Source organism: Ambystoma mexicanum, chromosome 2p (assembly GCF_040938575.1).
Source record: "Ambystoma mexicanum isolate Mex_15411 chromosome 2p, UKY_AmexF1_1, whole genome shotgun sequence".
Classification (NCBI taxonomy): Eukaryota; Metazoa; Chordata; class Amphibia; order Caudata; family Ambystomatidae; genus Ambystoma; species Ambystoma mexicanum.
The window spans coordinates 103,694,031-103,766,119 of NC_090923.1; the positions used below are offsets into that span (position 1 = coordinate 103,694,031).

A 72,089-nucleotide genomic window follows, 5' to 3' on the forward strand; every position below is an offset into this window, starting at 1 on the left:
GAATAATATTGTTGAAGCTGAGTTCCCAGTAGTACTGAATCCTGCCACAATTCTTTGCAATATACCTTCTGAGGCTTCACATTTCACCGTCATTGATTTGAATAATGCATTCCTCTCCATTCCTTTGTACCCAGATTCTCAATATCTCACTGCATTCACCTATAGCGCGCAAACGTTCCAATACACCAGACTTCCTCAGGGATCCTTTGAGTTCCCACGTATTTTTGACAGAGTACTTCACATAGATCTGGGTAACATACACATGCACAGTACTATTGTTCAGTCTGTACATGACCTCCTGGTTTGCAGCACAACAGAAGAACTATGTAGAGCAGATTCAGTAACAGTTCTAACACTGCTTGCCAACAAAGGATACAAAGTGGATAAGGAAAAAATACAATATTGTCAGACAAAAGTGGTGTATTTGGGACAGATAATATCATCTGCAGGGAAACAAGTAACCCCAGAAAAAGCAGCTGCAGTACAGAACACACCCCAGACAATTACAGTTGAAGAAATGCAACAATTTTTGGGATTGCTATTGTAGGCCGTGGATTTTTGACTATTCTAATTACACAAAACCTCTGCTGCAGGGACTTAAGGAAGCTCAGAAAAGAAAAGGCACACTCACATGGACAGGAGAAATTATGACAGGTTTCCAGGAACTCAGAAATGCCATAAGCAATGCACCATTACTAGCGACCCCTGATTACACAAATACATTTGACTTATCTCATATTCTAATGGCCAGGACATGACTGCAGTGTTGGCTCAACCAACATCCATGGAACACAAACGCCTAGCATATTATAGTGACATATTAGACTCAAGGATGCAGGCTGAATTTCCTTGTGAACAGGCACTGGCCACTGCAGCGGTTTGCCATTGAAATATTCTCAACAATCACTATGGGTTGCTCAGTGACATAATTTGTAGAGCATGCATTGTTCGCAATTCTTGAGCAATCCAAATCCACTCTGACCACACAAAGTGACTCTCCATATGATGCAATTTTGTCAAGTCTGTCCAGTCACATTGTCAGGTGCTGCATGGTAAACCATACCACATTTATTGTAACATCTGTCCAGCAAGGTGAGGAAGTGCATGATTGTGTTACATACAAAGGTCCTGGAGATGATGTAATATGAGCAAGGGAGGATGCAATTAAAGAAGGGGCAGTCCTCTTTGTTGATGGGCCATCGACGATTGATCAGGAGACCAACCAGAGGCACAGAGTTGCAGCAGTGGTGCGCCTTGTGGATGGGGAATATGAGGTAGTAGTGCAAAAAAGGTTACCAACACACTGTTTGTCTAAGGTAGTAGAATTGATTGCATTAATTTAAGCATCCCAAGGATACTTAGTGACCAAATATTTGGACTACGTGTATGTGACTACCACTGTACATTCGGGGGTTGTCTAGATGGAAAGGGAGAGGATTTAGGAAACTTCCAATGGCACGCCTTCGCAGCATGTAGCCTTGTTGGAGAGATACATTTATACCTTGTCCCTCCCGACACTAGTGACAGTGGTTAAATGCGCCATCCACACCCAAAATACAGACGTGTCTCACCTGGCAATGATGCAGCAGATAAGACCGCAGAAGAAGTTGCGTATTTAAGGAACCCAGACGTCACTGCATATCCTGAAGTGGTGAACCAACAATTGCAGTTAGTATTCCCATGCACTGCAGTACTGCTCACACAGATAATTGAGCTACAAGGCCAGGCACCCCAGGAAAAGGAGTTTGGGTTTAAAAGGGGGTGCTCACTGTCACCGACTAATTTGATATGGAGAAATTATTTTACAGATAAAGGAGTAATGCCCCTGGAATTGCGATTGAGCAACTGCATTACCCAGCGCATGTTTCAAAACAGCATATTGCAGCAGATATTCAGAAGGACTGGTTTGTCCCCAATCTGCAAGATTACACTATTTAATTGGTGGCTAATTGCACTACATTTCATCTTTATAGCACTGTACAAACTCTTAGGATGTTGCGCAGCACATTGCCACATCCAACTGGAACTTTCCAGGAACTCCACATTGAGTATGTGGACATGCTTTGCTTAGCAGGTGTAGTAATTACTATTACTTTATTGTTGTAGTATGTCCATTTTCCCATTGGGTTGAGACCTTGAGCACAACCAGATGCCAAATCAGCAGCTACATTTCTGGTATACAAGGATTTCCCTCTCTAGGGGATATGTTAAGTCAGAAAATCTGATAATGGAACTCACTTTTCTAATGAGTTGTTCACAGAAATTGCATCCCTATTAGGGATACATCATAAGCTGTGCTCGATATACCACCGCAAGACAAATGGGTTGTTGAAAGCTAAGCTATCCAAGATAGCACTATGTTAGGGAGGAAGTGGCTGCACTGTCTGCCTTTGGCCTTGTTTAGCCTGAGAACACAGCCAAGCAAAGACCACCACTTGTCACTGCAAAAGATGGTGATCAGGAGAAGAATCCATACACCTCTCACACCTACATGCACGGCATCAGGTGCTCAAAGGGCAGCAGGAGTATTAGGGGAAGAGTTTCAGGGTTTTATGAGGGAGCTAACAAAAAGTATAATGATTCTGTCTCGACAGATTGCTCCTAGACAATGTTGTCAGCAGATCCAGCGAACTTGCCACCACCTGAACTCTATCTCGGGGGTGTGGGGTACATTGACCAGTCCAGCAGAATTCCCCTACATCACCAAACTGCACTTCAGCAGTTACCAGCAGAATGGCTGCACTGGCTCTGCTGAGCGCCATTCCATTGCATCAAAACTGTGTTTTGCAACTACAAAAAAGATGGCTGCGCTGTCTTTGCCAAGCACATATGAGGCGAGATGGAACATGGAACACCCAGAGAATGGCTGTCAGTGTTTTCCTTATGTGCACCAAAGAAAAGAATTCAAAGGCAGCAATGCTATGCTGCCAGTTCAAAACTTTTCATTCAAAAATAAAATATTCTGCCTTTTAAAATGACTGCACCCTGATGCTCTTTTTCATCTTTTCAACAATCCGCAGTTTGGTTCCAGTAAGATACAGCTATGTTCATCCATATTCAGGTTGTACACCAGCAAATGGGGGCATTCCTCACTGAATGACAGGTTGTATCAGGCAAGATCTTTGAAATAGCAAAGAACTTCACTCAAAGCTGTACACAAAATGCTTTACTTTTGCAACAAAATATCACAGACACACCCTTCACAAGAAGCCCTCTCTCTCTTTGCTTATGTCAGTTTCTTTGGACCCTTGCCTTGGACATACTCCTGTGTGGCAGAAATTGACTAGGGCTGTAGCTTACCCGTATAGGCAGTGGCTGAGGCGGTTGAGTTGATTTGTTTGGAGAGGTTGGTGTTGGCATCAATGTGGAAGCCTAAGGTTTTCACACTTTTAGCGATAGGGATGGTGTTACCGTCTATGATAATGTTCTTGTACCTGGGGCTGAGTTTAGACAGGTTGTTAGGAGAATCGACCGGCAGAAGCTCTGTCTTCTCATCATTCAGGCAGAGGCCGTGGGTGGCCATCCATGCCTGAATGATCTGTTGATCCGGGTGACTTCTGCATTGTAGTTGCCTGAGATGGTGAGGAGAATCTGGGTGTCATCTGTATAGTTGGTGTAGGTGACACCCAGACGGTCCAGTTTGTCGAATAGCAGCTTCCTAAATATATTATACAAGGTGGGGGAGACACAGAAGCCTTGTGGGACTCCGCAGGTGATGGGGATCGGGTCAGCAGAGGCTGTTGTGGAGAAGACTTGCATGGTTCTATTCGCCAGGAAGGATTGTATCCATGCGGAGGCAGGGGAGGAGAAGTGGGCTGCGATGGATAGGTGGTTACATAGGATTTCGTGGTCGACCAAATCGAAGGCCGCTGAGAGGTCTAAGAGAAGTAGAATGGCTGCATTGCCTTTGTCTTTGATTTCATCAATCTGGCTTTTGAGGTCAACCAGAGCGGTTTCAGTTCCATGTTGAGGTCTGAAGCCATATTGACGTATACCTAGCAGTTGGTTAGATTCCATGTACTCCTGAATCTGGATGTAGGCGACTCTGTCCAGGATTTTTAACAGAAAAGGGACAGTGGTTATGGTCTATAATTGGTTGGTATGGCTGGATCTAGGGATTGTTTTTTTTAGGAGAGGAAGCACCCAAGATTGTTTTAGGTTGTTGGGGACTGAATTGTTTGCAAACAAAAGGTTGATTAGCTTTGTGATAAAGGGGGAGAGGTCTCTGGCAGAGTCTTTTATTATTTGGGCAGGGCAGCTGTCCCCTTTGCAATTAGAAGGTTTTAGGGAAGTGATAATTTTTTGGACTTCTAAGATGGTCACTTTCTTAAAGGTGAAGCCTGTGTTGGCTTTGTTAGGTGTTGGTGGGCTTAAACTAGGGTTAGTAGTTTTGTTGCTGGGGAGTTGTTGACGTTTGTTCACAATTTTGGTCTGGAGCCCTGTGATTTTATTGTTGAGGGCATTCTGGATGCTGGTGCACCAGGGTTTATCTTTTGAGCAGTTGTCTGGTGGGGGTTGGGGTTTTCTAGCTCCTTTAGAATTTTGAATAATTCTTTCGTGGAAGAGCCTGCCTGATCAATCCTGACAGTATAGGCATCTATTTTGGTGCAAATTATTTCACTTTTGTATAACGCGGAGATGTTCTTGGGATTGGATTTGTTTTCAGGTGATGGGTTGGTTTTCCATAGTAGTTCTAGTTTGGCTTTCTTTTTCCTGAGTAGTTTGAGTTCGGGAGTGTACCACGAGTTCAGGTGGTTTATAGGTTTGCTTTTACGTAGTTTCAAAGGGGCAATGGTATCAATGGCGGTAGCCATGGAATTGTTGAAGGTGTCAACTAGTTGGTTAAGGTCAGTGTTGTCCGGTAGGGAGTTAAGGGTGGGTAGGACCAGAGGTAATAGGGCATCGGCAGTGATGTTACGCTTGTTTCTGGTTGGGCAGGCTGGTGTCAGGGGGCGTTTCTTAGGCATGGCCTGGTTGATGTGAATTTCAAGTGGGATAAGGTAATGATCTGTCCATGTAAGAGGTTGGGGGTCCTTACAGGTGGTGTTACAGTTAAGAGTTGCTATCCAGTCGAGACTACTACCTTTCTGGTGAGTCGGTGAGAGACTGAGTTGAGCGAATCCGTGCTCAGTTAGGACGTTTGCTAAGGATGCGGCTGGTGCGTCCTTAGCGTCGTTGTAACCTAGATTGAAGTCGCCGAGGATGACAGTTTGTACTAGTGGCTTGGAAATTTCAGTGATGAGTGCTGTAATATCTTCCTCGAAGGTTTCCGGAGGGCCTCGGGGTCTGTATATGAGGTGTAGTGTAATCGTACTTGTGGGGGAAGTTTGTAACTTTATTGTGAGTAACTCACAGGATTTTAGTGATAGTGTGGAGACTAGTCTGCAGCCTAGTGGTGATTTGGAAATGATATCTACGCCTATGAGAGAGTGTCGCAGGGGGAAATATTAACAGTGGTGCTATCAGAATACCCCTCCCAAAAATAATCTTGCCTGTATTCACTTGTGCATTGGATATCTCATGTGACAAGGTCAAATTAAGTGTGTTCTATCAATTTACAGTGTAACTGTCACCACCCTGGTGATTGCTGCCCTATATAAAATGTGGGCGATTTTCATTTAAATTTAAAAATAAATGAATATTGTATTATTTTACACCGGCCTGGTTCATGGTCCATTGCGACCCGGGGTGTTTGTAAAGGTGGGTGTGAGACGGGTTGGGTTCCTTCTCAATCTGAATTCTTAGTAAATAAAGTTAAAGCCTTTTAATTGTGCGATGCATCCTAGGCCAGTATCAAGTGTCCTGGCCTGGTGTGTGATGCCCCTTTAGAATCCTTAACAAGGGCCAAGTGTTTGCCATTCATGTCAAGTAGTTGCTCTATTGGGTCCACTTATCTGATGCTTGGAAATCACCCGGTACCACTCCACCCTCTCACGAGAATGAAGCAGTTACTGAATAATGTAAAAATATACTTGGCAGCACACGTTCTTCTGATATTACACCCGATAAGTCTCTACAATGTGATGAAAAGTTTTGATTCTTCTGCATGTTTTTCTGTTTTTTCTACCCCTGTGCAGGTTCAAAATTACAAGCGGCATGTAATATATTTTTTATGTTGTATATATTTTCTTTTTGAAGTATTCTTTGTGGTTATTTTTTATGGTTTGGGTATATAAAGAGCGGTATGGAAATGACACAGATGTATCTTTGGGGATGACACGAAGCAGGAGGGAAACTGAGGCAGAGATATAATATAATCAATATAAGGGTGTGATACTGGATACTGTGGTGCACCACTCCGAGTTGGACAACAGGTGGTATAATCACATGCGCAAAGTGGGGAGGGAAAGGTCAAATGAGAGCTGCTATTTATGCTCTTTGATACCTCATGCGATTAGTGCACCCAAGCTGTTTATACCTCAAGAAATGCTTTCTCTCATAGTCTAATTTTTAGTACACCTAGCCCTGTGCAGTGTTTGAAGTCTTTTCCAGGGGCATACGGTCCAAGCAGTAATAATGGATAGAGATGATGAAGAGTGTGCCAAGAAGAAAGAGCAAGTCAGTTGCAAAATAAGACCATTGTTCAAAATAGAAGGAGTGTAGTTTCCAATGATAGATGGGTGGCAGGCGTAGTGAGCTATGCAGCGGGGCAGAGGGGGCTTACTGGGGTTCTCAGAGGATGTAGTGGCACGTGTCAACCAAAACTGTGACAGGACGTGGGGGAAATGACGTGCCAAAATTAAAATGGAGCAAGCTAATCGAGATGCCAGCAAAAGTACAGAGGCCAGTGAAGTATTCCTTATGCTTCCGAGAGAATGGCATGATACCTGTAGGAACTAACATTTATTGTACTTACTTTACTTTTTACCCCTCATCTGACCAAAGGCACAGCAGCGTTAATAGATGTCTATTGGGTGTGTGGACAATACGCATACCTACAACTCCCCCCATCATGGGTCGTGTGTTCACTGACCACTGACCACCTTGCACTCAGAGGTTCTGGTAGTTCCTGACGCCCATCTAACTGTTAATGTGCTGCCTCTCATTCTGGAGTGTAGGATACTCCGAATCCATGGTTCTTTTTGAAACCATCTTAATGAGGTTTGAAACCCCATCAATAGATGTGTTTGCATCAGGTATGACAGCCCGTCTTTCCCCTCTAGTGGTGCAGAGACGGTGGTGATCAGGCATGAGGTTGGTAGCCCCTTCTTCTCCTCTAGTGCTGCAGGGATGGGACTCTCAGCCATGAGGTTGGGAGGCCCTTCACCTATTCTAGTGCTGGAGGGGCGGGGATGCTCAGGCATGAGGTTGTGAGGCCCTCCTCCTCCAGTCCTGTAGGTGGGGAGATGCTCAGGCATGAGGTTGGGAGGCCCTTCTTTTCCCTCTAGTGTTACAGGTGTGGGAATGCTCAGGCATGACGTTGGGAGGCCCTTCTTTCCCCTCTAGTGCTGCAGGTGTGGGGATGCTCAGGCATGAGGTTGGGAGGCACTTCTTTCCCCTCTACTGCTGTAGGGGTGGGGATGCATAGGCATGAGGTTGGAATCCCTTCTTTTGCCTCTAGTGCTGCAGCGATGTGGACGCTCAGGCATGAGATTGGGAGGAACTTCTTCTATTCTATGGTTGTAGGGGCGTGGACGCTCTGGCATGAAGTCGGGAGGCCCTTCTTCTCCTCTAGTGCTGCAGGGATGGGATGCTCATGCATGACTTTGGGAGACCCTCCTTCCCCCCTAGTGCTGCTGGGACGGCGGTGCTCAGGTATGAGGTTGGGAGGCCCTTCTTTCCCCTCTAGTGCTGCAGGGGTGGGGATGCTCAGGCATGAGGTTGGAAGGCCCTTCTTATCATCTAGTGGTGCAGCGACGGGGACACTCATGCATGAGATTGGGAGGCCCTTCTTATCATCTAGTGGTGCAGCGACGGGGACGCTCATGCATGAGGTTGGGAGGACCTTCTGATCATCTAGTGCTGCAGCAACGGGGACGTTCATGCATGAGGTAGGGAGGCCCTTCTTATCCTCTAGTGCTGCAGCGATGGGGATGCTCAAGCAAAAGGTTGGGAGGCTCTTCTCCTCTTGTGCTCTAGGGACAGAGAGCAGAATTCACGGGGTTAGGAGGTCTCGCCTTAAGTCAACCATTAAATGAACTTCCTCACAAGGGATAAGCATCTTTGTTGCCTCTATGGTAGATTCCTCATCTCCTTCCTGCATACTGGCATGTCCTCATTGTGTAAGAACTATGCCAAGGAAGAGTAAGACTCAGTGTGCCTCATTATAAGTATGGCGGTAAGGCAACAACGGCGCCGGTATCACTATTGGCACCGTTGCTTCTGTACTGCCATACTACGAGTTGTGCTTGCGGGTCTAGCTCTGCCCGCCAGGTCGGACCTGGCGGGCAGTGCGGCACCTGCGAGCACATCTCGTGGATGCACCGGCACCGTTTTGACCGGTGCTTCTGAGCTCCCCATTCCTATTCAGCCCTACAGGGCCGAATGGGGGATGGGGAGTCCCTTATTACTGGCACCCGCGAATGGGCAAACTCGCCATGACCCGGTAAATGCCCATTCACGGGTGCCAAAAAAAAAATGGTTACCGGCAGCACACGTGCCTGTGCTACAGGCACAGCTACCGCTAGCCTCGTAATGAGACCCAGTGAAATGAATATTCCCGGGAAGTGACCTAATAAGGCCGCAGGGTTGACTAAATCGGTTGGGATTCCAGCCTGCAGGTTGCCACACACTCACAAACTCTCGAAGCATATGCATTATCCCACTGGGGCAGTCTCCAGTTACCCGTGCAGCATCTTTCAAAGGTCAAAGGGCAAGGATCTCCTTCTTCCAACCTGGATAATTGCTGTTGTAAAAGTTCCTAAATAGCTTCTCAGCAAAAATCAGTGGCGCGGTTCTGAGGCTTGAATTGGCGGGCTCTTTACACCAACAAATGGCCAAGCCTCTGGTTTCACCTGTAATGAATAGTGCCTGTGGAGGCCCTCTGAAAGGACCTTCCTTTCCCTGCAGAAAAAAAGAACAAAAGAAGTGCAGCTCTTCAACAAAAAAACACATTAGCTACACAATGTTTAATAGGGAATACTTGTTTTAAACTATTCTGTTTTATTGGGTTTTGCTAAAGAGAGCTGCAGGTCTCTGATAATGAATATGTTTATTCTTGTTGGGCGTTGTTGATCATGAACCTTGCTTCGGGAAGTAGCAGAACCTTGAACATGAGTAGGAGTTATAGGCGTACATTAGATAAACGGTAGGCAACTTGCGGCTCCACACATGTTTTGGGACTATGACTCCCATGATCCTTCATCAATGATTATATTGGCTAGGAGATGGGAGTTGGAGGCCAAAACAATGGTTGTGATGCAGTTTGCCTATCAGTGCAGGGGGGAACAGTCTACACAACATAGCATTATTTAACACTAGGCAACAGCCAATCAGGCTTACTCTCATGATCTAAGCCTACATCTCATCCTATTGTGGGCACCTTCCATCCCTGAGTCCCCATTGCTCCCCCCTCTCACAGTGACTTGATTGCCTCCCCCACCACCCAATTCCTCCTAAATAACTCCCCCACCTTCCCTTCTCGCAACAGTCTGTACTCTGTTGCTTATTTTGGCTTCACTTCCTACCAGGAGAGTCTGTTTTCTATGTCTATAACTGGCTGCACTGCGTCCCACATACACGCTGCAGGTGACATTAAAATAAACATGACTTGCTATCAGCATCTTGGGGCTCAGCCAACACAACATAAAGCAAGCCTGAGTCAGGCCCATTATAAAAAGACCACACTGGAACCCTAGACCAAGAGAGAACAGCAAATTATATGTGGGATACAGTACTTTCTGCACGTTATAAGGATATTGCAAGTCAGCAAATATGCCCATGATCAAATGAAGGAACGAGGCGGTGATGTTTGCAATATCTTTATAATGAACAGTAGGGATTGTTTTATGCCCTTTTAGACCAGGCAATACACTGTCATCTGCGTTAATGCCTGGCCTCTTACTGTCCTTCAAGCGAACTTGCAGTTGTTGATCCATATCATCAATGTAGAATCTGTTTTCAGTAAATAAAAAACAAACAACTTGCATCTACTAATGAGTTGCAGAAAAATAGCTTAAGCAGTTTAATATTTAAAATACTGTTTCAAAGCGTCCAAAATGCAATAGCAATAGCATGCAGATTCTAGCTCACATGTGTACAACTCCAGCGCAATAAATACATATACTGCCATAAACAGTTTCTTATTATTTAATGGCCTTAAAGTGTCACCGGGAGCTATTTACTCACTCCCGCAGTACCTCTATTTTTCCTTCTGTTTATTTGTTGTATTTCTTTCCAATCTCTTATTCTCTTTCATTTTCTATGCATTGTCTTTAAATGTTTTCATGGCCTGGCTCCTTCTTATCTTGCCTCCTTGGTCTCTGTCCATGTTGCTATGCGCTCCTTGCTCTTGTAGTCTCTTTTTCTTCGGACAGTTCCTAAGGCTCTGTGAGCACTAACATGTTTCCGCTCTTATGCCTTACATAGTCCCGAGTACTGCAATTCCCTGCCTCTTGCTATACACTGTTCTGCAACACTCTATACTTTCCTCTCCCTTTTAAAAGTTCACATCCTCTCCACTTAACTTCTCTCCTTGATGGTACCTTCCTGATTTGTTATTCATATTACTGTGCCTTACTCTATGTATAGCGCTTTGCCAAAAGCACGTTATAAATTCAATAAAAATGCAAACTACAACATTTTATTTAAGTGCTGCAGTGGCAGCTGGACGTCTGCTCTCTGCTGGCTAAAATGGCACTCATTGTGACATCATATCTGAAGTGTAATAAGTCATTACAGAACGGCCATGATGTCATTTTCTTATTGTAGGTCAGTAGTGATGTCACCACCAGTCTGTAATAAGTACAACATTTACAGGCCTGTGAACTGGTATTACAGGTTGCCGTGTATTATACAGCCATTACGAACATTTATTTTCTATTGCAAATCCTTGACAATGTCCATTTTCCCAAATTCAAGGACAGGTTCCGGATCACCCGCTGATCCAGGACCTTGATCCAGGTTCTGACCTAAGAGAGGAACAGAAATAGTCTAGATGTTAAAAGGCAAATTGCTACAGATTGTGGATCGTGGTAAGGGGAGTCTTCTTATGGTCTCGGGAGGATAGCTCAGGGGCAACGCCCTCGCTTTGGAAGTAAGACAACGGGTCCGCGCTTAGAAATCTCTGGGTATTAAGCGCGTTATAAATAACCCATTACATTACATATGTTGCTCGAACCTTTTCATTGGCTTTTTGCACCCTCAACCATTCTACTACGAGTGCTGACAGTGGCGGGGGTGTTAAAAAGTACCCTGGACATGTTTGCTTCTTGCATAAAGAAAGGACGTACAGGGTAAGATTTTTTTTTTCTTTTTTTTGTACATTTGTATAGCGCACAGACAGCCCTTAGGCATAGATAGATCTACATAGATCTATGTTATTCAATCGTGGATCCTCACTAGTAGCACAGTGTCTCGCCGAGCGCATTTTTTTCAACTTTACGGTTTTATTTATACATTTACCCTCTGTGACATTTCCTAACCAGTTTAGGAGTTATATTTCAAAACTAAGCATGTGATACCCAAATCATCAGGTTCCATGTGCTAATGTCATTGTGAAAAAGTCGCCAGGTAAGCGTCTTTTTTTTCCTGTCCCCTTAAATTCTTCCTCAAATATTTTAGGAGGGATATAGTTATATATTATTACCTTTAAAAATATTTGGGGAAATTGTTTGATTGTCTGGGGGGTGCATTGTTACGGAAATGTCACCACCACGGCGAAATTATCACTGGATACCAATTATCATTCTTGCTTGTGTCCTCACCGCATTTGATGCCTAACCTTCTGGACACATCGTCTTGGATCATTATATCAGATTTCTTAATTCCCACACGACAGAATGCAAAACCTCTCAGAATAATATTAGAGTCCACATTGCGTATGGACTAGCTCATTAACGATTTCGAGCTTCCCGCAAATGACCCCCTTACGCTGTTGTGCCACCCCAGACTCTTATTTTGAAAGATCAGCGCGCTATCAAATCTTGGGCCATTATTGGTGCCAAGATTGCATGTTGTAACATGCAGAGAGTATAAACTAGGAGAATGACAACAAGCTACCTTTAGATGTCCACACCGGAGAGACAAAGATGAATCTCAAACCATATGTGTGTGCAGGCACACCATCAATCTTTTATGGGAGGCTCAATTTTAACAAAAATATCTCATATATTTATTTTGTTCAACTCTGGTCATAAAATAGACCATTTGGTCACATTTGCAAATCTCAACAACATATAAAAAAATCAAAATAAAAAGAGACAATTAGTCAACAATGTTAGTCTTGGCATTCATTCACATGATACTTTGTGTTATAGGTGATGTTAGTAGCCCATGATTGACTTTAGATTAGCTCATTTATGTTTGCTTTGATTCAAAGCCCCAGTTCAGTTGTGTTGACATGAGTAAATCCGTTTCCAGCCTCAGCGATTATTTGACAAACCGACTTTTCCTTGTTCTTATACTGGTTAGTCGTGTATGTAAGGCTTTCCTCAGGACACATTAACCCTCTGATTAGAGGATCAAGAATAGCACAAGTTGTGTTGTGGATTGTGTCACAGTATCTATAAAAACTGAGATATATGTGTCAATGTACACCCAAACAAAAGGACCTGAGCCTTTCATTTTTGTCGAAATTATTTCACTGCATACAAACGTGGTTAAGATCATTTGTTACTCCTTTCAGTCTGATTAGGTGGGCATCATGCTATTTATTTGATGTGATTTCGCTATCTCCATGGTACAGCACAAGTAAATTTCTACAAAAACAGAACGTCTCATTTTTTTATTCTGCATAAAGAGTCTACCACTTGACCCATTGTTGTGGGCCCCTTTTGTTTTGTTGCTAGATTGAATTTTTCTATATGTATATATAAACCATACTTTTATATATAGGCTGCATGGAATTTAACAGATATACAGGCAAGTGCCACATACCTATTATGGCTCTTTATTGGTTATAGGAATAGTCGCTACTTAGCGCAGCATCTCTTGAATGAGCCATTATTTTCAGACCATGTCACTTCTTAAGTGTGACTGCAAAAGGAAGACATATCAAAGTCTTCAATTATTCCGGTATAATTAAAGAATGGACATTTATTACGAACCAGAATTACATTGGAAATATATTATGGAACCAACCTGGTGCAGCGGCTGCTGCTGATTTCCAGGCAGGAGGCAGACTACGACTTTTGTGTGGTCTCCAAAAACCATTTGTAGAGTGACACCAGGGCCTAATGGGTGACACAAGAAAATACACGTGTGGGGCCGTTTTTAGTATCGGAGCTGTTTAGCCAAACAAAGGGGTGGACGCTCTTACGCTTGTCGATACACTTACTTGGTGGTGCAGCGACACTTCAGAGTGGCTTGTGTCCGTACATTCATGCCGTGCATAATGGAACTCCAATTAGGTGTGCGGTCAGCCTTGTTAGACTGTTCGGTCTTCGTAACACGACCGCTTACGTTTGTAAATGCGGTCATGTGACCCAGACGAGGACGGGATCTATTCGTCAGTGAGGCACCAGCTGTGTATCTACACGGCTGCTATCTTGAAATGGACAGAGTGCTATAATTAGGCATGCGGTCGGCAGTGTTAGACTATTCGGTCTTAGTTACACGAACGCTTACGTTTGTAAATGCGGTCATGTGACCCAACCTACGTCGGGATCTATTCGTCAGTGAGGCGCCGGCTGTGTATCTACACGGCTGCCATCATGAAATGGATATGGTGCTTCCAAAAAAAGCCTTTATATTATGCTGAAAGAACCTGGGATCTATTATTGAAAATCGATTATGGTGGAAATAGATGGCTGGGATAATTAAAAAATGAAAAATAATAATTAATACAATGAACCAACCGTCGGGGTCATTTTGGGGAGAAACAGAAGATGGAAGTCTCCTAATATGGGCAGCATAGAATCTGTTCTGCTCGCCCCAGTATAATTGTGGTGGTCAATTATTTGTGTAAGAATAGACCCCATTCGATATATAAATTGAGACCATGTTTAACTGAGTCCAAATCATATATCTACCTTTGTTCAAGTCTTCGCAATTTTAAATCACGGTCACCGCCACAAGGACGGTTATTAATCTTTTGTAATATACACCAAAAGATATCATCATGTGAATGTTTTGACTTTTTGTAATGATCAACCTCCACGTTTGGAGGGATGTTGAAATCTTCAGTATTAATCATTTTCCAATTAGCCAAAATTGTTTTCCTGCAATCGTTGCTAATCGGTGTAAAGGAAGACACACAGGTAATTTTGTCTAATGTAGTTTTGTTTTGTTTAGATAGACAGTCAACCCTTGAGATATTGGCGGCCTTTTGCTCTTCTAATGATATACGGTGGATATCCTCTTTCTTTTAGATTTGCTTTAAGGGTCTGACTATGATTTTTAAAGTCAGCTTTGTCAGAACAATTGAGCCTAATGCGGAGGAATTGGACAAAGGGTAAATTTTCACTTAATGACTGCGAATGGTAACTGTGGAATTGTAGTAGCGTATTTTTTTCAGTAGGCTTCTTATAGAGGCTCGTTCCAATCTTATTGTCAGGCATACGGTGATACGGTGAATCAGTAGGTCTAGGAAAGCGATACTACTGGGATCAGAATCACATGTTGTAACATGCTCCTGATAGAACCAATGTGAGCAGATTATAAAAGCTACTAGGTTTTGAAAACTCTGTGGCTAGAAAAGTGACCAGCATCGCTAGGTAGAGCCATGCCTCCCCGGTTTGCTTGGAAGTGTTTGGAATCATCATTGATGATTGCCTATAAAATATTATGTGGGGGAACACCACATTACCGAACCCGGGGTTCGGCAACCTTTGGCTCGCCAGATGTTTTGGACAATGACTTCCATGAACCCTCTCCATTGATTATACTGGCTGGGCTTATTGAAATTGAAGTTAAAAACATCTGTAAAACCAAAGGTTGTAGACCTCTGGCATAAACTCATGGACTTTAAGATTTACCTTTGTCCTCCACGGCATTGACAATTACCCCCTATGTGATGTCCAGACGGTATGGATAGGGAGTCTCCCAAACTCATCCACTTCTGTCCATAAAGGGGGGGCCTGCCCTAGTTTATGGCCTTAGAACCTTGGCTCTACTAGGACACTCCCTTTCCCTTAAAGGGAACTGGCCAGCCAACCCCTCTCCTTGTCCTCTTCCCATGCTATGAACGAGCAGAGGATATTACTCGCTCAGGGCAAAGAAAACACATTGTTATTGTCCATCTATATTTCAATGTTTTTAAGTTACAGCTGCTAACTGAATAACCTATGCCATCAGAGTCACAAGCAGCAAGTCCTGTCTTTTTATCCAACAGCTCTAGGCCCATACTTCCAATAATAAAAAAAGCGAAGTCCCATAATCAAAAGGCAGTTACCAGTGGCATGACACAACATTTGGAGACCTTCCTCCAAGCCATGCAGAGGGGTACCCCCATTCCCCCAAAGCACCTAAACATGGCCTGGATTACTGAGTATGCGCAAGCCTCATGAGGATCCTGCCGCTGCAGGGGCATGCCACGTACTGCACTAGGTGAAAGTTGTAAGTATATTTTTTAAATCGACTGTTATGATTGGGCACATATGTTAGACTTTTCAGCGATAATCTCGAAAACTGACAGAGTTGCCTTTGCTAATTCTCCACCCAGGATATTTTGTCTGCCCAATATTCATAACACAGTTCCAGAAGTTATGAGGGTTGGTTACTGCGCCTGGCAATTGGTTTTGCAATTGTTCTCCTTATTTGTTTAGAAAAATAAAAGATCCATGATATTTTTTAGTAGGTTAATTACTTTTTTATTAAAGATACAAAAATAACTTATAATGCTTATCCCGAGTATTTGTTCAATAATTTGTCTCAAATCATATTTGCCTCGAAAGAACAACGAGAGAATACTTGTAATCCTTATTGTTTCAATGAATCTCACTTAAATAACATTACTCATTACGTAAGGCGCTATATAAATGACAAATAAATACAAAATATGTAAATACACACATGATGAGTAATGTTTATTTGTGTATTTACATATTTTGTATTTATTTGTCATTTATATAGCGCCTTACGTCAAGCCGCTGTACAAAACCAATTTACAGTACAATTGAGTGAAGATAGTAACACAATAGACGAGAATTAAAAACTACAACGAGATTAAGATACAATTAAGATTGAAGTAAGAAAGTTTTCAAGGCAGCTCGAAAAGTGGGATAACAGTGAATAGATTGTAAAGAGCGTGGGAGAGCATTCCAATGAAGAGGCGCCAACAAAGAAAAAGAGCGGAAACCATGAAGATGCACATGGAGGACAGGGTACAGTTAGAAGAAAGTGAGATTGAGAGTGAAGAGCACGAGAGGAAACATAAAAGGAAACAAGAGATGTGAGGAAACAAGAGGTGTGAAGGATGCAGACTGAGAAAAGACTTTACCTTGTAATTTGGATATCTGGATATGATAGTGTAGACAAGAGGAACCCTCGAATGCCATTCCGTGTGGGGTTCGGCATTCTAAAATGGCAGAGGCCATTATTTGCATAAAATGGCATAAAATGGCATCATCTCGTTCACATTGTGCCATGATGGCATCACTATGTTAGCTGATTACGGTGGCCATATTTTCTGGGGTTTATCGTGTTATCTTAATTACTTTTATTGTTGTACAGTAGCTGCAGCCAAATTTAAATTTGATTTTACAAATCAAATTCACTAATAACTACGCGTTGTGTATATAAACTCATAATTGTGTTAATTCGATCATTTACTCTCCAATAGAGTGAACAGAGATATGAGTATCTAGAAATATGCACTATAGTATTTTTCTATACAGTTGATCAAAGTCCTACATTTTCCTTTTAATATAATCTGTATAGTCCTAACATCTCTATAGCTGAATGATTTCTTTGGTAGTACATATATCAACAATCTTTTCAATTTTGCACAATACATTTTTGGATTCAATAAACAATAATTGCTGTGTTAAAAAATGAATGAAAAGAAAATAGAGTGAAAGAAATAAGGTTCTTTTCTTTTCATTTCATGTGTCCTGATTTTTGGCTGAATGATATTAGAGGTAGGTGTAAAACTCATTATCCTGATTTCAACCTTTCTCGCAGGTGTCCATCATGTTTATCCATTTGGTCTAATTTTAGCATGTAGGTGGCATTCAATGGCCTCAAACTGAAGTCCCTTTCAGATGAAAAGCAGGATTTTTCAATACTGATACTTAAAAGGCTTTGCATGTGTGATTGCAAATTAAAACTGAAGGGCCCTGTGAAAAAGGCCTCCCTGTCATTACCCAAGGAAAAGCTGTATTTTAATTCACGAAGCAAGAATAAAAATCAAAGGTCCCGTTCACATGAAAAACAGGAATTTTAAACACTGTCACAAAAATGGCTAGGCATATGTATTTACAGTTTAAATGTGACAATGGTATCACTGCTAACAGGAAAAATGTCGGGGAAAAAGTCATGGTGTATGTTGGCAAAAAGTGATGTATATTATCGTTCGCATACAAAATACCAGTAACATTTGAAGAGTAACTTTGTTTTCCATGGAAAAATGTCAGCCCAAGGCTAACCCTTTTGGCTTGTGTGTGGGCACACTTCACAAGAAAATCCCCCACTGCCAGTCTGGATGTTACATCCCCCATCTAATTACAACTGCAATAAAGTGTGTCCTGCCAAAAGTGTGGCAACCCCTGTGCCGCCCAGACTTGCTGGCTCTGAAGGCAGTTACTGCAGGACAAGTGCCCCTTGGCTGGAACATGACTAAAATGTTTAAAGATTGGGGGCTACAACTTCGAACAGGCAACCAACTTCAAAGAGCAAGCTGCAAACAGAAAAAAATAATAACATCTCTGGTTACAGGCTGACCCAGTGAGACCATATGGCCTGAAGGCCGGAGAATTTCCATTTGTCCCATGTGAAGATTTGCAATTTATTTAAAAGGACTATTATAACTTGGGCATTTTTCCCAGCAACCATAAGGCACATTTTCTTTGTTTATGTACCATTTTTCGGTAATTTCCAGGAGATTTTGGAGATATAAAATTCATCCGCCTGTGACATAGGTAACTGTAATGTCCATCTAAGATGTTTTTCTGGCTGATCTGAAAATGTTCCAAATGTGAGAGTGGGTGAACGGGTGGAGGATAAACTTCGGAATATGGATAACAAATTACATATTCATAACTGTTATGCTTTTTTAGGAAAACAGCAGAAAATGGCCACATGGCCGTGTAACATGGTGCAGACCTGGTTATCATCTTATTTAATTCCCCATGATTGGCTGAATCAGAAAATACGTATATTATGGCAGTTATTGGTAAAATGTTGCTGCATAACCAGTTTTTGACAACAATTTGACATGAGAACAAATGGGGCTTGTAAATTACTCCCCCAAGATTGTAAAAGTGGTGGTGTCATCACTGCTATATAAGAGGGACTGTACTAGGAGGAAGAGACAGGCCTGCTGAAATTTACCATCAAAAGAGTGCTGCTGCAACTTACATTCTGACAGCTGCAAAGAAACACCCGAGGAGATTGCTGAGAGTGCATCTGGGTGGAGCTGTCTATTTCTAGAAATGCCTAAATGCTGACTGGGTCCTATGGTGGAGAGCTGGAGGCCATCCTTGAGAGTGGAGTGACCAGACCCCACAATAGCCAGGGACAGCCTCTAATACAAAGCACATATCTGATAGGTCCTCTTAGCCGGAGAAAAGCCCTCCATATATTTTGATTAGGTGGCTTATCTGTCGCTCTCAAAGCCCACAATAGTTAATTCTTGGTAAACACTTTCTGACTTACACACAGACCGATAAGCTTATTTTAGACCTAGCCGAACACAATTACACATTGTTCAGCTCCTGTCAAAAGTAATTATAGTTATATCACTTGTCAAATCTTATCTACTCTTCAAGGTCCTGCCAAAGTCTAGTTAGTGTCTCATACCGCAGAGAAATATATTAAGCTCATTATGCTTCCAAGAAACACAGCTGTTCTGTCCAAATTGGTAGCTCCCTGGTCTTTATCTCATTCTTGTTTGTTTTCCTAGCCAAGTTTCCAAAATTAACCTCCAGAGGTGCTTATCCTGCACTGAGATGCTGCCAAAAACTACCTACTGTATCAGCATGATTCAGTGTTTTTACAACAAACACCTGACTGAGGAGTGGACACCATTTTGTATTTGGCATCTATTCTAAAATGTTCAAGTGTGCTACCAAACAGGGAGTCATCATGTGATGTTATGTATTTTCTCACCTTGTACCTAATTTCTATGGCATATTTTTATATATTAATAATCAACATGTGATTCTGGAGGCAATTAGCCCAAGTATACGCAGCAACAAAAATAAGGAGCTATAATCCTGATTTTTGTTATAATGGAATCATTCATCTACCCATCATTTTATCTGTTCTCAAAAGGGGTGGGGAGGGAGCCTGGCACCCCTATAATTCCTTGTTTCTGAAGTCAAGGAATTGCTTCTGAAGTAAAAGGAACGTAATGTAATGGTTTGAGTTTTGAGTTGGGATGTCTGGAGGTTTCATGTGGTCCTCTCAGTTAGCAGTTGGCTTATCATTAAATATATAGATAACAACTTTGTTGTGTAAAATAAGAAGCTGTGGGGTGTGTGGGCATGCATGTGGTGCGTGGGTATGTGCGTGCATGTGCATGCACATTCATGCATGTTTTCTCCTTTGCTGGCACTCATTCAGTCGTCTTACCTTCCAGAGCTGGCAGAATGTACACTGGTTGGCAATTTCAGATGCCACTGGGTCCCTCGAGATGGTCTGTTATATTTTGTATGGCACAGAAACAGCACCACTCACCATGTCTGGCTGCAATACCTTTTTACTAAAACGGTGCCAGCAGACTTCAGGTTTTATTAATCTTCTCTTAGCACAGTGCCAACTAATATTTGTTAGCAGAACTACCACATTTTCAGCATTGTGGCACAATGATCAGCATAGCTGTTGAGCTTTACATCTAGCTGGTCAGATAGCACAGCGAGCTGAGCGCTTGCTCTGACATGCGTATGCTGCCTGGTGATGCAGGTCTGAATCCCAGAAGGGCCAACTCAGCCTTTCATCCTCAATACATTGAATACCATGCAGTAGGATAATAATGACTGTTATTTCAGTGCTTAGATACATGCAGGTTTGCAGTGCTATATATATAATACATATATATATATATATATATATATATCATGGTTACCAGCTTCATCACTTGTCAGACACACAGTAATACCTTTTATAGTATAGTCCTGGGACATGATCATAATCACATCAGAGAACACAGAGGATGAAAGGGCTTAGTTTCCAAACTCACCTGTTACTGTTTTGGGCAGGAGTAATGCACACTCAGAAGCAGTGTTGGAAACGTGCATGCTTGTGCATTGTTGTAGAGATATCTGGCCTATAGCAATGCTAACCTGAAACTTTTCATGACCTTTCCCAAGCCTGATAATGAACTGACACTGCCCAAGTTCTACCCACCTTTCAGAATCACCAGCCTGTTTTGAAGCATTCCAGCTTGCGTTCATGCTTGTCCTTTTAAAATCCTATACAGCTAAGGCAAAGCCATACATATATGAAGTATGGCTAATGTATGTGGATGAGAGTGTCCCCACTTACAGGCCTTCCAGAGGCACATAACCTGGTGAGAAATAGAGTTTAGCCAGGTAATGCACAGGTTGCAATGAAATTACTGTTGCTCTACATGAGTTCAGGGATGAGTAGTGGCTAAAGTTCCTAGTCAACCCAACACTACTACTAAACTAGCAGTGATCCCAATCATAAAGGTGAGAAAGGCACAGTCTGACAGTTATAACTCCTTGGTCTTATCTGGTAGCGTGGGAGGAAGGCAGGCTATACACTTCCAGAAGGGGTGTGAGCTGATACAGCAACAATTCAAACAATAGTAGAACAGTGGTATCAAAATAAAAGAATGTTCAACCAAGGTTCTACAAAAATAGGACCTTCAATTATAAAAACGAACCATGCACACAACTAATTAAAACCACTAAAGAACGTCCCCTGTGAAGGAAACACAGAGAATGAAGAATTGACAGCATAGGCCACACTTTGGGTGAAGACAGGGGTGCAGACAGTTGATTTGAGAAGCAAATGTCAAACCTACCTCAAGTTGACTTTTAAAAGGCAAATGTGGCGTCATATAATTTACTAGTGCCCCATAAGGCGGATCAGGGGAACAGGAACACTGTAAATACATTTATTTTTGTCTTTGGGGCTCAACATCATTGAGTCGAGCCTTTTAGCGCTTTCCTGCAGTCAAGCCGATGTAGAGATAGTTCAGCCATGATGTTCCAGTGTCAGTGTCGAGGCAGCCTGTCTGTGGATAGAGTCAGCAATCGACATGCGCGAGTCGATTGTTCCTAACAGGTTGAATCTGCAATCAAGTCAGTTAGACATGATACGTCCACCGGGTGTGGTCAGTGTTTTATATGGGTGAGTTAATGGCTTCCAGTGGGTCAAGTAGGCTTATGAATTGGGTCAAGACTATGCTTCTGCTGACTTGTGTTAGCGTCAAGACAGCTTGAAGAGGCAGGTCAGCGGTTTGAAGTACTGTGAGTGCTAAAGGATGCACCGGAGGTGGTTTAACATCTGAAATGGAGTTGACTGTGCTTGAGCTGGCTTGAAAGTGTCTTGAGGTGGTAAACCGGCTTTAGGCTATTTCTGGGCTTCAGAGTTTGCTGTAAGACCCCAACCAGGTTCTCCAAAGACAATTTGAGTCCTTTTATGCACTTTCCATCGAGGGGTATATACAGCACTTGCAGGGTTCTATCACCTCCAGTAAGCAAATCCTTGATATCATTATCTCAGGTCTAGTAGGCTTTGTTAAGGAAGCTGGCCCTGGGGATCTTTCATATAGCCCACGTGCAGGGTTCTACGACCTACAGTAAGCAGGATTCTCTATATCATTATCATTGTTTATTTATTTGTAGGGCGCACTAAACCCTTAGGTAGCTGGGCGCACAACATTGCAAGAATACTTACAGCTTAGTTACAGGTATAGTCAGTAGCAGAGAATACCAATGTCAATACAGGTAGGTACAGGTAATAGGCATACATTTAAACATATAGCAACATTCATTAGACTAGAGGTCATTAAGGTGTAACCAGGAATGTGTGTTACATCTGAAACTGAAGTAAGACTGATCCCTTCTGAGCTCAACTGGGAGGGCATTCCATTGCTGGGCTGCTTTTACTGGGAAACTGTTACCTTCTGTTTTTGTTTAGTCTAAATCTAGGTATTTGGAGGCAGTAGGAGTTGGCAGAATGTACACCTCTGTTGTCCAGGCAGCTGACCCTGGGATTGGTTATATAGAGCACTTGCAGGGTTCTACCACCCCCAGTAAGCAGGATTCTCTGTGTCATTATCTCAGGTCTAGTAAGCTTTGTCCAGGCAGCTGGCCCTAGGGATGGTTATATAGAACACTCGCAGGGTTCTACCACCCCCAGTAAGCAGGATTCCCTGTATCATTATCTCAGGTGTAGTATGCTTTGTCCAGGCAGCTGGCCCTAGGGGTGGGTATATAGAACACCTCCAGATTTCTACCACCTCCAGTAAGCAGGATTCTCTGTGTCATTATATCAGGTCTAGTAGGCTTTGTCCAGGCAGCTGGCCCTGGGGATGGTTATATAGAGAACTTGCAGGGTTCTATCACCTCCAGTAAGCAGGATTCTCCATATCATTATCTCAGGTGTAGTAAGCTTTGTCCAGGCAGCTGCCTCTGGGGATGGTTATATAGAGCACGTATAAGGTTCTACCACCCCCAGTAAGCAGGATTCTCTGTGTCATTATCTCAGGTCTAGTAGGCTTTGTCCAGGAAGCTGGCCCTGGGGATGGTTATATAGGGCACCTGTAGGGTTGTAGCACCTCCAGTAAGCAGGTTCCTGGATACCAGACTCAGTTGCAGTAGGCCATGTCTAGCCGGCTGGTTATCCCACATAGGCATGGCATGGGGATGGTTTAGGGGCGATAGCTCGCCACTTGCTAGGAAGCCTATGATATTCAGCTCTCTGGCAGAGGACTTTGGAGTTAGACTGTACTACCAATCAGGTGCAAAAGAATTCTTCAAAAGTGTTACAAAGATGAATCAACAAAGAGGAGGGTGTGTCCCACTGATACAGGCAGAATTCTAGACTGGATTGGCCCACAGCAAGCCTGTTGTTGAGATTCCAGTATTGGCTGTTGTAACAAATATCCTTTGTCTGCTAATATCATACCCAAAGTGCCATCTCATGATTAGTAATGAAGCAAGGTATCGGGCATGATGACTGGAGATCCCTAACCAAACCCAAGATGGTAAGACTCCACAGTCTTACTTCTCCTCTGTGTTACTCTGCCCCTTCCCGTTCCACTGGATGACTACTTCAAAAGGACCCTGGTGCAAAATGGGCATTGGCATGTAAGGGCTGTCTTTGAAACTCCAGTTCACAGGGGCCTACCCAGGAGGATTCCTGTTCTAAGGAGGATGTGTTGAAACTACTTTTGAGGGATCAAAGATAAACTTTGAGGGCAGGGCCCTGCATGTTTTTTTTGGGGAACACTCTATACGGCTAATGCACACCTCACCATGTTAGGAATTAATCACATCACCAAGCTGACAATATTATGATCTCCACGGCCTGTGGCTGTATAATTGTGCAATTCCAGTAGCCCCAATGCTGTAGAGATGCTTTATATTTAGATTTTAATAACTGCCACCAAGCTACTAGTGTACAAAATTATAATATTTTGAATTAGAGGTGACAATTAAAAAGCCACCTTTGCATGTTGGAAATTAGTGTTCCAGCAGCTCTGTTCAGGAATTTAATGAGATCTTAGAACTTGCCCTGTTGCCAAAGCAAAACAGTTAGGGGATGTCCGTTGACTGTCACAGCAAGGTTGCATTATGCTCTTTGACCTGGATCATTATAGAAGTGTAATCTGATTAGCAGAGCTCACTTCCAGAAACATAATGACCTGCATCATTTGATTATTGAAAATCAAAAAATCTCAGGTCATCCTACCCCAAAATATTCAGGTTTTCCTGCCCTCACCAGATGTTATTGTATCACACCGGTATTTCAGATCTCTGTTTAAAGTAGAGTACAAGTTCTCACTTTCAAAGCTAGCCTTCTGAGTTAGCAGAGATACATTTCACAAGAAGGCGGTAGTTCAAATCCCAGCTTAGCCAATGCACACTTTAACTGCCTAAATGCTTACAATACTTTCATTGGGACAGTGCTGCCACTGCATGGCTTTGATGGGGCGGAGACACACTTCTCAATAGTGCTGCTTTACTTTAATTGGAACTCTAGTGTTGGGTAGAAGGCAACACAACATCACACCTGCTTTAGAATGTTGTTCAGGCACTGCACAGAAACACATTTAATGGGGCTGCACTATCTCTTTCCATCATGGCTGTTATTCTTTACATTGAATAGTACAGCACTACTAAGCAGAGCTGTGAAACCTTTAAAGGGAGTGTACAGCAGGAGGGATAGAATGAGGCAACCATGTGATTCCATTGGCTGCCGCTCTGCCACCTGGTGCAGAATGCATGACAATCTGCTTCCTTTCCTGTCAAGCAGCTGTGATGTCTGTTAGGTAATCAGATTGGACATAATGTCCAGCTTAAGCCCCAGTTATGGGTAATGTCATCCATTCAGATGGACTGCAACTTTAGGAACTTGTTAAGGCTCTGTAGACGTTTGGCCAGTTTCTAACAAAACCATTATACCCAATCAGAGGCGGAATTCCAAAGTGGTGAAATGCTCCCATCCCCGACACCACCACTTCACAAAGTGGTATTCAGGTGTTCTGCTCACTCCTATAGCAAGGCTACTGCTCTTTTAATTAAATAATATGCCACTCTTCTTCGCCTTTAACTATTAAAGTACTTCTCAGCCGGCTTGGCCTATACAATTAACGGACCGTGCCATTTATTTATATTTTATTTTTCTTTATGTATTTGTTGCAGCGCACAAAACCCTCGGGTATCTCGCAGCTAGTTACATTAGGATACAAAGTTACTTGTTACATTATGAAAAAAAGTTACAAAGGAACAAAGTTATATGTTACATTGGGAAAAAGATAGAAAAAATGTGGGGGGAGGTGGGACAATGCAGTGAGGGGATGCAATAATTTTAGGAGGAATACAGTCAGTTGAACAGCCACGTCTTAAAGTTTTTGCGCAAGGTCCAGAGGGCCTGTTCTTTTCTGAGAGCTAGTGGAAGATTGTTCTAGTCTCATAGTCCAACACTGCCACAGTGTTTTCAGCCCCAGCAGAAAGACCTGGGAGTAAATGAACATGGTTTTGGAACCCCCTTTTCCAAGACAACATGTTACCCACTGATAGGGTGTACATTCTGCTTATTTCACGTCTCTGTTTTCTGTCGTTATATTTGACTACCATTGCTGCACTCATATATCTTTCCTGAAAATACTGTATACGCGGTTCCATTTTTACAACATGTGGTTGCGCTCTGAAGGTGAAATATGGCATGGTTCAACACTTATAAAGCACCAACATACACCTTAGGATGGCATCACAGCGCTGAACAAGAGAAATAAACGACCCCAAATAGCGCAGGGAGTTCCAGAGTTTCGTTGCCTGGACAGAGAGTGCACGCCACCCATTCGTTCCAATCTAAATGTGGGGGTAGTCAGAAGATTGGCCGAGGCAGAATGATGAACTAATGAGAGTAATAATGCAGCTTACAGCCAATGAAACTGGGTGTCATATTATAAAACTCACTGTGGGTACTACACAGCACTTTAAATTTGATGCGTTCCTCCACTGGGAGTAAACGTAGCATAGGTTTTGTACGATCGGACCAAAAAAAGAGGTCCGACCGTTCAAAACAACCGAAAAATGCTACCACCAAAGGTTCGAACACCAAAAGTTCGAAACTTTGGTGCTTGCATTGTAGGTAAGTAAAAATAAAAAAGACTGAGGGGGCTACGGGCATGTCCCCGCAAAACACCCTGCTCACTATACTGTGTGGCAGAGTGAGCTGGGTGTTTTGGGGGACAACCCCACAGCACAACCGAGAAAGAAAAAAAAACGGGGGCTGCAGGGGTATCTCCTGCAACACCCCGCTCACTATACTTTACTTTATAGTGAGCAGGGGTTGCGGGGGAAACCCCTGCAGCCCCCGTAATATGTAAGTGTGTTCGCATGAGAAAGGTGCAAACTTCTCATGCGAACATTCCGGCCGCGGCAAAATCAGCCTTGGTCGGATCACTTAGAATCATAGCAGAACTGTTGCGGTTTTGTTTTGAACCCTCTGGAGTCTACAGATCGTTGCTTTCTGGAAACCTAAACAAATTGCAATGAAGATATAAATGCATTCACCAATTGGAGCTTATGTTGCGACGCAAAGAAATCCAGAAATCTTATTAAAGAGCGAAAGGGAATGGTGCAGGACCTAGACTCTTGGGAGATTTGACCCTCAAGAGACAGCAATATATCCGGCCAAACAACAAATTCCTAGCTTTCAGCACTGGGGTAGGACATATGCCGAAGAGGAGGGCCACAACTGAGAAAGCCCGGTTGCTGCTAAAGAATCCCTCTGATCAACCGACCCCGGATTAGACCTAACAGGTGAACACACCAGCATTTCAGTTTTATGTACGTTGAATTTAAGCCGATTTTGACACATCCACCAGCTAATCTGTTCCAGGCATGCCCTAACCTTATCCCCTAGTAAACCTGCGGCCTCTCCGACATGGAAGATCAGTTGCGTTTCATCAGCGTATATGTAGAATCTGACACCAAAAGAACGCATGAGGTCCGCTAAATGTCACATGTACAGACTAAATAGTAACAGGCTCAGGGCGCACCCTGAGGAACACCACAGGTCACCGGTTTTATGGCTGATTCAAGAGTTCTATCTGACAGATAGGATAAAAGTCAACCCCAGGCTTTATCCCATACTGAATTTCCTATTGTGCTAGGGTATTATTATTATTATTATTAATAAAGTATTTATTGAGTACGTACTTAGCTCTGTGAAGCAACTGAGCACTTTTCAAGTCGTAGGGGAAAGTACACAGCGAGGGAAGCAGAGGTGCAAGGGAGCACAGAAATAACAACAGGGGAGTGAGAGGGCGGACAACTAGGCAGCAAGGGGACCACAAGCAACCAAGGGGGAAGGGTCTTGCCTTTAACCCTAAAGGCCTGTAAATCTGGCTTTGGAAGGGTTTGAAAAAATGTGTTTTCTGTTTACATCACTGTATCCCCCTGTGGCTCAAATTGTAAATATTTATACTTTGAACATTCACAATCCATCTGTTTGTTGTGCCATCTAGTACTGACCCAACCAGGCTCAGCTCCAGGAATTTGCATCTGGGTGGTCCATGTTTGTGGCTAAGGGGGCCCAAATTCCATTGGCTGTGGGTCTAGCAGTACCCTAAACAAGTGGCAGCATTATTCCAGATTTCCCAGATCCCAGTACAGAGCAAAAGAGAAGCAAGGAAAACAGTGTTGCAACTCCCCTTTCTATTATATCCAATCCTCCTTCACCATTCACCCCCCAGTCACATTCCTTCAGCGCCCCTAATCACCATTCCCATTTACCTCCACTCCCACAAGCCCCCAGCATGCCTTTCTTGGCCTGGCTGGGGAAAGAAGGGAGTACCTCCCTCTCCTCTGTTCGCCCAACAATGCCTTCCTGAACGCTGTGGCTACTCCCAGCAGGCCCCCCAGGAGGTGCTTGTGGTCCCTCCATCTTGCTTTGAAAGATAGACCCCCTTCCAGAATACTAAAGAAAGGAAAAGGAGATTTTGTTTCTTACAAAATTACATTTTAAACACAATTTGTTTTTTTTGTTGCATGAGGGAGCAACGGAGTCGAGTGCTAGCATGTAGGAGAGAGTGCCAGGCCAAGGAGAGCTGCATCAGGAGGCAGGGGCTGCAGGTTGAGGGGTTTCCGGCTTCCTGGTATCACTCCAGGTGGGGCGTGGCAGGTAGGAGAGGGCCTTGTTTCCCTCTCATGCCCCTGTACATCATTGTCTGGTACATACTGTTTACATAATGGTTATAATATACAATTGTCCTTGATAACTTTTTCTTTGATTTGTTTACTTTGATTTGGTGTTGAATGACACCATTCTTTACAATTCATGTGGCCTGATCATTTCAAAGAAAGATGTGTGTGAAGTAGTAATTGTAATTGTCATTTATATAGCGCCTTTTCCCATTTGTATGGCCTCAAAGCGCTTTGTGGTAGAAACGCCCCCGGGGACCAAAGACCAGGTGTGGGAAAAAGTTTCATAAGAGGCTTAAAATGCGTGTGTGCATTTGGCCAAGGTTAGGACTTAGGTGGGCGGGCCAGGCTCCAGTAAGCAACCCGAGAGGTCAGGCATGTTGATGGGCCCTGAGGGAGGTCATTGCTAGTGCAATAGACTCGATTATGTGACCAGCTAGACCGAAAATTGTTGTAGGTTCTTGCTGTTTTATAATGGCAGAGGTGTTGAGGCAAGTCTGGTGTGAGGGCAAAGCCATTACAGGTCCAGCTAGATCGAATTTGTCATAGTCGTAGCTGCAATCTAATTGTCTGTGTAAAGAGACAAGCTACCCTCATATGCTCTTCTAGGCGCTATAGACAGGCTACCCTCAAAGTCCTCTGAGAGCAAATGAACCCGGGTATCTCATACCGACATCTAGGCGTGGCCCACAGACTGCCTAAACATATAGTGTAATACGATTTTCTAGCACCATAGATTACTAGCAGCCGGTCAGATAGCACAGCAAGTAGAGGGCTCGCTTTGACATCCGTGCAGAGCCCTCCGATGCAGGTTCAAATCCCGGCAGGGCCAAACTCATCTTTCATCCTTCTGAGGTCGATATATGAGCACCACACACCCTGGGTAATAATAAGCAGCACTCAGATGCTTGAGGGTTCGTAGGGCTATATAAATATTAAATTAAATTATATTATAGTCTTGCTCTAAATCATATACTTTCCATCACGCATCTTCTAGTGCAGTATCATGGATGCCTGCATATATCATTATGTGTTAGAATTTCTAAGTGCAAGGATAGGTTAACTTCATACACCTTCGGGTGCAGTCGACATGTTAACAGTATAAGGTGCCACCCAAAGTGTCCGCTCCCAGATCTGTCTGAATGCAGCACATTACCCACCATTTTTGTCTGTTTACGCTTCACTGCTCTTGCAAGCGAAGTACCTGTGCCAACCATCAAATCGCTTCTAGAGAGGTGCACCTGTGCTAGGCTTCACATCTCTTCTAGAGCGGTGTACCTGTGCTAGTCCTCACAGTTCTTAATGTGCAATTGTCTTTGAAGTAGCTGGTGATTAGGTCATCTGTAAAGTTATCACTACATTGCAGTAGGACATGCTGGCCTAATTCGTCTTGTATTCGTAATAGACAGGTTGTCGTTGTTGAACTTGAGATTTCAGTTTCAAGAACATTCTGAGCGCTTCATCAGCGATCCCCTTAAATCACTGACTGGAAATGGGCTACCAGTGAGGGTCCTCTAGAGGTGCAGCCGACGCAGGTATAATGGACAGCAACACAGTTCAGATTTCGTGCCCGGGGCGACTCTCCTAATACGTTCCTTTGGTAAGGAACCAACTACCATCGACTGTCAAGGGCTGTATACAGGGAGCCAGTCAGAGAAAAAGGAGGCCAGGTGGGCAGATGTGTGTGTGAGCACACTGAGAGGTCTGCAGATGGGTGTGTAGGGCGGGACACTGCGGTAACAGCCGTCAACCCCCTGTGGGTTTATGTACGAGAGGCTTTTTAGTTTTTGGTGTGTGTAGGGCAGACCACCGCGACAACAGCTGGCATCCGCCTGTAGGTGTGTGCACTTGTGACTTGTTTGTGTATGGATGTGGGTGAGGTTGGTGTATCCAAAATGATGCAGTGGCGATAGCAATGTGTGTTATATGCGGGTCCCAATGCTTGTGCTTCCCATCTATTAAACCATGAGTGAGGATTTTGGGAATAGCTTATCATTTTAACCGAATCACTTCTAGGGGCAGATAAGACATAGTGAAATTAAATTATTTGCCCAACATCACACACTTTGGTTGAGTGGTAAAGCTAGAATTTGAGCCAAGCCTCAAATTTAGATACTTGAACACACATCTTCCAAGCTCAAGTTGGTACAAATATGTGTTGAAGTTTGGTTTTGAATACCTGAAATAATATCCCATTTTATACTGATTACTTTAAAAATGCACAAGTCACATGATAAACCATCCTGAAAAGTATACATCATTGTGGAAATGTGTTGATGAAAAGGGTCATTTTGAATCCTAAATTATCAGATGGGACTACTACTGTTTGCACTTTTTTGCAAAAGGGTTAATTCATTAATTTTAATTGTTTCCACCATGAACTGGAAAAGTAAAGAGTAAAACACAGGAGAAAATCAGTTTTGCTCTTAACTTTTCCACCACGTGGCTGGAAAAGTGTGAATCACTGCCAGAATTAACGATTGTGGGAGCCACCCACAGTTGATTCCTTTGTAATCTGCTTTCATTTACCAGGTGTAAAAGTCAGGCGGATCCCGTAAGAACCAATTGCTTTTCTGCCAACATAAAAATACATGCAAGTGGACAACCAACAGATTTTGCCGGGGAGACTTTGTTAAGTCCGATCTGCTCTCCAACTTCACCTGCCAAATCATGCAAAATCCTGCAGCTCATAAAAAGTGGAGATAAATGCATTCACCACCACTTCTTCCACTCCACTTGACTTGGAAAATGACCCCCTATGATGGACGCTTTATTTTCCCCATCCTGCATGGAACCCTACAATCTCCAGCATAGAAATGAATGAGAACTTACAAAAATCTTATACAGACACAAAGTGAAATGAAATGCATGATAAGGTCATTATTTCACACGGCTAGTTCTGTATCCCATTAATTTCCAATCTCCCAACCATCAGACTTAAATAGCTTGTTAAAACGCTGTATAATTTTAAGAAAAAAGTGCCGCAGCAATGGTCAAAGCCTGTTACCTTTTGTCGTCTTTAATCACTTCCTGTTGTAAATAATCTGCCTCTGAGACACATTGAAAAGGTAAAACTTCACTGGGAGCGCCAGTGCAGCCCTGGCCGTTTGCATTTGAGGGGAGAGAGGCAGAGTGGGGGGGGAGGGAGAGGGGCAAGGGCATTTGCCCCTTGTCCAAATGTTAAATCCACTTAATATTGCATTCTTTAGATATTTAAATACTGCTTTTTAGTTTTAAAATATATACACTGCTTATACTTTGCCCGCAGCATTATAGGAAACACTCTACTCTCATGTTATTTCACAGACGTTGATGTTTCATTTCTGGCATTGCCTAAACAACCAGCACCTAGGATTTACATCATACTTTCCAAACATGACTCACAATACACATGATGTATTCTGTTTGCTTGCAAATTCTGTTAAGTAGTTACTCAAACAGCCTGAGGTTATCAAGTAAGCACTTATCAGTTTGAATCATGAAACGTTCTGGTAGAGTAGACTAGGCTGCCACATAGACACAGATGCATTTGATTTGCGTTCTATACATTCTAACTCTGAACTATCGAGCAGCAAGAAGGTGCTAGATGCCATAACAGGACAACATGTAACCGCTGAGGTTTTGCCATTGTCCAGGGATGTCATTTGGGGGTCGCCAGGGGTTGCAACCCCTGAGGTCTCTCTTGCTACCCCTGTGGTCTCCTTTGCAACGCCTACAAAACATTTCTTTTTTAAATGGAAGCTCCTGGGCTGTGGCCAGTACTCTTTGTTTCTGGAGTGGCTCGCTTTCTTGTTCAGACTTCTGAAAAAACAGGGGGTTCCATAAGTGTAACACTCTGTACTGTGACCCTAAATAAGAAAGAATAGGAATAACAAATAATGTGTCTTTCTGGAATTCTGTACAATAATTGTTAGACTCATTAAAGGTTTAGTCTGTTCTTAAACACCTCAGTTGCACAATGCAATCAAAAACGTCCAAAAAGCATTAAGAGTAGAATAAGCATCCATTTCGGCCTATGTATTTTGCTTTTCGCAAGTTGCAGTTATAGCACGTTTTTTTCTGCCGTTGTCTTTGTTACAATCATCCCATGACATTCCATTTCAGTCTCATTGGTCACTTGACAAAATCCTTGTACCTAAAAGCTTGCGTACAGGGTAAACATGTTTGACCATAGCACATAAAGTGGCCCTTCATTTCATTGTGCAACAATTAATGCTTTGTTGTAATGTGTCTATACTTCCTATCTTCCTGGCATGCTGTTCAGGATGTTTGCATGTATGAGGTAACGAGCGGAGTACGGGATGCCGTGTGAGTGTGCTGCGTTCCTTGCGCTTCGCTAAATTCTTTAATACACAGTTATGAACCCTCTTAATGGTAATGCCAACCTCTGAAGCCTGAAAAGTAGATCCATGCAGGCTTGACATGTGGCCAACTTTGCACCGGACCTGCAGATGAACTGGCCTGCTGTTGAATCTCAGTTACCAGTTTAATAGTATTCACTACAGAGTGTAATTTGCTTTCTTACTTTGAGAACATTCAGTCGTGTAATTGCTCATTTTACTGTACCCAGTAAGATAGCTATAGCCGGTCAGATTACTGATTGGGTTGAACGTTTGTTGCTGTGATGTGTGTGTGATCTAAAGGTTGCAGGTTGGAATCCCGGCAAGGCCAACTCAGCCTTCCATCCTTCTATAGTCGATAAATGAGTACCAAACCCGGGTCGGGTGAGTATGTATATTTGCTCTATCTCTTGAGAATGTGCTCTATAATAACGCTTCATTATCATTTGGCCTTGAACGTCTGCTTGCATTCACAGTTATTTGGAAATATGGGCCTTTAAACACTGATATTAACGATACATATGGTGATCCATTCTTGTATGAAATGTATATCACATTACAGTGCTATTGCAACCATATTTTTCGTAGTGTACTTGGGAACAATACTATGTGATGCCACTTGGTGTTTTGTCAAGGGGTGAAAAGTTGTGTTCCATCACTTGGTATGATGTCACTTCAGGGTGGCGTTGAATAACATCACTTCCTGTGATGTCATCAGCGGTCAAAGGTCGTGTGATGTCACTTCCGCTACCCTTGGCATTTTGGTGAAATGACGTCCCTGCCATTGTCTTTGGTTGGTAGAACTGTGAAACATTCTATCAGCTTAATGCATCAACATTAAGGAAATGTTGTGATGCAAGAGCACCTTTGAAAGCTAAGAATCAAAAAAAGAATAAAAATAACCCCTGGTTCACAGGCTCCCTAAAAGAACTAAAAAAGAATTATTGAAAGAAAGAAAAAAAATGGCTGAAACTTAAAGACATGCTCTTCCATCAAAGTGCCAAAGCGGCACTGGCAATCTATAAACAGGGAATTATTTCAGCCAAATCTCAGTTCCTTCAAGAGCAGATTAACTCCTCTAAGAATAGGTTGAAGGACCTATTCGCTCTGATTAGGAGCCTCGCGTCACTGGCATGTGTATCATCTGTGTTGCCATTTTCCCATCCTCCGGCAAATTAATTTAATGAGTTTTTTCATGAAAAAATAAATCTCATACGCATGCGATGTAACTCCCAAACTAACATCGCTGCCGCCTCTAATCAAACCCATGACCCTCAAGGGATGGCTATTTCTGAAGTCCCTTCCTTTTCCTTTTCCTCAGTCAATTCTAAGGTCGATTGAAGATTTGATTTCCAAACTTAAACCCACAAATTATGATTACGATCCAATCCCAGCATATCTGGCAGTAGCACATTCCTCCTATTTTAGCGGTTTCATGAACAAATTTGTGAACGCATCCTTAGCGCAGGGATTTGTACCCCAAGAGCTAAAGAAATCTGTTCTCACACCTCTGCTATATAAATCTACTTTGAAACATCAGCACTTGGGGAATTACTGCCCAATTGCAGGTCTACTCTTGATGGCTAAGGTCCTGGAAAAGATTGTCACCACGCAGCTGCAGAGCCATCTAGAGGAACACGCCATTCTTGATACCTTCCAGTCTGGTTTCAGGCCCGGTCACAGGACTGAAACAGCGCTATTGTCTGTGTGTGACGACACCCCGAGAGCAGCTGATGAAGCGGATTTGAGTACATTGATTATGCTGGATCTGTCGGCAGCCTTTGACACAGTCGACTTTGATTTACTATTGACTAGACTTCTTGAAGTCGCCCAGGTGTCAGAGGCTGCCTTGAAATGGTTCTCCTCCTTTTTAAAAGATCAGATCCAAGTAGTCAAGCTGGGAGGTTACTACTCCGAAGCTCACCCAGTGTTATGTAGAGTCACACAGGGATCATCACTGTCACCAATATTGTTTCATATCTATTTTAGGACAGTGAGGGACATCTTTTCCAGGTTTAACCTGAAATACTGTTCATATGCAGACAACACGCAAATATATATCAGACTAAAGTTGGCACTAGAAGCAACAGAGCGTGTCTTGGCTTGTGCTAAAGCTATAAAGGAGTGGATGGTGAAAAGAAAACCTCAGTTAAATCCCACCAAAACCGAGTTTATAGTATTTGGACCAAAGCATCTTCTTAGCAAATGAAATGCCTCCACCCCTTGTCCAGCTGTTTTTGACTCGGCCACATCCTTCTCTCATAAGGTTAAGAACTTAGGCTGCATTTGGCAAGCATCTGTGGGAAGCAATGCCCATGTTTCAGAGGTAGGTAAATCTGTCTATTTTCAACTTGGACTCATGAAACCTATCTTGTCTCTTGTTTCTGAATCAGACTTTGCCATGATTGTAGGTACTAGGGTAACCTCTAGAATGGACTACTGCAGCACGCTGCTACTTGGAGCCCTGGACTGTCAACTGCAATGACTTCAGGTAGCCCAGAATGCTGCCATCAGATTAGTGTACCATCTACCAAAATGAGTCTCCATCACAGGTACCGCCAAAAACTGCACTGGCTGCCAGTGCGGCAAATAATTAAATTCTGACTGCTATGTCTGATTTTCAGGTGCATTCAAGGAACAGCACCTAGGTACCTGATCTCAATAATTAAGGCTTATCGGCCACTTTACGCTCCTGTGGGAAAAATCTACTGGCCGTTAGGGATGTAACGGTATAACGGTATATCGTTAAAGATACCGTGAACAACTTAATTGAACAATAATAACAGTCACATTGTTCATACCGGTATACCGTTTATACCGTTAAGTGTGCTTTTCAATCTGATTTGGAAAGGCTGCAGTAAACAAGTGCTGCACAGTCTTGGTCTTGCACTGTTGGATGTGCCGTCTGCCAAGGGGGCCTTGTTTGGCAGACAAGAGCATAGGGAAAGTGAGGCCACATTACTAAATACAGCTTTGCTGCTGTGACCGCTCTTTCTCTGTGATCAGTAGAGTCGGGTCAAAGATCAGCCGACTTTGCGCAAATTGTGTTGAAAGTTGCCCAGTGCCTGGACCTTTGTGTTCCCCATGCAAAGCTGGTAACAATGAGCTGACTGGCTCTATAAGCATACCGGAGACTCCAGTTTATAGACTCTGCAGGACCTGGATTTCATGGACAAACTAGAACAAAGTTATTTTGTTTCAGGCATTATTTATTTGAAAGGCAGCATACAGATTATAAACGTTTTCACACAGTCATGCTGCTCCGCGGCTATAGGTCAGATCTTCTATGGTGATTGTCCCAATTTTCAATTTGCAATTAGCAAGACCACAGGGACATCACGAGGGTGAGCTGAGGGCCTGGACTGAAAGTGAGCATTTTATTTTTCCTTTTGTTCTTCTGTAAACAAATGTAATAAAATGTTCAGTGACCTGCAAAACGGTGGAGCCAGGAGCACTTTGTTTAGCAACCGCTCAGCCAGCAGGAGCAGAAATGTATTGATTCAGCCTGGCCCGGCATCATGTGCCATTAGTCCAGTAAGTTAAGGTTCTACTGCACTGAGCAAACACACATTGTAACAGCTCTTGCACTGGCTGTACAAATTGTAAAAAAAAAATTACGGCCAGTGAAGTCATGCATATCGAATTACTCTCCCCAAGGTTTAGATTCAAGGAACTTAAGTTTCTCATGGCCATGGAACAGATAGCCATCCAGTTCTGTTTTAGCTTAGAATTCTGGAATTTGTAGTTTTCCCACCAATTTGAAAGATGGGGAACTACACATCCCAGAATTCAAAGGTGGGAATGCCTTTCTGATGCATGTCCACAAACAATTTTAGCTCTGAAGACCAGGCATGGACTGGCCTTTAAGGCAATAGGCCCATGGCCGAACCAAAAATGCGAAATGCTTGTGTGGCCCAGCTTTTTGGCCAAAGTGGGGCACTTTTTTGGCCAAAGTGGGCCAGTTTTATGAGTGACTTCACTAAGCGGCTAATAGTTTCGACTTTTGTTGCTGAATAAATGTTCTTTTAAATGTACAATTTGCATCACATTTGATCAAAACTACCCCTTGGGTACTATTCAAACAGTGTTCCAAAAGGAATGAATTCCCATTTGTAAGTGTGTGCCACTTTTATGTTGGTGCCCGAGACAAATTTAGGCCCCAGTCCAACCCTGCTGTAGACTGTGTGAACACTGGGCCTATCAGTGCTTTCTGCTAGTAAATAGACTGCCCCCCACTGTCCTCTGTGTAGATTTGCACATTGGCACTAGAGTTGTTGCTTCGCTTGATCCTTCACCTACCTGCCTTCTGCATATGGCACTGGACTCACGCAGGCAGGACAGATTCTACATTTCATTTGAATTATTCAGAGCAATGAGGGTGAAATATTTCTTAGGTCTATTCTCAATTTCTGACACCACCCATGAAAGCATTCCTCCCTCTGAACTCTCTTCACAAGGGTCCTAATACATTCAGACCTTAGGAAAACGGTAATGACGGGGCTGTGGTGAGGTGGTGGTCTAGGCCATATTTGTGCCGATATGTATTTGAACCTTTTTTTTGCCACTATTTTTAAGAAGGTAAATGACCATGTATGGCAAGAAATCAACAGTGCCCACTGAACGCTGTCCCTTTAGGATTACATTGTCAGTGGTGACTCCGACATCAGACCTTCATAATACACCAGGCAGATGGTAAACAAGATATAGTGATTAGATCACTATGCAACCTTTCAGTGTGTCTGTGTTGGATATGAAATTTTGACAAAAGATACACAATGACACAGGCTTTCAGACCGCACATGAGTGACTTTTCTCCCTTTAATGGGATAAAGAGTTGACGAAACTAACTTTTTGTCTCAGCGAGGGGTCATGATGCCCATGCCATGTGGTTCCAAAAAATGCAAATCAGGATACATTTTCAAAGCGATGACCTGTGACTGAGCAGCAAGCTCATTGCTCAAAATGTGCATTATAGCACTTCCACTAGTCACTCTTTCATTCAAGGCGATCAACGAGTGAGCGCCATGAAAGACCAATTCTGCAGCCGCTTAAGATTCCTGGAGGATCAGCTAAATATGTGCAGAGCTAAGTTTCAAAATGCTACCTTGCTACAGCTGGAAAATCCTGCCTGCGTATTCATAAGTTAACTAAAAAGCATTGGCCCTCATTACGACCCTGGCGGTAAGTGAAAAACGATGGTGGTAAAAAATTACCGGCATCGCTTACCGCTAGGGCCGATTATGACCTGAGATAGCGCTATTAGCGGCTATTAGCTATTAGCACCGTAATCAATGGTGCCGTTAAAAGTGCCAGGGGCACGGGCACGCGCCTCCCATGCCGTAAATACCACCCTGGCGCTAAGTTGGGAACATTACGAGTCACGCGGACATGGAAATAACGCCTTTGTGAAGGCTATAAAGTACCTTACCGCCATGGTGCTAATACCACCATCGCGAACCAACCGTAAATGGCCATGTGCAGTGTTCCCAGCTGCCACATGTGCACACAATCAGCACAGGTGGAGGCAATACAGACTGGGCAAGCACAAAAGGAGCACACCACACCCCTTCCCACACACAATTACACTCCACATGAATCCAATACTACTAGCAATGCTGGGGCTGGAGGACCTGATTGCAGTGGAAGTGCTACAACAACAACTACAAGAAGTACAACAACAGGCAGCACAGAGGAGATGCAGGAGGAGAAGGAGGGCAAGGCAGGGCCAGCATGCCCCACCAGCACAGTCAGTGCCACCACGCAGGCAGCCCCCAATCCCACGCATCAGAGCCAGTCCATTCAACCTAACCGCTGAGCAGATCCACACCCTGTACCGCCTGGACCGGGACACCATCACCGCCATTGTGGACATGATACATGACGACATAGTCAGCCTCATTGAAAAACACACCACCATCCCACCCCTACTGAAGGTGGTGACTGTGCTCCACTTCCTGGCCACAGGCACCTACCAACACACAGTGGGGCAACTGCATGGCATTTCACAACCATTATTCTCACGTACGTTGAACCAAGTGCTTGATGCCCTCCTCAAGCACACAGACAAACACATTTCCTTACCACGGTCTGCCCAGGAGATCTCAAACACCAAAGTGGGTTTCCATTCACTGGCCGGCATACCTGGTTGCATTGGCGCCATCGACTGCACCCATGTGGAGTTGGTGGTCCCACATGCCATGGAGGTAGTGTACCGCAACCGTAAACTATACCACTCAATCAACGTGCAAATGTTATGTGACTCAAACAAGATCATCACACATTGTTGTGCTCGATTCCCCGGATCAACCCATGATTCAATGGTCCTGCGGAACTCCACGATTCCACGCTACATGGAGCGACATGCAGGGCACATATCCTGGCTTCTCAATGAGTCGCATGTTAGGCTCATGGAAATGTGATGTGGGTAGGTGATTGAGGCATAGATGCATACTTCACCTGGCTGAGATGGAGGGGGGGAGAGATGCATACATAACCTAGCTGCTAGTGCCAGAGGGAATGGAGGAAGCTCACACCCCAAAATCCGCCCAGACTGGACCTGACACCTGACCACATAGTGTAAGATGCAAGCAGCCCTACCATGCGAATGAAGCGGTGTCCCAACCATCCCACAGACATCTGCATGTGCACTGTACCAAATCTGACTGCATCCCCCACAACCAAATGCAGCCACAAGCAATGACTATACCCAATACAAAGCACAAAACACCATGAACTGAAAAGCCAGTCCCCCATTACTGCGTACAAAGGAGTCACATGAGGGTCAAATACATCAATGCACCGCTACACTGACACAGAAGCCCAACTAAATTGCATGACACCATTTGTTGTGCGTAGTGAGAGCACCATGAGGCTGACATCAATGTTGCCAGGATGACAGCATACAAATAAGTGGACATCTGCAAGATCACAGAAACAACGGACGTGCACTGACACAGTGCATGTGCACTCACAAGGAACTGGACCCCCCCGCGCACACTAATCAATGACATGCAAAAAAGTCCATAAGAGGAATACACACATAGCAGTCTCCTCGTGTGACTCCATCCATGCATGGAAATGGGGTTGAGATGAAGAAACAAATGCATGCCATGGTATCACTTAATGAGGTCAAACGTGATGAGATAACTTACACATACATTGTTGCCCACATGCAGGTGATGCAGGCTATCTCTTGAAGCGGTGGCTCCTTACCCCAGTCCGGAACCCACAGAACAGGCACGAGGAGGACTATAATCGTGCCCATACACGAACCTGTGTGGTGATTGAGCAGAAATTTGGCCTCTTGAAGGCACGGTTTCGCTGCCTCAGCAGGTCTGGTGGGGCACTCCTGTACAGCCATGAGGTGGTAAAGATTGTCATGGCATGTGTGATGCTACACAATATGTGCATCAGACGGAATGTGCCCCTGCCCTCTGACGCAGAACAGCAACCACCTGAGGAAGAGGATGAGGAGGGTGGGGATGGAGCAGCACCTCAGGGAGGAAGCGATGCACAGGAGGGACATGACGTGTGTCGGACTCTGATCAACCAATTCTTCTAGCACACATGGATGGGGGGTGTCACATGGAGATGGCATTTGGGGCATTGGGTGTGTCAATGACATGGACACTGTAGACTGATCACCAATAAAGCACACGTACGCAATGAGCAATGTCCACACATGTGATTTGTGCATAACCAAAAGTGTATTGAAAAGGTAAATCTAAGTGAACACACCCACTCCCCCCTCCCCCCTCAACTCCCCAACACACCCACTCCCCCCTCCCCCCTCAACTCCCAAACACACCCACTCCCACTCCCCCCTCTACTCCCCATAACATGGTGTGGATGACTGTGCACACGTGCCTCATGTGGCATCAGTACACGAGGCTGCGCCTATTGGCACCCCCCTCTCCCGGCACCCGGTGCACCCCTGTCAGTACGCCGTAGGTTCCTACCCGATCTGCAGATGGGGCTGGTTCGGGATGAACTGGCAGCCGAGGAGGAACTGGGTTGCTCACATGTACGCATGTCCCGCATTGTTTGGACTAGCTCTGAAAGTACGCGCCTCACCGCGGCCAGTTCGGCACAAATGTCCTTAGAAGTGGACTCAATGGCAGACCTAACAGTATCAGCACATTCGCGCATTTCCCCCCTAGCGCTGGCGCATTCTGTGACATGCTGTGTCAACAGGGCTGCAAGTTGCTGTTGCCGCATGATTATTTCCAGCATTGACTCTTGGGTGTTGTGGCCTGTGGCTGATGGTTGTGGCGTGTCCATTATGCTGCTCCCCTCCTGCTCATCTGCTATTGGGCAGGGAGTAGCCGGCCAAGAGTTTCCAGGAGATTGCCCCTGTATGCTAGTGTCATGCTGGCTGCACGGGGACAGGTAGGGGGAATGCAGGTTGCCAGCGGGGGGACCCACGACAATATCTACATCCCCTTCCTCATTGTCTGAGATAGCTGCGGTGGCAGCAGTCTCACTGATGGTGCTGCTTTCTGCGGATCCATTGCCTTCAGTGGACACCACTGGGTGGATGGTTGAAGTCAGTGGCGCCGAAGTGGTTGACTTGCTGGACATTGGTGCCGTGGCCTGTGCTGTGCTGTGGGATTTTTCCTGTTGTGGGGGGTTGCTTTTTCCACCTGAGGTGGAGGGACAGTGTTGTGGCTCTTCGGGCCTGGGCTTCTTGGCAGGTGTTGTGCCTGTGTCTTCATCTGCACTGTCCGAATGAGAGCCTGTGGTGGACCAAAGGAGGGAGAGGGTTAGTGATGGGTCTACGGACATTGAGCAGGCATAGTGATGGCTGCATTCATTTTGATTGCTAGATGGTTCACATTGGAGGCAGTGACACAGATTGTCTCACTCTTAGGTGGTAGAAGCATGGAGGCATGTGAGTTGCTACAGAAAGAGGGTGCATTAGGCATGTGTACAAAGTGGAGGTCAGCACTGCCTGTAGGCAGTCTTGTGCTAATGTGTCCGGTGGACCCTGTTAGGCATCATTGCACTTCCCAACCATCTGGACATCATTGTGGTGAGATTGGCATAGTTGGACTTAAGGCACCTACCTGCGTCGCCTGATGTCGGGGCTCCTCTCTCCATATCTCCAACTCCCTCAATGCTCTCCGTGCCTATGGTGGCGGCACATATCTCCTTCCACAGCTGCAGTTTGATGGGTGACTCGGCTCCTCCGCCAGTCGCCATGTTGAGATTCTGATTGGCCGCCAGTAGGCTCCTGACACGGAGACGTAGATCATCCCACCTTTTTCGGCATTGTCTGGCATTGCGGGGTGTTGTGCCGACGGCACTGATGCTCTGGGCTACCATGGCCCACATGGCCTTTTTTCTCTGCAGCACCGGTCTGGTCATCTCCGTGGAAAACACGACATCAGCGTGCTATTGGAGGGTTTCGGCCAACATAGTTAGCTCCTACCTTGAAAAGCGCTCCTGCTGCAGCCGATCTCCGCTCTTCTTCAGAACTTTTGGCATCGTGATGTGGAATGGGTGGTGTAGAAGGTTTGTGGAGTGTGTGGGGGTCAGGTGTCCACTGGTTACAGAGGATGGCAATGGATTGTGTTTTTAAAGATTGCCGCCGTGCTCTTTCCCGTTCCTGTGCGGTGACGCTACCTCCGGATCCGCTTATTTACAGTCGCTGCTAATAGCGGTTCCCATTAATTTCGGTTACCGCTATTAGCGGTGACCGCTAATGTCGATGGATAGGGTGGCGGAGGTGCTTTTTGCACGGCATACAATGCCGGTAAGTGGGATTTTACAGCATTTAGTGGCATGGCGGAGGTACATTACCGGCATGGCGCAATGCTCGTGCCCGAGAAGTCGTAATGTGCCGCTTTTAGTGGTCTCTCGGCAGCACGGACACGTTATTTGCGCAATGCTGGTAATGGCCGATACTTACCGCCAGGGTCGTAATGAGGGCCATTGACTTAATGGTAAGTTAAAGAACTTCAAATGCAAAAAGACAATGTAAAAAAAAGGGTTTCAGTTGGAGCAGTTTTTAATGCCATTCCATAAACCGTACGTGCCTGACACAAAATCAATATGTTAGCAATAGGAAGAATAAATACAGTGCCAAGAAGGAAAAGGATTTACTTTGGGTTGGCGGCTTTGAGCTTTATATATTTATAATGGATGATTTCTAAACATATGACAATGGGGGATTTCGCTGGTTCTATCATTGATTTATATATAATACGTCACACCGTGAAATTCACTCATCTCTGTGGGTATTACCTGCTTCCATACCAAATGGTAACATGTCCGTGATTACTGAACACCTTTTGGCCCACAAGTAAACTAAAGGCTGTAACGTAAAGAGAGGGAGAGTGCATGTGTGTGCGCACAAGCGCATACTACCATCAGCCTCCATTGATCTGTGGCATTCAGATTATCAAGATGGCAACATGTTCATCTTCACCACTAGCCAGTGGGGGAGCTAAAAGCCTAAATGTCCACTTAAGAAAAGCTATTAAGTTTGCTTTGCCAGTCGCAGCAGTGCTCCCCCCTCCCTCTCCCCACACATGTTTGTGTTTGGTGGAAGCAAGGGGTGGCATTTCAGTGGAAAATATGTTGAAAAGACCAATTCAGGCCCTGGGTGCCTGGTTTTGTTTGTGATGATAAATCTGACAATGTATGACCTTTTAAGAAAATATTTATTAAGATTAGTTGACTCCACCTGCTATACCGCGATAACCATGATATACCGTCATTTGGCAAGAAGGTATCGTACCGCCATAAAACTAATACCGTGACACCCCTACTGGCTGTCCCTTCATCTAAATGCCTCTCCCAGGAAGATCAATGATCTTCCATCAGGGGCCTTCAACTCTGGAATACACTTCCAACAGAACTGCGAAATATGTCATCTATTATTCTCTTTCAAAAACAATTAAAAACATATGTGTTCCAGTGATTAACGGATTCTATGACTGTCTCAACACGAGCAAAGGATTTTAACATCTGTGCCTAGATGCAGTTTACTGCTTGGTTTTCGAATGGATGTGCGCGCTATAAATCTCTAATCTAATCTATTTATGTCCGAGCCCCACTGGTAAGTATGCATGAGAATATCTGAAACTGGTGCATAATTGCCATCCTAGCCTTATCATTTTTAGGTAGTGCTTTGTTGGAACAACTCAGTGAGGTGCAGCTTGATTAACCTAAGCGTAGCAAGCAAGGCATCCACATCTGGGCGTGTACACATTCACTTAGGGGGACAAACTGAAGCCAACATGCATTGGCAAAGCCAAAAGCTTTGGCTTTTGATTAGGCATGGATAGGCATTTGTCAGGCAATGCCATAAGGGTACCACCTGACCATGAGATGGAAAATGGTCTGATTACATGGGCATATGATGACATTGCCTGGCATAGGTCTGTCTAACACCTAAACGCAAGCCAACACTATTATTGCATTGTGATTTCTTAAGACAGGACTTCAGTACAAGGAACAAAGGCATTGACAAAGATGTTGCTTATAAAATCAACTGGCTGAAGTCACACATTAAGAGATTTGCATTACACCAGGAGCTCATTTACAGAGGCAATTAAACAATTGAGTACTCAAAGGAATGCTTAGACACAATACTGGCAGGACCTATACAGCAACAGGTTTGGTGTTACTTTGTGATAGAGCTTGCTCAAAGAGTTCCAGAAAGGTTACATTTAGGGATTAACAAAGTTGTGGCTAGTCATTGGGTGGGTAAATGACCAAACACACCCATAAGATGTGTTTTTCTCCTCACATTTTATCTCCATCCTATCTGTGTTCCACTGCACGAGTTCTGCCTTGCATCTAATAGGCAAAGGTCTTTGTATCAATCATAACCACCGGCATTGCTCTGGCCGGCCTTCTGTTGGGGTGGTCAAGAAAGGTCCCAGCGATGAAGAGGGGTTCATTTTGCATGTGCCATATTTGTGACTGGGTGTCCATTGAAATCGGCACGATTTTGCACTTGCATATGTATCTGATGTAGTTCAATGTTTGTGTGATATGTTACTTTAGTGTTACTTTTTGTTTAAAGTTGATACATCTGCATAGAAAGATAAAATGCTAAAACTGCAAAATAAAATATAAACACGATTCAGACGTAATGTGCTATGGAGTGCCAAGAAGCTGGCAACAAGGAGTTTCATAATGTGCATGTGAGGAAGGTGTGCCTCCCATGAAGGCGTCATTGTGGAGGAGAAACATCAGTCCTTAAACATCCATGCACACTAGAATACATACATATGGAATTCAATAAATCTACATGTAGTGGGCTTTTTTACAAATGGATTAAAACAAGGCCGTCAGGGTTTTCGTAAGGTGAATTTAAAGTGACTTTGAGAAACTGATATTGCAAGGTTTTAGGGCTAGAGGAAGGTTAAATGACTAACTACAAACTTAAGCAGATGGTAAGCTCAGCTAATAAACCTACAAGAGTGTATGGCATGGCAGTATCACAGAAAGCAGATGCAATCTCTTTTAAGGCCATGAGAACCTGACAGAGGGTTTTGGCTATTTATTTTGACCATCAATAAACATGGGGTGTAGTACTGTTCGAAACCAGGAGTGACCGCTTTTCAGGAGTTTAGTTTGTTATTCTGGATGTGCCGTGCGTGTTGAAATGGTAGACGTTAGATTAGGATTTTCCAATGACGCCAAAGCAGGGGTGGAGGAGATGGTTATCAACAGTTCAAAGGGAACCTATTTATTCTGCTCTCTCTCTCATGTCGTTTGAAGTATTCGTGCAAACCTTGTGCAAATTACATTTAAGATAAAGAGATCTCAGACCAGCTGGGACTTGTAATAAATTATGTTTGTATAAGACTGTTTAACTGGGGGAGGATGTCATAGCCTACTACAGACGAATCCCAAAAAGGGGTCTGCTATGAATATGATCTGAAGATGGTACTTAAGATAACAATGGAGAGGTGAGGTTGCGTGGTGCAGCCAGTTTAAAGCCACTCTGCAGCGTGTTTCTCCTTTTATACTGCTGCAGTTTTAAATTATTTGAGTGTGAATACTTTGCTTTTACTTATTGTGACCAAGCGCCCTTTGTAATTGATTAGAGTGTTGTGCTCTTTCTACTTGCTTGTTCCCGCCAGTCCCCTTTCTATCTCTTAGAGGAGGCAGGGCCACACTACACGTGTCATCCTCTCTGGCGTTTATGTGCCAGGGAAGAAAGCCTGTGCAGTGGTCGGGCACAGCGGACACGCCATCAGTGCGCTGAAGGCACGCTTAAGGCAAGCCCCTCTGTGCCCATCCGTGCCACTCCAGGGCAATTGCTCGCTTGGAGCGCAGCGCACTGCTTTCCTTAGCCCCTTGCAACACTAGATGGCCTGTGTTTCCCAAAATTGCTAAAGCTGCACCGGAGTGGGCCTGCAGTGTGCACTGCTGAATACACGATTCTTAGTTGCGCACTCCATGGAATGCCATGACATAGTTGTGAGCCATCAGCCTGACCTCCTGTTTTTGACGTTGACCTTGTTCTCTGAGTCATCTGTCCCTCCCATTGTCCAGGCCCAGACCCCCAACTATGAGCTGGTACATGTTGATCGTATGGCTAGCCATCCTGGTGGAGGAGTTGCCATCATTCACAAAGCCAAATATAAAGTTGTTTGCACTGTGTCAAAGCACTCCCTCAAGATCAAGTGCCTTCTGGCCCTTATCTCCTCTTTTCCTACTTCAACACTTACCGTTTTGGTGATTTACCGGCCTCCGGGCGTGGACAGCTTTTTCTGTGTGGTTGAATTCTCAGCACTTGAGCTGGAGCCCCAGATTAAATACCCGAGTTTACTGATTGTTGCTGACTTTAATCTTCCAGCGAACTCAGCCAACATAGGGCAGGTAGCTAACATTTTGGCCCTGATGTCTGACCTTGGGATGTCTCTGGAGCCCACTCACAACTGGGTAACATCCTGTACTTTGTCTGAGCCTTATGGCTGTCCACTATTGTATCCTCTCCTTGTCCGGTGGTGTGGTCTGACCATTTTCTGGTTCCGTTTTCTATTCTTCAGTCAGACCCTACCCTACCACCTCCTAAACCTTAAACGTAGCTGGTATAAGGTGTCCAGCCATGAGCTAGTTGCCTCTTTTCAATCACGCTGTGGTCAGAATCCCCCTGCTCCCTGGCCCCTCTGGATGCTTCATTTACAGCAGTTGCTGACATGCTGCTCCCTCTTAGGCTCTGCAAACAAAAAAGTAATTCCTCAGAGCCCTGGTTCTCCGATGAACTCGGGCTGGTAAACTGTTAAGCAGACTAACGGAGAGAAAGTGACGAGCAAGCTATTCTATCGAAGCTAAATCTGCTTTTTGCCATTCTTTGACAGCCTATAAGAAAGCAATCATTAATGCCAAAAAAGTTCTTTAGTTGTAAGGTGGAAAGGGATATCAATCAACTGAAGACTCTGTTTGAATTGGTCCAATCGCTCTCTACTCCTACCAAGTCAGGCACTCAGGTGCCGCCCTCACAGGACCTTTGCGACTCGCTCTCCTCCTTCTTCCACACCAAGATCATGGCCATTCATGAAAATATCTCTGGTGGGGTGGCTCTGCCGGCTGTTGATGCTATCCCTGGTGTCTCACTGCCGCCTAATTCTATTTGGTCTACTTTCCCTGTTTTCTCTGACCAAGACATACTTGCGGCAATTCATTGTCTCAAATCAGCCTCCCCTGCTGATGCCATGCCTTTGGCTCTCCTGAAGGAAATTCTGGGTGACTTGATCTCCTAAATTACTACAGCATTAAATGCCTCATTTCTTGATGGGGTTATTCCTGACCCTCTGAAGCACGCCCTGATGATCCCTCTGCTAAAAAAAGCAGGCCTGGACCACCGCGGTGCTGGCCAATTTCCGCCCTATCTCCCTCCTACCTTTTCTTATGAAGGTACTGGAGGGCTTGGTCTCACCCCTGCTTTCCACTTTTTTGGAGTTGTCTGGTTTTATTGACTTTTTTCAATCTGGGTTTCGGCCTGGGAGAGGCACAAAATCTGTTCTCATCTCTGTGCTGAAGCCCACCCTGGTGGATCAGGGTGGTGTTGGAACAGCTCTGCTGTTAGATCTGTCAGCTGCTTTCGACACGGTTGATCACCCCACCCTGGTCTCCCGTCTCTCGGCGGCTGATCTTTCTGGGCAAGCTTTGGGATGGTTCTCGGCCTTCCTGGCCGACTGCTCCCAGTTGGTCTCACTTCCTCCTTTCCTTTCCAAACCTGTACTGCTTTCCTGCGGTGTCCCTCAGGGACCCGCTCTTTCTCCCATATCATTCAATATTTATATTAGGCCTCTTCTGCTTCTTATTTTATTCCACGGGTTCCGATACTATTCCTACGCCGATGACATACAAATCTTGGTCTTCTTGGATCTCACTCAATCTGACACAGCGGCGCGGCTTAGGAGGTGTCGTGAAAACCTGAGGTCCTGGATGGCGACCAACTGGTTGAAGTTAAATGGCAACAAAACTGAGGTTCTTGTCATTGGAACCACCTCTCGTCTCGCTTTCTGGACAACTTATGTTTGGCCTGTCTCCCTTGGTCCTTTCCCTTTGCCATCCCCTCAGTTAGGAATCTGGGGGTTTAAATCACCTCATCCCTCTGCATGGTTGAGCAGGTTGCGGCTGTTTGTAGGACCGGCCACTTTAAACTACGTATCCTTCGGAAAGTCTTCCCTTTTATCAAGTGTCAAGCTCCTCTGGTGGCCGAACTTGTCCTGAGCGCAGTGGATTACTGCAACTCACTTTACTTAGCCCAGCCACATTCTCTCATCAATCAGCTTCAGCTACTTCAGAATGCTGCGGCCACGTCCATTCTTCACCCCCCCTTGTCTCCTCTGCTGAGACAGCTCCAAAGGCTGTCTATTGAGAAACGCATTATTTTCAAATCCATGTGCATCGTTCATCGTGCCCTCTATGGATTAGGAGCAGAATATCTACAGGGCAAATTCCTGCGCTATGTTCCGGCTATTTGCCTTCGATGCAGTCCGCCCTTTGGGTGCCTGTCCCTCGTATTAGGCTGTTTTGTATGGGTGGCCGTACCTTCTTGGTGGATACTCAAGCGGAATATATACTTTGAATGTAATTTATAAGGGCCCCCAGTCTGGTGATGCACATTCTGCAGAACTTTGTGTTCAAGCAACATCACCTGTCATTTATTGTTTGATATAGTTAACCATTTTATTAAGCATGATGTGGAAAACGGCTATATTCCCAAAATAAACACGCTTTAAATTACAGAAACCAAAATTGTGATTTGAGGTCTGAGAATATAGTTGTAGGAAGCCAGTTTGAATATGTGTGCTACCTCACTTAGAGGTGTGAATGGCCCTCCATCTTCCTGGCCATTTGTGCTTTCGTGGCTGAGGGGCATAACTCATTGTCTAGGGCAAGAAAACAAATCCTGGCTGGGCCTCCTGCAGTTCAGCCTCTCAGAATGATATGTCTGAGGTTGCTGCTGCATGTTTAGAGTGAAATCCACCCCCTACACCCTCAATCCCTCAGGTCCCAGTGGTGTTTAACACCACTGGCATGGCCTCCTTTCTAGGGGGAACCAGGCAGTGGCCTTGGGAGGCCTGGCCCCCCTGCTCCCCTGCTGGAGCCAGGTCTGGTTCCAATTGCATGACCCTACCCTCCTTGTGGGGCTGCAATCCAAGCTCCACTACACACTCCGCCCACTGTACCGCTATGGATGCATCTGATGCCCAGCTATAATATATAGCACCCTGCTGCCACTCTGGACTCGGTCTGTGCAGGGTCACTTACCGAAAATAATGAACATTTTATGTGGCAGAGAATACTCATTATTTTCTGAAACCAATCGTAACATATGAATATGGCAATTGGTCATCACAAATGGGGCTAAATCCTGTCCAGAAAAGAAGGGGAACATACTGCCTAGTTATAACAAACATTGACAATGCCAACAGTTTGGGTTTTTGTGTAGGCTTGGGAAAGGCACTTGCCAGGCACTGCCGTATTGGTATTAACTGCCCATTGATGGTAGCAGCTGGAATTTGGTGAGAGTACTTGGGCATCTAATATTAGTGCATGGCAAATGCTTATACTTAGAGACAAGCCACAACTTTTAGCTTTGCCAAAGCTTGTTTTTAACAGGACTTCAGTGAAGGACATGCATTGTGCTTATAAGTGGAGTGGCTGAAGGCAGACCTGGTTGAGACATTTTTAGTACACCAGTAGCCGGTTTAGAAGTTCAATTAAGTCCTTAACTCTCTAAAGACTGCTTTGAAAAAACACTGACAGGCTCTCTTTGATTGCAAAGTTTGATGGTAAAGCTTGAAAGCGAGCCCAAAGAGTTACCATGGGGTGGTGTTTTGGGCAGGGAGGGGCAGAAACTGGGTGGGGGTGCCCATAGGGCTTAACATGGCCATGTGAAGTCAATGGGTGGACAAATAACCAAACAACACCTACAAGCTTTGTGTCCCTCCTCAAATGTCGTTTTTCTGTACTCTAATGCAATAGTCTTTGCTTATTGGTGGGGCTAAAGCGCCACCTAATAGCCCAAACTAAAAAGAGAAAGAGAAGGAAAGCAGAGGAGAAGCAGGAAGACATGAAGAAATGGATTAATGGACATTGTCAGCAGTAAGAAAGGGAAAGGCAAATACAGGGAAAACAGAAGGGCATTTTGAAAAGATGAAGTCAAGAGAACAACTTGAGATGTGAGTCAGGGGTGAGTGGAACTCAGTAAAGTCGAAGGAGTCCATAACTGGCTGACAGGAACAGGAAGAATGTGAGTGAGAAGATGATATTGAAGTCACCAAGAAAGAAATTATATTATATGACATGATATGGCACAAAGACAAGTGTAGAGGAGGACCCAAGTATGGACGGCACTCTAACCGTCCATTTTGAAATACCAGGAACGTTCACACCAAAGTTTGTGACGTATGTTGAGCAAGAAAATCAGCAGAGAGCCGCAGTGGGGCTCTGTCCAGTACCTATCAGAAGAACATCTCCTATTGAAGTACCGACAACAAAGAAAACATGGACAGTAAGGTACCCATTGAGAAAACCATATCAACAAATTAAACGAAATGAAGATCGTCTGAGTACAGTCCCTGAAGAAACCAAAAAGGTCTTAATGGAAGACGAATGGTGACGTCACAAGAACCAGGACTGACTCACAGATAGCAGATATGACGACCTGAGAATGATAAAAAGAGACAAAACACCATGAATAAAGGACATCGCAAACGTAAAGTAAGAGGACGATGGCAAATGTAAAGAGCTTATGCCATAAGCATGAAGAAGATATTGAACCAGTTTATCCATGTACATATGCTTGGAACCGCAAGAAAGCTAAGAAAATCATGCAGCTTACTATGCTTAGTAGTAAGACAGATTGCGGCAAGTGCCACCTATACATATCTACCTCAAAAGAAGCACGTTATATAACCATACTTCCACTTTGCACAAGAAGCAGAATCAACTAAAGGTTACTAGAGGCCACACAAGGAGAGTTCATATTTAACAAATCAAGAATAAAAGGCAGAAACGAAGCGCAGCAGAGGCAAAACATGCCAAAAAAGCAATGGTCATATCAACTAAAATAGATGAACAGTAGCTACAATTTATGAAGCAAGGAACAGAATATCCTGCTCAGAAAGATCCAGATAAGAAACCGAAGGCAGGTGGTGGGCAAACCGAAAATCAAATACACGAATTACATGGAGAAGAAGGCAATTTCATGGTGTCTGAATCACGTGACCAGCCTATCGAAAAGAAATGAGACTTTTACACCTACGCATGGCGGTGGGCCAGGCAGAGATATCAGAACTTTTCCAGACAGGAGATGCAGGGTCGAGGCCAACCACCATGAAATAATTGGCACATGGCCACTAAAGGGATGATTGATTGTAACAATAATTGGAGGAAGGCCGGGGAACTGGTGGGCACCCTGCACCTGGCCAACCATTCTGCATGCTGCTAGGCAAAATCGAAAAGTATGAGTGGGATTGGTGCCAACCCAATTATAATGGACCAAGTAATCTAGGGTCCTATACTTAGGAGAACCAATGGGACGTCGTACTTTTAGTGACATCTGCAGTAGCCATTTTGAAGGAAGGGCTTAGATGCCCCACCTGACAGTGTTTACTCAATCCCCTTATTCCGTTACCATATACAGATATAGCACCTATATTAAAGTTACATTCCTAGAACCAATAGAATTGCATGCAAACTTTTTTATTTTTTTCAAATTAAATTGTATTGATTTTTGTAGTATAAGGAAAACTTTACATTTACATCATAAATAATATGTCACTACCTTAGTTGAAACAATGGATTCTAAAAGAACATTTATGAGACACAGTCATGACAGTTTCCCAACTCCCCTCCCTCCCTCCCTCCTTCCTCCCCTTCAGGTCTATGGCATATGTGAAGCACACTGAATAGCCATTCCGACAGTGTGACTGGAGTCAGGTTGTTGTTGTCTAGCTGGACCCACTGTAGACCCTTCATATTTCTCAAATGGGGGATCAATATCCTCGGTTGGGCAGCCCGATAGTATAGTTTTATGTTCGGGAGACCCACCCCACCTTTATCCTTCGGGAGAACGAGAACTTCATGTAATATTCTAGGTTTCTTTCCTTCCCATAAAAAGCACAGTATGGCGCGTTTCACTTCTCTGAAGAATGAGTCTGGAACTTTCAGAGGAAGGACCTGGAAGGGATATAAGAATCGGGGGAGGCATACCATTTTGATGGCTTTTAGGCGTCCTATCCATGAGATTCTGAGGGGTCACCATTTTGCAAGGTCTGCATGAAATGCCGTAAGGAGCTGCTGGAAGTTGGCTTTGTACATGTCACTAATGTCCTTTGTTAGGTTGATCCCTAGATAGCGTAGTGATGAGCCACCCATCACTAGCCCTAGTCGTGATAGTTCTATGGCGGACTCATGAGTTGGGTCATGTAGGGGAAACAGGATTGACATGGACCGATTTATTTTGAATCCAGCTAATGAGCCATAAGTCTCGATCTGTTGTATTGCTCTGGGTATAGATGTGAGGGGGTTCTGAATGTGGAGTAAAATGTCGTCTGCATAGAGGGCCAATTTGTATTCCTTGCCGTGGACCAACAGGCCTTCCACCAGGTCATCCGCTCTGAGTGTTCGGGCCAGCGGTTCCACGGATAGAGCAAATAATATCACCAAGAGGGGGCAGCCTTGTCTCGTACCCCTTTCGAGGGTGAACCACCTCGAGTATTCAGAGTTCACCATCACTGATGCACATGGTGTTGTGTACACTGCTTTTATCCCTTTTCTTATTATCGGCCCAAGCCCTATCTTACATAGCACTGCCTCCAGAAAGCTCAATCCAACCCTATCAAACGCCTTCTCTGCGTCTATAGAGAGTAGTGAGGGGGCAGTCGTCATTTTCCATGCCTCGTGTATTGGGTGTAATGTCTTACGGGTGGTGTCTGCGCCTTATCGTCTTAGTATGAATCTGACTTGGTCTGGGTGTATCAGGGACGGCATGTGCACTTCAAGTCTTGCTGCCAATACGTGTGTGTAGATTTCCGCATCAATTGCCTTTTTTGGGGATGACCGAAATAAGTGCCTGGTCGAAGGATTCCGGGTCTATTCCTGTTTGAAGTATATGGTTAAACAGGTCTACCATAAATGGGAGAAGGGGGCCAAGGAAGGTTTTGTAGAATCCAGCAGTGTACCCATCATTCCCAGGGGCTTTGCAGAGTGGAAGCCTGTTGATAGCATTTTCAATTTCATCTGGTGTTATTGGGGACTCTAGTGAGGTAACATTTGATGGCGAGAGTTTTGGCATGCTTATTGCGTCCATATAATGGTCAATTTTTGCTGATCCCTGTGTGGCTTCCGATTTATATAGATGTTTGTAAAAGTCAGCAAAGGTCTCTGGGATGCTGCTAGGACTAGAAGATGGGAAGTTGTACCGGTTCTTTATGGCCGTAACCCAGCGATCGGCCCTTTGTCCTCGCAGCCTAGCCGTGAGTAGTGCCTCGGCTTTGTCTCCTTTTTCATATTGTTTTTGCTTGAGGAATTGGAGTTTACAGGTGATTAGGCCCTCCTCTGGATGTTTAAGTTCTTCTCTCTTCTGGACTGCTTCAGCTATCCTATCCCTTATATCTTCATCATTGGATCGTGCCCAGGAGCCTAGCTGTGCGGTCTCTTTTCGGAGTCTGTTTTCAATTATGGCCCTTTCCCTTTTTTTTCGCTTCCTCCCTGATTAATATGCCTCTCCACATTGTCTTCCCTGCCTCCCAAACCGTGTTTTTGGACACCTTCCCTGTGTCGTTCAGCTCAAAGTATTCTGTGATTTTTTTATTTAGTTGCTCATAAAACAATGGGTCTTTCCATAGTGTTTTATTACACTGCCATTTTGAGTTTTTGTGCAGGAGAGCCATAAGGCTGATATTTGTGGTGACCATGTCGTGGTCCAACCAAGAGATTGGGGAAATCTCTGAGGTAGTTACTGCATCCTTTAGGCCGGAGGTGAGGTATAAGTAGTCATTCCTTGTGTATGTTGAGTGTGGGGTCGAATAGAATGTGTACCCTAGGAGGTTGGGGTGGAGCAGGTGCCAAATATCACTCACCCGGTATATGCTCATCATATTGATTACCTCTGTACGTCCACCGTCAGCTAGTTTGTGTGCTGCCGGGTTGCCAGCTTGTCTATCGAGAGCAGGGTCTGCCCACATGTTAAAATCACCCCCTACGACGACCTCCCCGAGCTTCAAGCATAATTTTAGGAATCATCTGTTGGAGAAAGCGAGGTTGTCCCATGTTGGGAGCGTATAGTGATGCAAGAGTGAGAGTTGTGTTAAGTAGCATACCCACCAGGACCATGGCTCTCCACCCTGGGTCTGACCAGTTCTTCGTGACTTCGAACCTGAGACTTTTGTCCACTCCCGCTTTCAGTAAGAGGCCGGCACCCCAGCATTTGTTTCCCAGTTTAGTATACAAGACCTTTCGTTCCTCCCCATGTGTATATCTGGTCTCTTGTAAGAAGAGTACATCCAGGTTGGCTCGCTTGAATTCACGGGCAACCAACAATCTTTTTGTGGCGGAGTTGAGTCCCTTAATGTTCAGGGTGCCAACTTTAATGTTACCAGTTTTACGTGTCGTACTATCTGTCGTATTTAACATGATTGTTTTCAGTATCATTCTCCCAGAGCCCGACCCGATGGATGTTCATTATTTGAAATAAGAATCTGCCTTTTTCAGTGTGTGTATGTGCCATGATCACATTGTGTGTCCCCCTACCCATCAGTCCTCCTTCCCCCCTTTTGTTTGGCGTCCGGTCCAGCTGGGTTAACCTCACCCAGTCAGTCTTGGACCACAAGTGAAGACCAGTCCTAGGTGGTCCATTGGTTTAACACTTCTAATACAAATGAGCCCCTTCGGACCCCACCCCCCTCCTCCCTAGGTTTCTAATCTCACAGTTTGCTATCAGCAATCAATCTTACTTCTTACCATTTTTAGAGGCCTTGTTTGTCTCTAGTTCGAGTGCGATCACATGGGGGGGGACTCCAGTCCCGTGTGTCAGGACCTGTCGTCCCTTCAACTCGAGTTCAATCGGTTCTCAGTGGTTTCCACAGACTCTTCAATGTTCTGTATATGGGGAGGCGTTCATCCTCCTGAATTTTCTCGAACCTGGGATCTTTCTGCATCTCGGTCCATTAATTCTCCTTTCCCTGTCTCTGTTTCTTCTCTCCGCTGGGGCCGAGCCTCCTTCGTGTGCTTCAAGTAGGTCTGTAATACAACCATTAATGTCCTTTTCGGATTTCAATTTTATTGTGTTGCCCTCGTATTCAAAGGTCAGCAAGAAGGGATACCCCCATCGGTACCGAATTGCCTTGTCTTTCAGGAATTTAGTGAGTGGGAGGCATTTCCTTCGCATAGCTAAGGTTAGAGAGGAGAGGTCTTGGTAAATAGCGATGCTAGTTGCGTCCATGAGGATCTGGATGCCGCGTTTGACCTTGTCGAGGACCCTAGCTCGGTCGGTGTAGTTCTGAAATCGGGCCAAAATCGTCCCTGGGCCCCCCTGCAGTGCCACCAGCCCGGTGAATGCGGTCAGTTTGGGCTCATCCACTGAGTCGTCTTCAAATAGTAGTTTCAGGAGTGTATGTAAAGATTTCTCAAGTCAGTTCCGTTTCCCCATCTTGTTCTGGAACACCAAAAACGCGTATGTAATTGTGACATTCACGGTTCTCAAGGTCGTCGACTTTCAGATGGAATTCTTCTTCCCTCCTTTCGATATCTGCTAGTCTGATGTCTATTTGCGTTTCCAGCGTGGACAGGGAGGTTTGATTGTGCTCTACATCCTCGAACCTTTCCTCCATCTTATGAATTCTGTGGGCAATTTTGTCTATCTTCCCACTGATATCAGCGCGCATACTTTTAATTTCTGATAGTAGATCAGTGACATCAGCTTTAGTTGCCGTGGCTTCCGGTCCAGAGGATGCCATCTTGACGCCAGGAAGGGTAGCTTTGGGCTTGTGGTGCAGAGAAAACTTGTAGGGCGCAAGTTTCTCTTTGATGTTCATGAGCCCTTGAGTCCAAGGTATATGAGATTCGGACGTGCCAGAAGGTGTAATGGGGAGCTGCAAAGGATGGTCTGGGGGAGCATTTGCCCTTCTTGGATTGGGGTAGCCTTTGGCTGCGCCTGTGTAGGTGTTCTGGTTGTTAGGTATCCTCTTGTGGTCCCTGGATAGTCCCACGTCTGGTCTTATTGTCGACATGCTCTATTTAGGGATCTCGTGATTGCTTGGAGGTGGATACGCAACACTGAGGGCAAAATTGAGTTTGTGCGCACTTGTCTCACTCATATTAACTTGTGATGTTTGCTGAGTTGAACCCAATATCTCACTTAAGAGAGGGTATCCTTTTGTTGGGCGAGTCGTGGGGTAGGTGATTGCAGAGTGATTCCAGGATTGACTTGTTCTGTTTATAATATTTACGCCTAGGCAGATACAGTGCTCCGTGTAGGTCTCTTTAGTATGGTACTCTTGGGGGGGGGGAGGAGTTCTCTTACTTTGTTTAGTATAATCCGTTAGAGGTTTGTCCCTGCACTGGAGGGGCATCCAAAGCGGGGGTCTCCCTTTATTGCCAGTGAGTTTAGGACTGATGTTGTTTCTGTGTCAGGAGGCAGTATAACGCCTTTGGTTTGTACTGCAGTGAGTATCGGAAGACTTTATGTGTTCCTGCTCACTTTCGGGTGCAATTGCATCGGAGGTCGCGTGTGAGAAGGGAAGCGTGGTTTGCAGAGGTATGAAGCCTGCCAGCCAGTTCTGATTATTGCTAGTGTAATAGTCTGATGTGACTTTTGTAGCAGGCCTTTCGTTTTTCCTCCCCCCCACTCGTCGCGTGTATGATGGAGCGCTGAATGGGGAATTCTGTGCAGACTGCAGAGAGTTTTGTAATGGCGCTCCGGGCACCGTTTGCTTGATTAGGGTGTCGCGCCCCTCTTGGGTCCGCGGCCCATTCCTTTATCGGGTCTATGTGGCGGCTCTGTGTGGACCGTTGTTCGGCAGGTGCGGGCTGTGATCACTCACTGTGCCTTCGATCGTAGCATGATCAGCCCCTGCCGCCTGGTCGTTGTTGCAATGTCTGTCCTGTGCACGTTCCGAACCTATTGCCACCATCTGGATTGTCCGGAACCAGCTGGGGGTCTCGCTCGGCGTTGGTGTGCTGAGTCCTAATCAAGGGGTCTTGCCGCTCCGGTGTTCAATGGGCCAGGGAATACCAGAGCCACTGTGGATGGGGAGGTGCGCGTGTTAAGAGTTCCCTGTCCTCTCTGAAGCGCTGTTCTCCGTTGGGGGGATCGGGGCAGTTGATTTGTGTGTGTGCAGTCACCTCAGCTCTGCGGTGTACCTCCTCAGCTTGGCCGCTGGGCCTCTGGAGTTCTCTTCTAGGTCGCACGTGTGTTGGCTCTGGTGTCGTTTCCGATATGATGGGTCCCGGCGTGCAATTGGTTTCACTCAGTGTTTTCTCGGCTGATTCTTCACCGATTTTCTCAAAATGTTCTCCCACTGAGGGGTGAGGCACTCATCTCTCTAGGAGTCATTTTCTGTACAGGGGGTGTCCAGAAGTGGGGGCTCAAGCCACTTTTTGGACCCCAGATGCAGAGCTCACACAGTGAAAGCGTTCATCCGTGCGCCCTCTGGTGGCCAGCCCGCATGTCAACTTTTTTTTTTTTTTTCTTTTTTTTTAAAGGTTTATTTAACAATTTCAATTACAACAATGTGAACCCCAGGCCGTACCCCAACTCCCACCCATCTCCCACCCCCCTCCCACCCCGGAAGGATCTCGTTAGTTCTTCATTTCTGTGCAGGTTTATGTTCTCATTAAGTCCGATATTCTTATATTATGAGGGCACCATTGCTCCATGTAATCTGATTGTAAATATTCAAGTATTTCTCCCCATTCCTTTGTGAAGGTCTCTTTCGTTCCTTGTAGAGTATGTGTTAGCTTCTCCATGGTCAGTTGTGACCATACTTTCTGGAGCCAAGTAAACATAAGTGGGGGCTCTCGTTTTTTCCAGTTTTGGGCTATTGACGCCCAGGCGGGTATTAGTAGGCCCATGAAACCCCGCCATTGTGATTTCCTGAATTTCTTAGCTGCCTGATCTTTGAATCCGCAAAGCCATACTTTTTCGCCTAGGTGTTCGGCTTCTGGAAATATTTTTACAATTTCCACCTTTAGTTCGGACCAGAAGGCTTTGATTTCCCGGCAGTCCCACCAGATGTGTCTCCATGTGCCCACCTCCAAGCAGCCTCTCCAACACGTGTTTGTTGTTTGTGGGTACATGGCGTGTAGTCTCTCTGGAGTGTAGTGCCATTGGGTTACTATCTTTATCCACATTTCTCTTTTTTGGACTGATCGGGTCATTTTCGGTATGGAGTCCCATAGGTCTTCCCACTGGCGTTTGTGGACTTCCTCCCCCAACGTTTTCGTCCACTTGACCATGTATGACCATTTGAGTTCCTCCCCAATGGTGTTAATGAATGTGTAGAGCGAGGAGATCAATTTTCTTGTTCCTGAGTTGGTGATTAGAAACTTCTCGAATGGCTTGAGATCCCTTGTGGCAGCTGTTGTGATGTCTGAGGTTGTGAGCCAGTGTCTTAGCTGTCCGTATTTGTATTTGTCTGCTTCTGTTAGATTTATTAATTCTCTGCAGTCTTCGAAAGACCTTATTTCTTTGTCTTGGAACATTTCGCCTATCTTTGTGACACCTGCTGCTTCCCATTTCTCGTAGGCTCCCTGTTCCATTCCCGGTGGGAACTGTGGGTTTCGACAGATGGGTGTGAAAGGCCCCTCCACTGTGGTCATGATGCCCTTCTTTGTCTGCTCGTCCCAGGCTTCGAGGGTGGTTGTCATGATTTTGCTTATGCGGAGGTTGGGGTGCCTATGTTGTTTTGCTTTCCAAATTATTTCCTCCAACGGGGCTCTGGCTACCGCTCTGTCCTGGGACACCCATATTGTTTGTTGATTGTCCCCCAGCCATTCTCTCAGGACCCATAGTTGTGCTGCCATGTAGTATTTGCGAAAGTGTGGAAGGGCCATTCCCCCCTCCTTTGTTGGGGCAGTGAGGGTCGCTCTGGAAACCCTAGGGGGCTTTTTGTTCCATATATAGGATGAGATGGCTTTGGTCAGTGCTCTAAAGAATGATTTGGGGACCTTGATTGGGAGAGCCTGAAAGTAGTAAAGCACCCTGGGAAGGATGACCATTTTTATGGCTTGAATTCTACCCCACCATGATACCATTAGGGGGTTCCAGCGCTCCAGGTCTCTCTTTACCCTTCCCAGTATGGGGGGGTAGTTCTCATTATATAATGATTCTATCTTACTAGTTAGTGTGACCCCTAAGTATTTAATTCCTTTATCGGCTATTTTCAGGTTTTGCGAGATAGCTATTCTTTCCGTTTCCTGCCCCCCTCCGGACAAGAGCAGGAGTTCTGATTTGTTCTTGTTAATTTTGAGGCCCGATATCGCCCCGAAGGTTTCTAGCTCTCTAATAGCTTGGGGAAGTGCTGTTTCCGGGTTCTTAAGGACTAGCAGCATGTCATCTGCATATGCTATTACTTTGTGTTGTGTGCCTCCCATTTCTATTCCCCTGATGGCCACTGTCTCCCTTATTCTAGTTAGAAGTGGTTCCAGGAAAATGGCGTATAGCAGAGGGGACAGTGGGCATCCCTGTTTTGTGCCTCGCGTTATTTCTATTTTGTCCGTGACCGCCCCGTTAATGGCTACCCTAATGGATGGGGAGGTGTAGTTGGCTTTCACCATTTTTATGTACTGATCTCCGAAGCCCATATGTTTTAGTGTTTTAAATAGTATTGACCATTCCACCCGATCAAAAGCCTTCTCGGCGTCTAATGAGAGCAAAGCTGCTTGTGTTTGGGTGATCTCGGACTTCTCTACCAGGTGTATTATTCTTCTCAGGTTGTCATGCGTGAGTCTCCCTGGGATAAATCCTGATTGATCTGGGTTTATTAGAGACGGGAGGAGTGGGGATAGCCTGTTTGCCAAAATTTTAGTGTATATTTTTGCATCAATGTTAATCAAAGCTATGGGGCGGTATGAACTGGGGAGGGATGGGTCTTTTCCTTTTTTGTGGAATACCAGGACCTTCGCTTCATTCATTGATTGGGTCACGTTGCCCTGTTCTTTAAAGGTGTTTAGAAGTCTTGTGAGGACGGGGATAAGCAAATCTGCATATTTTTTATAGAATGGGGCGGTGAAACCGTCTGGTCCGGGTGCCTTCTCTGTTGGGAGTGCCGCAATTGCCTTTTTTACTTCCTCCTCCGTGATCGGGTTCTCTAGTACTATTTTGTCTTCCTCTGGGATTCTTTTTAAGGGGAGGGATTGCAAATAAGCGTCCTGGTCTGCTTCGTTCGGTTGTTCCGAGGTGTAGAGATTTTGGTAAAAATCCATAAAGATTCTCCCTATGCTTGAGGTTCGTGTATGTAGTCCTCCCTGCTTGTCCTGCATGCTCATTATGTTTATTGATTTTTGTTTCTCTCGGAGCTGTCTTGCTAAGAGTCTGTCCGCCTTGTTGGCTTTAATGTATAGCCGTTGTTTTAGAAATTGGAGGGATCTCTCCGCAACTTTTGTTCGAAGCATTTCCAATTGCCCCTGTGTATGTTTTAGGGCCTTTTTTGAGGCTCTAGTAGGGTGGGATATAATTTCTTCCTGTATGTCCGAGATTTTCTTTTCGAGTTCTTTTTCCCAGCGATGTCTTTGGTTGTCTTTGGAGGCTTTCAGGGCTATGATGTTGCCTCTGGTCACTGCTTTGAATGCCTCCCAGACCGTGCTTAGTGGGACCTCGCCTGTGTCGTTTTGTGAAAAGTATTCCGTTATCTTGTCCCTAATCGATTCTCCCATTGCTGGATCCTGTAGGATATCCTGTGGTAGCCTCCAGCGCCACAGTCCTCCTCCTTTTTCTGGGGTTGTTAACTCCAGCCACAATGGGGCATGGTCCGACAGGGATATCGACCCTGTTTCAATATCTTGGATTTTCCCCATTAGGCCCACCGAAACCCAAAAATAGTCTATTCTTGACATCGTGTTGTAGACGTGAGAGAAATAGGTGTAGCCTCTCTGCTGGCCCTTTTGCTGTCTCCACACATCGCAGAGTGCGAGTTGGTCCATTTTTTGTTTTAGTCGTTTGGAGGGGGCGCCCTGTGTGGAGGGGCCCGCTGTGCTTCTGTCAATTTGTGGTTGCCATGCCAGGTTGAGGTCTCCTCCCAGAATCACCTCTCCCTTTGCGAAGCCCTCTAGCTTCTCCAGAGCCCCTCGAATGTATCCGTCTTGTCCCGTGTTTGGTGCATAGATTGAGGCCAGAGTTAGATGGGACCCGTCCAGGTGGACGTTGACCATTGCTAGTCTCCCTTCTTTATCCGTGTGCCTGTCCGTTAGAGTGACCTTTGCCCCTTCTTTAATGGCTATGAGGACTCCCGCTTTTTTGTCCATGGCATTCGATTGTGCCCATATCCGATATCCCCTGAGGCGCATTTTCTGCTTGTCCTGTGCATTGATGTGCGTTTCTTGTAGCAGGAGGATGTCCGCCTTTTCTCTCCTCAGCAGGGATTCCACTTTCTTTCTCTTTATCGGGGAGTTCAATCCTCGTACGTTGTATGTTAGGATTCTAAGTTTTCCCATTTCGTACTGTGAGATTGGTAATAACCCCTTTCCTTACGATGTGAGAACTTTGCGTCTTCCGGAATCTTTCCCTCCCCCCCTCCCTCACCAACTCCCCAACTTCCAACTTTTGAACGTATAACTTCCCGAGGAGGGCCCGGGTACCTATGGTTGCTAGGGCGTTGCGCCTATCGCTCCCGGCCCTTAAAGTACTCGGTAACAATTTCGCGGGGGGTCCTAAACCCCGCATGATCTCAGACTTTCCTGAGTTGCGATCCCAAGAGGGCCCTTCCTGGGCCGCCAATTAGTATTTTCCGTGGGCTAATGTTGAGTTGTATGATTACCCATTTTGCTTCTTTCTTTTGCGTATCTCTTCCCATCCTCTCGGCCTTTTCTGCCAGCCGCCCCTTGTTCTGTCGTGCGGTTCCGCCGTGTCCTCTGTTTGTATGTCCATTATCTGCAGTCCCTCATCGCACGTTGTCACTCTTCGTTGTTTGCCTTCCCAGTTGAACAGTAGGCCGAAGGGGAATGTCCATTTGTATCTAATTTCCTTTGTCACCAGTACCTTGATTAGCGGTGCCATATCTCTCCTTTTCTGTAGTGTGATCGAGGCCAGGTCTTGGTACAGTTGTATGTCCGTCCCGTTCATCCTGATGTGGTCCAGGTGACGCGCCTTTCTTAAAATAAGTTCTTTTTGTGGGTATGAAGATAGGGCTACTAGAACATCTCTGGGTCTTTCTCCGGGCGCCCCTGTTCTTTTTGGGCCCACTCTGTGGATTCTGTCTATCCCTATGGTGTCCTTTTCCTGTGCCCCCAGAATGTCTGTGAAGACTTCCTGTACTGCATTCTTGAGGCCCTTGTCGAGTACTGCCTCCGTGATATTCTTGATCCGTATGTTAGATCTGCGTGATCTGTTTTCTAAGTCCTCGCACTGGATCTCTAGGTTGTGGGTTAGGCGTGCTAGGTGTTCCTGGGTCTCACTGTTTTGGGCTGTCTCTTCTTCTAGGTTTTGGATTATTTTTTCCACCGTGTCGGTCCTCTCTTCCAGTTGGGCGATGTCTCTCTTCACTTCTTGGACTACCTGTTTCATTTCGTTTCTCATTGAGGTGAACTGGTCCTGGACTGTGGTCATAAACCTTTCCTGTAGCTCCGCGAACCATGAGTGCATGTCTTCCCTTGATGGAAGTGCTGGAGTTGCATTGGTGTGGTTGCGGTCCTCTGGGGAGTCTTCCCGGGGTCTCCCCCTGGTGTGGATCTGTGATTCAGTCGACCACATTTGGACAAGGTTCACATCTTGTTTTGAGGACTGCGAATTCGGGAGTACCGTGTTCCCTTTCCCCTTTGATTTAGACATGTCTTCCTTGGGGGATCCTCTTCTCCTCCGGGTATGGGGAATGGCGGTGTGCTTTTGGGGGGTATCGGGGGGTGTGTCTTGGTTATAGTCCTCGGTGGCTTCTCCCCCGGTATGTGGGGTTGTTGGTGGGGTTGAGGGTCTTCCTGCGTATGGCGGGTGCCCTCGAGAGGGCTCCGTCTGCAGTCAGGCCTGTTTTGTCCTTGTTTCCCCCTTCGGCGCTCTCCCTCTCTTCTCGGCCCTGAGGTTGGGCTGGTATGATGTTTTGGGGGGGGGTGGCCCCCCGAGTCTATCAGTGCCCTCTCGCTCGTGTGCTCAGTCCGGGTGCCGGGCCGTATGCTGGGTGCTGTAGCGGCCGCCTGTGTCTCCCTGTTGGTTGCCCTCTTCTGCTGGATCTCGTGAGCGGCTCCGGGGGGGGATCTCGTTTTCCCCCTTCGTTGGCACTCCCCCTCTCTTCTCGGCCCTGGAGTTGGGCTGGTATGATATTTGGGGGGGTCCCCCCGAGTCTACTGGTGTTGTGGAGGGGAGGGGGGGTGCGCTCACCTTGATGTGCGCCTCCGTGCGACCGACGACGAGTTTCGTGGTGCCTGGCCTTCCCCTCGTCCGCGCAGGCCGCGCGGTGTTCTGCCGGCCCTCGCCCCGGTCTCCGCTCGTCTGCCTCTTGGTGGGGGGGGCAGGGGGCGTGCTGGCACCCTCCCCCTCCCTCGTGTGCGCTGTCCGGGTGCCGCCGCGCCGTTGGCTGGGTGCTGCGGCGGCCACCTAAATCTCCTTGCTGGTTCCCCTCGTCTACGGGAGCTCGTGTGCGGCTCCGGAGGGGGTGGGGCGGCCGCTCCGCTCGGCTCTCGCGCGCCGCGTCTGGGTGTCCCCCGCAGAGCGAGGTCGTCTGCCGCTGCCGAGTGCTGCCCTGCACTTCTCGGGTTTGTCGTCGTGATATATTCCACGATTCCGCGGTGCTTTATTTGTCAGTTCTGCGGCGGCCCGGGCGGAGCGCGACCTATGTGCGTCTCCCTATCCCGGCGGCCATCTTGGATCCCCGCATGTCAACTTTTAAGCATTAAACGTCAGTGATGACGAGTTTCTAGTATAAATGATGTGTTTTTTACGAAGTTCATTGGAGTTGTGAAGTGAGAGGGAAGATCACGCATCCGCTGATATTCATGAAACTCCATGTTTTTTGTACTTGTTATTAAACTGACTCCCTTTGCCAAACCGTTGAGTTGTCATTATTGATTTGATGCTTGAATATTAATCTGCATCCCCATCCATCTCAAGGGTGCTGCTATTCCATCTTAAAGTGCTATTGGGCAAACCCCAGCTCTATGGGCCGGTTGGGGGTCCTGGTGCACACAAGTGCATATCATCACAGAAGGATAAAGGAGGGCTGGGGGGAAAGATCCTCCTAATACTAATGTGTGCATAGAGGGGAGGGGGCAGCACAGGGCATGATGGCACCCATAAATGCACATGCCACCTGTCTGAATAAGGTGACCTCTACAGTTCGTAGACTCATGTTTTTTGCATGCGTAACACTTTCAGAATCAGGCTCATCGTCTTGTATGTGTCAGTAATGTCCCGACTGGTGTGTGAAAGAAAACGTGACATACGTCGGCCAGTTGTCGAAGCGCATGAAAAGAAGAAGTGGAACTATGTTCCCTGCTGGTCTATCACCACTGCTGACAAATCCCATCGCCATGCCCCCACCCACCAGGGACGTCATTTCACCAAAATACCAGGGGTAGCGGAAGTGACATCACATGACCCTTGACCCCTGATGACATCACATGAAGTGATGGCATTTGACCCCACCCCCAAGTGATACTGCGGGAAGCGATTGAACATGACCTTTCACTCGTTGACAAAACAGGAAGCGGCATCACATAGCATTGTACACTACGAAAAATATGGTTACGATATCACTATAATGTGATGTACATTTCATATAAGAATGGATCGCGATATGTATCATTAAGATCAGTGTGTATAGGCCCATATCACCAAATTACTGTGAATGCAAGCAGACGTCCATGACCAAATAATAATGATGTGATATTATATAGCACTTACGCTTAAGTGCTTTATATAGAATAAAATATACACCCAATATCACCCAACCTGTGTTGGTACTCATTTATCGACCTCAGAAGTATGAAAGGCTGAGTTGAGGCTTTTAAGAGCAGACTAAATCAGTGACTCACCCCCTGAAGTGTGCCTGAAATAAACCTTTAATGAGTCTAGCAATTATTGTATAGAATTCCAGAAAGACACCTTATTTGGCATTCCTATTCTTTCTTATTTAGGGTCAGTGCTGAAAGTGTTAGACTTGTGGCGCTCCTGTTCTTATTTTTCTTATTTTTTTAAGGTGCCTGAACAAGAAAGCCAACAGTAAAGAGCCACATGGTGCTGGCCCCAGCCCAGGAGTTTGCATAAAAAATAAATACATAAATAAATGTAAAAGAACAAGGGAGACCTCAGAGGTCGCAGTTGCAACCTCTGGTGACCCCTAAATGACGTCCCTGCACCCCCTTCTACGCGCAGTACAAACCCCCAAACACACGCGCCTGCTGTTAAGGGACCGTTCAGTGCATTTTCAACTTCTTCCTACACCTTTATTTTAAAATGAAACCATTCCGGAACGATTTCTTTTCCAAATAAAAGTATAGGAACAGTAAAACTTAATTTAAGTTTTTTTTAAAACTTAATTTAGTTAGTTTTTTTAAACTTAATTTAGCTGTTTCTTTGCATCCATTGACCTCTGTAAGGTCAAGGGATGCAAAGAAACAGCTAATCATGTCCTAACTAGTTGTGTAAATATGATGGACACTTACTTAGCAAATTTTGGCAACTTTGTCCACGATATGGAGTTTGTAGGGGAAGTTGATTTCTGGCACCGCCTCACAAACACCCAAAGTAAGCAGCTGCAGATTGCCACCTTCAGAGTACGGTTGGAAATTGAAAGAACTCTGAACATCTTTGTATGAACCTGCTAAACACTATGGCATTGACTTTTGCAGAGACCTATGATCCTTTGTTCCATGTACCTCAGTATGGGTAATCGTTATTAATGTCTAATGATCAGAAGAACAGCAAGAGCAATAAGTGTTAAACTAAGATGAGCTTAATGGTAACTTAAATCTCCTTTAGTTAGTCAGTATTAATATGTAATATGTAACAGGTTTCTTTTTTTCTTTTTTTTCTCCTTATGCGGTTTTCTTTCATTAGTTTTATATCCCATAATGTATTTATATTTGATCTTATATAATTTATCAGTATGTGAAAAGTTTAAATATAAACTGTAACACATTATTAATAAATAAAAAATAAAACTTAATTTAACGAAGTAGAGGAGCACCGCTCCTGCCCACTTCGACCACTGTTTTCAGCATATGGACATGTTCTCTTTAAAATTTAATTATGAAGATTGCGCCATTTGACAGCGAGCACGCCCACAGATTCGAAATCCCGAAAATGGATCTCTGGAATCAGTTGAAAGGAACCAGTGGAACATCGCTTCCTAAAGCACTCCACCAGGCATGTGACATGCATCACTTTCATGGGAGAGCAAGTCGTTGGAGTGGGTGGCTTTTGGAAGCCGGCCCGTAGCCCGCCATGCAGAACAACTCATCCTTTTTCAATGGGAAGGAGCTTTGAAGCTGTTAAACAGATGGTTTCTGACGCCAATTCGTGCAGTGGGGGAGGATTTCCCCAGACCCTTTTCTAGATGGAAACAGTAAAGCATAAAGACAATAGAAAATAGCCCGGATCATGGTAGTGTCAGAGGCTTGTTAAAGTTTTATTCATTATGTATTTACCTTCCAAGTAAACGAAATATTGACAGCTCTGCGAAAAGAATCATGTCCCATCCAGAGTGTTACATTTGGAAACAGCCTGATAAAAAGCACATGACGTGAAGATTTCTGGATAAATCATAAATTGAGTTTGAAAACATAGTTAACATTTTGGGATTGAAAGAATACAACTCCCCTTCGAACAGCTTTATGGTCTGGGGTCTTGGGCTTTCTGGTGCTCTGGAATGTTGGGGTCTTGGGATGGGGACATCTGGTCACTATAGCCGGACTGAGTCAGGTGATCATGCCTTCCTTCCTGTGGGATAACTGCTCGCTGGGAGTTCTCGGCCCTCTCATGGCCTTGCAGGTCGATTTGTTTCTGGGTGACATATGTTAACAATACAAAACAGTGAGAGGTTTATGCGTCTGTGTGACCCTATCCTGTCCCCCTCCAGCCCCAGTCTGTGTTCTGTGCTTGGGCCTATTGTCCTGGCTGCTTTGCAGAACCAGGCCTCGATTCAAAGATGGCTGCTGTTTTCGAAGATGTTGTTTTGTGTCTAGTGCCTTTTGCATCTTTCTTGAAATACCTTATCACCAAATGCAGGTCCTATCAACACCCTCCATGCGCTCCCCAAGTGTCCACAGCACCGTCACAGGCCTTTGCCACATTTGGAACCTTTTGGGAGCATGGGACGATCGCTCCTGCTTCCCAACATAATGGGGGTCATTACGAGGTAGGAGGTAACCATGCCGCTAACAGCGGGTACCGCGTCCGGGTTCCTTGAATGAGGAATTACTGGGACATTCCGACCTTGGAGGGCCCGGTATTTCCCCATTCAGGGAACCCAGACCCTATGCATCCCCATTCCCATTCGAGTCCCCATTGGGCTCAATGGGAATGGGGATGATGCTAACAACGGGCCCCTTAATAACCGGCCCGTTGTTAGCATGCTGGCCTGCTCGCGGGACCCGCTAAGGCCGCTTGATAAAACCAGGCGTCCTTAGCGGGTCCCGCGAGGAGACCTCGTAATAGGGCGGTAGGAGGTTAACGGCTCCGGCACCTTTAACGGCACCGTTAACCCCTTATCGCCCACCTCGTAATGAGGCCCAATGTGCTAACGCTCCTATAGGATTTACTATTACATGCCCCAGAAAAGCCTTTGTGACAAAGCTATCCCCTTGAAGTCACTGTTTGACCCTTGTATCCTGTTGTTATGCATAATGTGCACAACCTTTATACATCAAAATATCCGCATTTTCACTTGCCAACTCTTTTAGGGGAAAGTGCGACCGGTGCACTATTTGCAGTGTACGTCACAGTCATTAATAAACCTGCTGACCATTGGAGGTGCATTGTTGGAAAGAAAGGGCATGTGTTAAAAGACATTCTCACCCAGGGAAGGGTGCTCAACCAATCATGTTGCTGTAACGGTGGCGCTGCATACACATTCTCTGCCCGCTGTTTCCAGCCACCGAGGCGCTTTGCTCGGGCCTACCTATGCTCAGGCCGTTACCGGCCATATCCACCCGCTGACACGGGGGTGCAAGCCGAACTATTTGCAGCCCAGGAGACGTTATACCACCTGTCGGGCCTGCATGGTGGCTTTCCCAGAGGAAGCAACTTGCCAGAAAGTACCGATTCCTTTCGTTGGTGATCTGGTGGGCGAGGGCACCCTTCCCCCTTAAACCTTGCGGTCACTGGACAGGGGGAATTAAGTAAAATTGGGGGCAATTGTAGGTTATGACAAGAGTTGGACACAGACTCATTTCGATCAAGCGTACACTAGGTTCTGACTGGTCATTAAGGCAATGCCCGAAGAGAAGGCATCACATGGGCAGTTGCTCTGGTCAACAAGGGTGAGTTATTTTGCCCAGTGCGTCATTGTCATGAGTTTCTTCTTTGTGCAACTGGTAGGTGTGATCAGAGTTTCTGAATAAATATTCTTTGAATTGCACTATTTATAAAACATGTTTCCAAAATGCTCCAACCTGGGTAGTACCCAAACAGTCGGTCTCAAAAGGAACAAATTACTGGCTGTGAGGGTGGGCCGCCTTTTCAATGGTGCCAGAGCAAATGTTATGCTCTAGCCTGACCCTGGTGTAGACTGAGATCATCGTCCAAGCATTCTCATGCTACTTACTGCTTCCCAGGAAAGAGGGTGGGGGGAGGCTTACAATGCCAGGACAAACATCCAGACTCAATCTGCATGCTGGCAGGAAGAGGCAGGTGCTCCAGAAATGCCGGTCCGCAGCAGGCCACACTCACAGAAACGCCAGAGGAGGCCGCGAGGAGCCAGAAGATCGGCAGTTGGTGGAGCGGGCTTCCAAGCAGAGGCAGACCCAGCTTCAAAGCGCTGGGGGGCTGGAGGAGAATTTTGAAAGCTGGTCGTGAGTGGGCCATTAGCCCAACAAGCCGTGACCCACCTTCCTCCGAGCCCAGGAGGCTGAATAGCTACTACTCTTTCCTTTGGCTCTGTAGATGCCTCTTTCAGTCCAATTCAGAGGATGCTAATCATTGTTGGTGTGGGCCATCTATAAGGGGAGCCGAGCAGATAAACCTTTGACTTCATCAGGGGTGCTATGCAGGATGTTGTCCTCTGTCAGAGTACATTTGCTGCTGCTGCCACGTTAACGTATAATTATAAATACTCTGCCCTCCCAGATGAGAAATTTGACAAGCTCTTGCTGATGCACCCCTTTCCGATCAGTGCCCCTGGATGAGAGTCACGGCAGAGTGCTGTATTTTACCTGCAACCTCCTCAATCTAGGTGGGGTTGAAGACCTCACAAACCTGGGGCTGGCTACACCTCTGACTCGAAGACAAGCAAGTGTGTGCGGTGGGGAGATGATTTAGAATGGATTAGAGTGTGTCGAAGTGTTTGGAGAAGGAAGGTGGCGGGGGCATGAAGTAGTTCGGGCATCATTCCCTGACATTTAGAGATAGATCCAAAGACTGGGGTCCATTGATCTTTATTGCACCTCAATTGTGACAGCAACCCAGTGGTCAAAGTCAGGGTCGTCGACTTTTAGGTTTCCGAGGGGAAGCCCTAGGGGGCGGGGGCCAGCGTTAGCAACAAAAAAAAATGCATGTCACAGGGGTGCCCGGGCCCCAGAGCACCCGCATACTCGGTGCCCCTGGTCGAAGTGAGTGGAAACGGTCAGGAGCGGTGTTCTACTACTTTTATTTTTGAACTTTTAACAGCTCCACTATGGTGTGCAAACATTTTCACCATTCTGGAACTGTTCTTTGTGAACCTAAAGCACACTTCTCCACTTTACCACCGGATATCAGTTACAGCTAAACTGAAATCTATTTCAACTCAATTGTCAACCAGCCGCAGTGCAACCCTTGACAAATGTGTTGCACGTTGCTCGCTGTCCCCAGCCGGAGTCCTCGTTCTGCTACTTCTATCACTGCCTTAACCGTGCTGCCACTAAGCTTGCCCTCGTCACAGCACATCGAGAGGTGTACAGCTATTAGCAGTTTGCATAGCGGTCGGAACTTGCAAGTAGGCCACATGTATTTTTTTTAAGGAAATCTGACTGCCCTTGACCTAGGTAAAGAATTGTAGAGCAAATTTAGAGATGAATTTGTGGAGAGGACACACCATAGATTTCCAAGGGCTGGACCAGATGAATATCCATTATTGGGTTCTATTCTCTTGATAGCCAATGAGCCACAGAGAGATCCCGGGCGAATGGAAATACAAGCAGCCTCATTAGGATTTAGGCAGTAAGTGGTAAAATTGGTGGTAACTGAGTTACCGCCAATTTTATCACTACACCAAATTAAGAGTTTGTGTTTTGAGTGGAGGATTTACCTCCAACAAAACCCTGGAGGTAAATCTTCCCAGTGAATGCAGAGAAATCGGCAGAATTGGCGGAATTACTGCTGCAGTATTTCCGCCACAATACCTGCGCAAAAAAATAGCCTTTGGGTCCAATGGACCCATAATAAATGGGGAATTACACCGCCACCACCACTTGTAATCAGGAGGAAATTCCGGTAACGGTAATTCCTCAGGACTATTTTTTGGAGGATTTACCTTCAATTTTCCGCCTAACTCGTAACGAGGCCTGAGGTATTCTCTGTTCCGTGTGCTCACTCTTTTGTAGAAGGACGGTTAATCTAGAGAGTTCAAAAAGTGAATTTAATAGAATGTTCAATCAATCCCCAGTACATTTGATTTCAAGCAGAGAGTTCACGCAAATGACATAGTTTCAAACCACGGTCACCATTTGTGGGTAGAAAAAAATGTATCAAGCGCTACAAAAAACAATTTATATATACAATGTCATCGTATTTCGAGCTGTATAATTGTTGCAAAATACATTATTTGAAAAAAGCTATGAAAGAGCAGCAACAAACGTTGCCAAATCACAGTTTTGGATTATTTGTAGGTGGAGGATAGGTCATAAAATTAAAATAGCTGGCAAATGGTGTTAGTGGCCAGTCATATAGTGCCCGTCTAATGCCTATAAAAGAGCTGTTGGTATTGTCAAGTCATGCTTTTAAAAGTTAGTGTAATGACGAGATTTTAATCGAGGTGGCGGCTGACCCTGTCTGTAACTGTCCGCCCTCCAAGTTAGGGGCCCGATCGAAACAAGGGTCCCATAACGCCGACGCGGCGAGGCGGTGCCATTACCGACAGGGTCGGCCCGCCGCCGAGGTTAATAGAGAACTACACAGGTGCTAATTGGTGAAGGAGGCGCTGGGAAAGGAAGCACCATAAACTAATGAAAATGCTCAGAGCCCGGGCGAACCTTGGTTCATACAGCCCGCGCTCTGAACATTTTCATTGGTTGATGGCGCTGCCCAGGGTGCTAATGCGGAAACAGATGGAATGGCACATCTATTGCTTGTAAATCAAGTCGTTAATGCACACTTGGTCAACACATTTTGATTAGACTCGGTCTGGCCTCTTGGCCAAAAGGGCAATGCCCGAACCAAAAACAGAAAATTATATTGTGGGCCCAGTGGCGTAACACAAAATGTGGGGGCCCCCCGGCGAGCCATGCTGAGGGGGCCCCCCAACTCGGCAACAAATCACGGGTCGTACCACACTCTGGGCCGGCCTAGATTGTCACACTTGCGCAATACGCATGTACGTGCTGCTGAAGGGGTATGCCACACACTGTACTAGGAAAAAGATATAAATATGTGTTTTAATGCAATATACAACACACTTTCTGAGATAAATTGGCTATAAAGCCAGAGTGTTTGCAATTGTTTTGTAGGGTAACACAATCCAATACATACAAGTCGCCAACAGTGCACAGGAACATTAATGTTTTGCTAATAAGAATGCCATGCCACAATGAAAACATGTCCAACCGGCTGCACAATGTAGACCAGTGTAAACACGTAATACCATTATAGTAAAGCATGCCA

The 72,089-nt window shown here is 45.3% G+C and overlaps 1 protein-coding gene across 1 annotated transcript; it reads right to left on the minus strand.

Moving 5' to 3' along the window:
* Positions 1-10,977: 10,977 nt before the first annotated feature.
* LOC138567720 (nuclear apoptosis-inducing factor 1-like) lies at positions 10,978-41,812 on the minus strand. The gene is made up of 3 exons (XM_069646194.1): positions 41,512-41,812; positions 40,405-41,181; positions 10,978-11,069 (listed from the first exon to the last, which is right to left on the minus strand). The coding sequence occupies exons 1-3, from the start codon at positions 41,810-41,812 to the stop codon at positions 10,978-10,980; spliced, it is 1,170 nt and encodes a 389-aa protein (XP_069502295.1).
* Between the last annotated feature and the right edge of the window lie 30,277 nt (positions 41,813-72,089).

What these genes read in the sequence shown, in the direction of transcription:
- LOC138567720 (XM_069646194.1), bottom strand. Translation starts at nt 41,812, where the DNA reads ATGACCAGACCGGTGCTGCAGAGAAAAAAGGCCATGTGGGCCATGGTA. An exon ending in CCCGACATCAGGCGACGCAG is followed by an intron (nt 41,182 to 41,511) that starts GTAGGTGCCTTA and finishes GGTCCACCACAG; the next exon opens with GCTCTCATTCGGACAGTGCA. An exon ending in CAGCCCCATCTGCAGATCGG is followed by an intron (nt 11,070 to 40,404) that starts GTAGGAACCTAC and finishes TTCCTCTCTTAG; the next exon opens with GTCAGAACCTGGATCAAGGT.